Source organism: Rhinoderma darwinii, chromosome 1 (genome assembly GCF_050947455.1).
Source record: "Rhinoderma darwinii isolate aRhiDar2 chromosome 1, aRhiDar2.hap1, whole genome shotgun sequence".
Taxonomy (NCBI): Eukaryota; Metazoa; Chordata; class Amphibia; order Anura; family Rhinodermatidae; genus Rhinoderma; species Rhinoderma darwinii.
In genome coordinates this window covers 658,465,279-658,537,367 of record NC_134687.1, presented here as the reverse complement: position 1 = coordinate 658,537,367, position 72,089 = coordinate 658,465,279, and the positions used below count along the sequence as shown (strand labels likewise).

Below are 72,089 nucleotides of genomic sequence, written 5' to 3'. Positions count from 1 at the left end.
CATTCCCGCCGGACTCCTCTCCTGGACTCCTCTCAGTAACTTGTAATTTCTTTTGCTGAAACGGACGGTTTTGATGTGGGCACTAAACTCCATCTATATAACGACATGCTGGGGGTTCAGTGGCTGCAAACCTACTGACAGTTTCCCTTCTAAATGCTGCCAGGACTCCTAGAGAAAGCCTGTGAGTCCTGCATCCCCCGCCCACTCAGAATTATTGACATGTTTTCCTTTTTGATCCTGTTCATAAAATCTGAGGGTGTGACAGACGTTTCTGATGGGGCCGATGCCTAAGCTCCGAACACACATTCCTTGCTTTACCTCCTCTCTGTGCAGAACATGTAAGGAGCAATGATGGAAGGGGTTAATATAAGCCCCCCACAGATCTTGAGATCAGCTTCTGTAAATCTGTGATGTGGGGGCAATTACTTTACACATCTGTACACATTTGTGGGGAGGAACAACCCAATCATATTCTGTGACATGCCGCTCATCTGTAGTGTGGAGGATGGGCAGTCGTACCAAGTGTATGTTACTGCCGGTCATCACTCTCCACCAGGGTGCTAAGCTGGTCATACAAATTAGATGTATGTCGCCCGGACCTTCTGACTTTCTAATGTATATTGCGACATCCCAACTCTCCCCGGACGTCAGATGTCCACAGAGAGAACGATCGGGCTGTGGAATTTCAACATGCCGGATCCTTTTGTTAGTAGATAAGTCACTATCAGAGGAGTTTGGCAGCGACTTTCCCCTATTGAAGACACATACACACCCGACCGAGCGTTCATGTACATGGAGGAGGGGAGGAACGATGGTTCACCTGACATCTAGAGTGTGTGGCCGGCTTTAGACTATTAGATCACAAACTAAGAACTTCTGCTGGTCTCCGATAATGGCTGCAAATCATTTAAGAAAAAATAGTGTCCTCAAAACTCATATAACGGAATTAGTAAAGGGTAGAGACTTAAAAACTAACTTTAATAGTCACCATTTAAAAAGGTTTATATAGACTAATAAAACAGACAGAAAACAAAAGAAGTTACCGATCGTTACAACCTTCCAATACATAATGTGTTATATAGTTAATAAGGATGAAAAAAGTCACAAGTCCATCAAGTGCAACCTATAATCCCACCGTGTCGATCCACAGGAAGATAAAACTCCCATGTGGTGGGTGAGAATTGGCTCATTAGGGGAAAAACTCTTCCCCGACTCCAAATCTGGAAATCACAATAAATCCCTGGATCATCGTCCCGTCTCCTGAATCTAGTACCCATAACTTGTAATATTAAAGAGAACCTCCGGTTATACTGACATTATATAGAAAACTATTATACTGCCAGAGTGTGCCGATAATCGTCTTTCTAAGTGACTTGTATTATCGTCAGTATAATAGTTTTCTATATAATGTCAGTATAATCGGAGGTTCTCTTTAATATTACAAGTTCTGGGTACTAGATTCTGGAGATGGGACGAGGATCCAGGAATTTATTGTGATTTCCAGATTTGGAGTCGGGGGAGTTTTCCCCTAATGAGCCAATTGTCATCCACCTAATGGGGTTTTGTCTTCCTCTGGATCACCACGGTTGGATAATAGGTTGGACTTGTGTCTTTTTTCATCCTTAGTAACTATGTAACACAGAATGTATGGAGCAAAATTGACCACTAATTTAAAGTACAATGTGTTCCGAAAAACAATCTCACAATGACTTGGAAGAGTAAAATCTTCTTCCCACTTATGCTCCATCCACACACGGTGTAAACACTGCGGAACGTCTGACAGTATTTTCTGTGTGGAGATTCCGCAGCATTTTCACAGGAGATATTGACATGTTGTAGATTGAGAATCTGCACCGCACTTCTTTTCTGCGTGTTTTTTTTCGCAGCGTGTGGATGAGATTTGTTGAAATCTCATCCTCATTGCTGCAGCTGTAACAAGCTGCAGATTTTCCCGCAATGAAATACATTGTAGAAAATCTGCAGCTTATCCGCCCCATGTGGACATACCCTTTAAAGTGGCATGTTCGATTTGAGAAATGATCCTCCCTTAAATAGGCTGTAGATTCCACTCCCGGAGGAGTCCCTGACATCACTCTCCCTGTCCATATAATCGACAGAGACATCAGGGGCTCCCTCTAGGAGCACAATTCCCTGCCAAAAATGACGGCAACGCTTTGGCAAGGGATTCCGCTACTAGAGGGAGCTTCAGTGGTGCTATCTACAGGGGGGTGTGGCACTGTCTACAGCGGGGGGTGTGGTGCTATCTACAGGGGGCGTGGCACTGTCTACAGGGGTGTGTGGCACTTTCTACAGGGTGGTAAGGTGATATTTGCAGGAGTTTGGCATCTAAGTTTGATGAAACTAAGGGGGAGATGTTCTGGCACTTGTGGAGAGAGCCAGCAGACATGAAAGTGCAGCGCTGCACACATTAAATTCTGTTCCATTCTGCCTACGTTTATATATGTGACAACTGCCCGGGGCATCAGCAGTTGGAACGTATATAGCCGTATGGCTGTCGTGAAGGGCTTCATAATAATGTATAGAAAATATTGCCTACAGAGTTGTACACATCCTTTAAGAGGCTAATAAGCAGGTGACGCCCAGACACTTTTTTCGGTTTTAGGGAACTCTCGATATAGAGGAGCCCTGTGTCCCGCCACTTTCATGTGTATCCACGACCACAAAACACAGATACAGTTAAATACTATAGCGGAGCAGGGAGCCGTTGGCGTCCCGCCTTTCGCTCTGGTGGGTCACAGTCTACTTTAGGCCTGCGGCTTACAAGGTGCAGGAGCATCGACATTATTAGTGAGGACCTCAACATTGTAATTTCAGCTCTGATCAGTAAACATAGAAGTGTAGATAGAAGTATCTGATATATAGACAAATATACAGTAGTCATGTATTCAGTCCCTGTGTGTTTCCTACAGATGTATCCAGTAGGAGAAATCCACCAGAGAGATGTCCCAGTCCTCTGTATTCCCAGGACTGTCCAGAGGAAAATCACAATGTCCCAGAGAATCATCAGGTAGATGAAGCTGAGCCCTATACCAGATCTATATAGGGGGGTGTGGAGCTTTTTGGTCCTGCGGTCATAGATGGGGGTCATAGATTTTGGTGGTTTCTTATGTTGATCTGTTAGATTCTTCGCGCACTCTGCTGTATTGTACTGAATTGTTACATATGTGACATCAGGGGGAAGATCTGACTAATATTAAAGCGGAGGATGAAAAAGAATAGCGGGTGAGGGGCGATCAACTGTGTAACAGTGAAATGGATGAGGAAATTCCAGGAGGTGTTACCACAGGTCAGTAATAATGAATTTAGAAAGGGAATTGGGAGGTTTGTTAACGTGGGGTTCCTCCTTAGTTCTACATTACAGTAACACGTCAGACAATGTGTTATACATAGTGCAGGACCTGAGGGAGCTGTGACTGCACATAGACTTTCTCTACAGGGTGTTCTATGACTCCGGTCATGCACTAGGCTTAGCGTCAGATTTTGGGGGGCACCAGCTGCGATTCACAGCTGCACTAACATCCAGTATCTGAGAAAACTCAGTTAACTACTTAAACACCGCAATCAATACTGATAGGGGCTCGCTGTGACACCTCCAGCCTTGACACTGTGGGGTTGGTTTCACACACAGAACGTTTTATTGTGGAATTTTTCCTGCTTTTTTTTTTTTTTTTTTGCCCATATGTTACCTGACAGTCTATAGTGAAATATAAAAGAAACAATGCATTTTTGTTTCTGGCCTTTTGGCGCAGTTTTTTTGGGTTCGTTGCATTTACAAAAAAATGCAGCATGCTCTGGTTTTTTTTTTTTCTGTTTTCTCATAGGCTTCTCTTTAGGACACGAATAATGGCAGAAAAAAAAGTGCATGCTTCTAATGTATGAATTACAAACGCTTGTAAAAAGCACATGATGTTCAAGACAAAAAATGCGAAAAATAAAATTGTGTAAAGGAGGACTAAGAGTGAATTCACACGACAGCAGATTTGTTGCAGAAATGTGTTGGCAGAGGACAGGCGGGATTGCCAGACAAGATTATGATTTTCAAAGGTTTATGTAATAAAAGTGGTGACTGTGTGAAAACCAGAATCCTGGACTTTGTAATTTATGTATTTTAAAGTGTTATAAGGCTGGAATCACACATGCGTTTTTGTGGCAGTTCTTGGAGCAGTTTGTTTTAGCCAATGCCAGGCAGGAATTTAAAAGGAATGGCTTATATGTTTTCTTCCTGCTGGATCCATTTCTTTCTTTGGCTATGGAAACTGCAGCTCAAACTGCATCAAAAACCCCATCAAAACACGTGTATTTATTCATCCGAATATGAATGTTAGAAATTTGTCTACATTGTTGTTTAAAAAAAAAAATAATAATTACAAAACTGTTTTTAATCCTAACAGAAAATCCCAGTAAGAACTCTGAGGGAAAATTCATGTTACCGCTAAATTATAAAGTAGAAGTTAAAGATATTGTGCAGCAGTCTTCAGAAGAATTCCCCATTACCCTCAATGTACATCCAGCACTTCACAGTACAAAACTATCCTATAATTCTGCTATTCATGAGGAACCTTCTCCTGACCAATCCCAGATTGCTACCACAAGTACAGCTCAGAAAGAGGGTAAAAGGTTTCAATGTGGTAAACTGTTCACAAAAAGCTCAGGTCATTTTACCATCAGAAGAATTCACACAGAGGAGAAGCCATACTCCTGTTCCGAATGTGGAAAGTGCTTTACAGAAAAAATAAATTTTGTTACACAGGAGAAAAGCCGTATTCATGTTCAGAATGTGGGAAATGTTTTACAGATAAATCAAGTCTTGTTAAACATGAGAGAATTCACACAGGAGAGAAGCCGTATTCATGTTCAGAATGTGAGAAATGTTTTATTACTAAAACCAAACGTGGGGATCATCAGAGTAGTCACATTGGGGAGAAGCCATATTGATGTAAAAATGTTTTACAAGAAAACATTTTTTTTTTTAACTTATCAGAAAATTTACATAGATAAGAAACCATATTCTTGTTTGGAATGTGGGAAATGCTATAAGAGAAAAAAAAATAATACATCAGATTACTCATTAAACCTTCCTTCACAGAAACTTATTGTGTTTTGTTTATTTCTTTTAAAGGACCATCAATTTTATGCATTTTTCCGGTGCCATTTTTCTTAAACACACATTTTTAATGTGTATTATCTTGAAGTGTGTTTTTTTTTTTTTTTTAGCCTATATAGAAAAATGCCTGGAAAAAAAGAAGAACACCTAATCAACCCCATGCTGTAATCTATTTTTAAATATGCCATTGACCAAAAAAAACCGCAAGATAAATGGAAAAAAAAAATCACAAAAGATTTTACTTTTATGTGTGTAATAATCCCTAATGACTTCCTGCTAACATCTGTTTGCAGCGGTTTTTGCCACACAAAATATGCCAAAGAAAAACCAAACAAAAGCATGGCATTCTTAATCCCTAGGCGCACCACGACCACAACTGTACATCCATGTGGCCAGTGTCTTAGCGCTCGGGGACGTACAGTTACTGCGTCGGCGACAGTGTGCACCGGGAACCGGGAGGCCAGCAGTTCCTGACAGCTGACACTCCACTGTATGCCGATCAGCGGCTGATTTTCGGCAATTAACCCATTAATTGCGTTGATCGATTGCAATCACCGCATTCAGGGGTTTCTAGCACATCGGCAGACCTCACAATGAAATCGTGAGGTTTGCAGATTGCTAGCATGGCGACCAGAGGCCAAGTAATGGCCTCCGTGTCTGCCATGCACGGAATCCTATCAGGACCAGCCTCCCGATAGTCTTCCTGTCAGAGTGACAGGACGTAACTGTCGTTCGCGATGCACACTTTCGGTGACAGTGTGCATCGGGAACCGGGAGATCAGCTGTCCCTGACAGCTGACACTCCCCAGTTGCCGATCAGTGGCTCATTGCCACTGATTTCGGCAATTAACCCGTTACATGCAGGGCTCGATTGCGATCTCGGCATGTAGGGGGTTTGTAGCACATTAGCAGTCCCCATGCAATTGTGGGGGCTGCTGATGCTTGTAATGGCAACCGGGGGCCAGACAACAGCCTCTGGGTCTGCCATGTACGGAAGCCTCTGGCTGGTCCTCGTAGTCTAACTGTCAGAGTGACTGTGACGTCACACTGACAGTTGGAATATGTTACACTACCTAGGTAGTGTAATTTATTCTAGCAGGGATCAGAGCTGCAGGTAAAAAAAAGAAAGTGTAAAAAGTTAAAAAAGTTAATAAAAATATTTTACAAAAGTGTAAAAATAAAAGATTTTTTTTTTCCCTATAATAAGTCTTATTATAGGAAAAAAATGAAACCGTTAAAAACCAGAACACATATTTGGTATCACGGCGTTCGTAACGACCCAATCTATAAAACTATAATGTTATTTTTACCGCACGGTGAACGCCGCAAAAAAAACTAACTAAAAACAATGCCAGAATCACTATTTTTTGGTCACCTCCCCTCCCAAAATATAGAATAAAAAGTGATCAAAAAGTCGCATGTACCCTAAAATAGTAACAATAAAAACTACAACCCGTCCCGCAAAAAAACAAGCCCTTACACCGCTTTTTTGACTGAAAAATAAAAAAGTTACGGCTCTCAGAATATGGTGACACAGAAAATAAATTATTTTACAAAGAAGTGATTTTATTGTGCAAACGCTGCAAAACATAAAAAAACTATATACATATGGTATCGCGTAATCGTACCGACACGCAGAATAAAGTAAAATTGTCATTTATAGCGCATTATGAACGGCGTAAGAAATAAAGAATTTAAAACGCCAAAATTACTGTTTTTGTTCACCAAAGCTCTAAATAAAATGTAATAAAAAGTGATCAAAAAGTTGCACGTACCAAAAAATGGTACCAATAAAAACTACAGCTCGTCCTGCCAAAAATAAGCCCTCACACCGCTCAATTCATAGAAAAATAAAAAAGTTATGGAGTTTGGAAGGTGGGGAGTGAAAAACTAAAATGGAAAAGCAAAAAAGGATCAGTCCTGCAAAGGTTAATTAATTTATATTAAAAAAATCAATTTTTACCACATGTGGGGTATTGTCATACTCGGGAGAGATTGCATTACAAATTTAGGGCGACTTTTTCTCCTTTATCCCTTGTGAAAATGAAAAAATTCAACATTTTAGTGGACAAAAATATTTATGTTCATTTTCACAGCCTAATTCTACTAAATTCTGCAAAAAAACCTGTGTGGTATAAATTCTTACTATACCTCTAGAAAAATTCATTGAGGGGTGTAGTTTCCCAAATGGGGTCACTTTTGGGGTGTTTTCACTGTTTTGTTCCCTCCAGGGCGTTGCAATAGCGACATGGCACTAAAAACCAATCCAGCAAAATCTGCGCTCCAAAGTCCAAATGGCGCTCCTTCCCTCCTGAGCCCTGCTGTGGGTCCAATCAGCAGTTTATTACCACATATGAGGTATTTCCGTAATTGGGAGAAAATGCTTTACAAATGTTGGGGTGCATTTTCTTCTTTATTCCTTGTAAATATTACAAATTTCTATGTTTTTTCAGAAAAAAAGTAGATTTTCATTTTCACAGACTAACTCCAATAAATATATCAAAATACCTGTGGGGTCAAAGTGCTAATTATACCCCTAGATAAATTCCTTGAGGGGTCAAGTTTCCAAAATGGGGTCACTTTTGGGGAGTTTCCACAGTTTTGGCACCACAAGACCTCTTCAAACCTGACATGGTGCCTAAAATATCATCTAAAAATAAGCAGGCCCCAAAATCCTGTAGGTGCTCCTTTGCTTCTGAGGCCGGTGTTTCGGTCCATTAGGGCACTAGGGCCACATGTGGGATATTCCTAAAAACTGCAGGACCTGGGCAATAAATATTGAGTTGTATTTCTCTGGTAAAACCTTCTGTGTTACACAATTTTTTTTATTACAAAGGAATTTCGGCAAAATTAAAAGACATTTGTAAATTTCCCCTCTACTTTATTTCCTGTGAAATGCCTAAAGGGTTAAGAAACTTTCTGAATGCTGTTTTGAATACTTTGAGGGGTGCAGTTTTTAAAATTGGGTGATTTATTGGGGGATTCTAATATATAAGGCCCTCAAAACCACTTCAGAACAAGCCTGGTCCCTGTAAAAATAGCCTTTTGAATTTTTCTTGAAAATGTGAGAAATTGCTGCTAAAGTTCTAAGCCTTGTAACGTCCTGGAAAAATAAAAGGATGTTCAAAAAACGATGCAAATATAAAGTACACATATGGGAAATGGTAACTAGTGACTATTTTGTGTGGTATTACTATCGGTTTTACAAGCAGATACATTTAAATTTAGAAAAATGCACATTTTTGCAAATTTTCTCAAAATTTAGGTGTTTTTCACAAATAAATATTGATTTTATCGACCAAATTTTTCCACTATCATAAAGTACAATATGTCACGAGAAAACATTATCAGAATCGCTTGGATAGGTAAAAGCATTCCGGAGTTATTACCACATAAAGTGACACATGCCAGATTTAAAAAAATCGGCTGTGCCACAAGGCCAAAACAGACTGCGTCCTAAAGGGGTTAATAGAAACTGTGTATGTGTGTGTGTCTGTGTATGTGTGTATGTCTGTGTGTGTGGGCACCATCAAGAGTGTTTAAATTATACAGGGCAATTAAAAAAGGATGGTGCAAAATTATAGCCTCGGTATTCATAACCGAGAGAACGTAAAACAAATTTATTAACATGAAAAGTAAAAAAGGGCTATATATATATATATATATATATATATATATACATATATATATATGTATATATATATATATATATATATATATATATACAGAAATATACCAAGTCCAGCAGCACCGGCAGCGTGTGGGTGCAGGCTCTGAGGGACAGATCAAGTCCCAGATACACAGAAGTCAAAAAATGAGCAGCAACTCCAATAGTAAGGGTGAAAAAAGTGGGTACTTTTATTGCCCGTGCAACGTTTCAGCTCCGTTCACTGGAGCCTTTCTCAAGCAAATGACATGTACCTGTTAGAAAGGGAGACACGTATCTGTGGCTTCCTTGGCGTTCTGGCACATGGGTTTAACGCACCCATGACACATGACTACAAATGCATACAATCTATGGGCATATCCGCATTATCGTTTTTCCCTAGCGCCCTTATTTATATCTATACTTCTCCCACCTTATTATCAGGATGACCGAGAGGTGTACTATGATTCTGTATTTATATTTCATCCTGCAATACGCTTCCTGGCGTCTATAATGTATTCCCCTCACCATCATGGCCGCCGCGGCTTCATTTTCTCTACGGCGCATGCGCCGTCTATATCCTGTTGCTCCCAACTAGACTTACTTCCGGACATGCGCAGTTGCGCTGCCTGGATGCCGTTTTCGGCGACCAACACTTGTGAGATAATGAGAGGTGATGTAATCATTTTAACCCACGCCAAACCTGTTTGCACATACCCTATTTATGTGTTTTTGTACATACACTTGTCAGTATTTATTAATACAGTTATTTTATATACTGTTGTGTTTCTCTACCACACACCAATGTTATATGCGATGTCATATATTGATTTCTCTGTATGACTGATTCACTGTTTCATTGATTATGTTGTAACACTGCTTGATTAGCCTCCTGTTATATTGTGTGATCCTACACTGTGTCATTTGCTTGAGAAAGGCTCCAGTGAACGGAGCTGAAACGTTGCACGGGCAATAAAAGTACCAACTTTTTTCACCCTTACTATTGGAGTTGCTGCTCATTTTTTGACTTCTGTGTATCTGGGACTTGGTCTGTCCCTCAGAGCCTGCACCCACACGCTGCCGGTGCTGCTGGACTTGGTATATTTCTGTATATTTTTGACCTACTAGCTTGCACGGGCCTTCTTTCCTTTTTTCTATTTCCAACATGTCTTTACCTACAGACGGGATTGGTACTCCAGACCCCAGTGTTTTTTCATATTCTGAAGGTGATGTCGAGCGGATCCTGCTGGGACTACAGGGGAATGTGGATTTTTTGACCACACTATCAGCCATGAATCTTAAACGCACATTGGAAAACGAATCCAAAAGAGTGACCACTCTACAACTTCATCTGGCCACACTTGGAGAATACTACAAACACAAACGGATTCCCAGAGGTATGCGTTCCAACTTGAGACCCAACCTTTTTTCACAAAATGTTTTTTTTGCAATCGGTTTAGACAACTGTCTAACAAATATGCCTTGGATGTCATACTTCTAAATCTTGAGTTTTTACAACAGGAGATTGTTTTGGTTGAGACCAATATACGGGACACTGACACAGCTTTAAGATCCACTATTTCTAGTGATGAATATGATACATTTTCCAGCAATCTCACATCCTTGACCCTTAGGATTAAAAATGAACAGGAGGAGATCAAGAGGAATAAGTGGAACAGGGATGCCAATGATTACCTCAAAGGTCAAGCTTACAATTGGCACAACAACGATGACTACAGAGATGGCGTTACGACTAGAGATAACAAAAGAAAGAAAAGAATCGGTCCTGCCAATAGGAACAAGACCGGTGATTCATCCTCTTTTTTAGTGGTTAACCCGGGCCTTCCTACACCAACCGGAAGTGCACTAGAAGAGGGGGAAGACGACATTGTTGGCACACAGACACAAAGAACGGACAGATCCAAACCGACCGTGATGAGAGGAGCGATGTCTCTCAGGAAACGATAGTGGTAAACATTTCGTCCAAGACCCTTACTGATTCTCAACTGTCCCTTTTGAACAAAGGCTTATCTTTCTGTCCTTCATCCCATGTTGATTGGTTTAAGATTGAGGCTGACATGTTTTGCTTTTTCAGGTCCATCAAACTGAAGTGGTGGTTCTCTGGACAAACTACAAGTAAGACACATATTCATTCTGAGATGTATCTTAAAAAATATGGTCTATCAAAAGGTAGTTCTTTTATGCCACCCTCTAGCATACCCATTATAGATGCCTTTATCACGGCCGTCAAAACTGACTTAGGGGTACTTAAATCTACCCCTAGAGATATTGGTTTTTCTCATCCTAATCTAAATAGGAGTGAATTAACAGCTCTTGATGAACTCTACTGTGACACGTCCATCACTATTAAGCCCGCTGACAAGGGTGGGGCGGTGGTAGTTATGGACACCCCCATGTACCTTAGTGAGATCAATAGACAGCTTAGTGATCCCAAAGTGTATAAACAGATCAATTATGATCCCAAGTTTGTGATTTCCAAGGAAATCAAATGCATTGTTAATGAGGCATTACTAGGTGGCATTATTGATGATGATTTGGCTCAATACCTGGTGTTTGACCAGCCGAGAACCCCGGTCATTTATGTACTCCCTAAGATCCACAAGTCATTGACCAACCCACCTGGCAGACCTATTGTGTCCGGCTCGGACTCCATCTTTTGCCATATTGCTGTTTTCTTGGATAAAATCCTGAGGAAATATGCATTAGAAGTCAGTTCTTACATTAGAGATATTTCTGACTTTCTGTGTAAACTAAATGATGTTACATTTCCTTCAGGTACCCAGTTGAGACTTGTGTCTTTCGATGTAACCAGTCTATACACGGTCATCGATCATACTAGAGGCATTTCTACTGTTAAACATTTCTTAAGTAACTCTGAATACACAAGTGATTGTCGTCTATTTCTGATACAACTTCTGAATGTGATTTTAAGACGTAATTATTTTCTCTTTGGCAGTAATTTCTTTTATCAATTACAAGGCACTGCGATGGTTTCGAACATGGCACCCACCTATGCCAATATGTATATGCGTTTACTTGAGGAATCACTGATCTACACTTCCCCCTTGTTCACACATGTCCTCAGATGGTGGCGTTATAGTGACAACATTTTTTTAATTTGGACAGGTGACCTGACAGTACTACATGATTTCCACGCTTTTTTGAATCATACAGACGAGACTGTCAAATTCACTATGGTACACTCTGACATACAGATACAGTTCCTTGACGTCCTTGTCACATTAGAGGGGGACACATTCTCAACCACACTATAAGTGAAACCCACTGACTGCAATAACTTGCTTGACTTCCACAGTAACCACCCCAGGAAAATGGTCAGAAGTTTGCCCACTAGCCAACTCATGCGTGTGAAGAGAATTGTAAGTAACACTGACAATGCCAAAGACTCCATTGACAATATGGTGCACAAATTTAAGAGACGAGGCTATCCGCAACGTCTGCTAAATGAACATCGCTACACGGTACAACACCTTGATAGGGATACACTCCTTATACCCAAAACACCTAAGCCTAGACTCGAACGTATACCATTCGTCTCCACATACAGTGAGGAAAGTGGACATATATCCGATATTATCCGCCGTCACTGGCCCATGCTAGGCAATTGTCTTCAACATATTCCTGAATTTTCCAAACCTCCTCTGTTCTCCAACTGTAGGTCAGCCAATCTGAAAGATAAACTTGTGAAAGCCGATATGGGGCCACAGAGGGTGAGTAGACAGACATATCTCACATCCCCTAAATTGGGTTGTTTCCCTTGCCTCAGTTGTGTCAACTGTAAATTCATTCACAAGGGATCTCACTTGACACACCCTACTACCAACAAACATACGACATACGACATTTCCTTACCTGTGACAGTGACCACGTTATTTACGTTCTCCAATGCCCTTGTAAATTGCTCTATGTGGGTGAGACAACACTTGATCTCAAGACTAGACTTAACCAACACAGATACACCATTAGAAAAAAGAGGTTGGACCTACCCGTATCTAAACATTTCACTGACATGGGACACCAAGAAAACCATTTGAGGTTTTGGATCCTGGATCATATCCCTCCTCTAAGAAGAGGGGGTAATAGGTCAAAAGCACTTAAGATCCGTGAACTCCAATGGATCATTAGACTTAATTCTCTCAAACTTCATGGGCTCAATGGAGACTTTGCTCTAGGTGGTTTGGTCTGAGTCCATTTCCCCTGTGATGCCTTCTGGACCCTGCTTTTGACATTTTCCTTTAGTTTTATGATTTTATGACTTCTTTTTTCCCATTTTTCTCCCCTTGTTATAATATGTTACAATGTTGACATTTATTAACACTTGTTTCTTTCTTTTCAGATGAACCTCATCTGTACATTCGTCACCTCTATGATGTCTCATCGGTGTTCTTTTAAAATCCTCCACGTATCTACTTTAGAGTAACTTGATGTATTTACTGTTATGTATACCTCTCTGATAAATTGGTCTCCCGATTGGAAACTCTACTGGATGCCCATTTATGTTGCATGTAGTCTCATGTCTGCCATGCCCTGGTCCCCCCTCTCTTCACAAAGATGTGTGGTCTCCCCCTTTAGGGTGTTATGTGGAGTTCATTTAGCTGTAGAGCATGCTAACGCATGTTCTCGTCGCTGGTACCCCACATTTTTTGGGGGTATACTGTGGTCGTCCGACGATGACCATCGTGTTCACTCCACTCTCCCTTTCTAACATGTATCTGTGGCTTCCTTGGCGTTCTGGCACATGGGTTTAACGCACCCATGACACATGACTAAAAATGCATACAATCTATGGGCATATCCGCATTATCGTTTTTCCCTAGCGCCCTTATTTATATCTATACTTCTTCTACCTTATTATCAGGATGACCGAGAGGTGTACTATGATTCTGTATTTATATTTCGTCCTGCAATACGCTTCCTGGCGTCTATAATGTATTCCCCTCACCATCATGGCCGCCGCGGCTTCATTTTCTCTACGGCGCATGCGCCGTCTATATCCTGTTGCTCCCAACTAGACTCACTTCCGGACATGCGCAGTTGCGCTGCCCGGACGCCGTTTTCGGCGATCAACACTTATGAGATAATGAGAGGTGATGTAATCATTTTAACCCACGCCACACCTGTTTGCACATACCCTATTTATGTGTTTTTTGTACATACACTTGTCAGTATTTATTAATACAGTTATTTTATATACTGTTGTGTTTCTCTACCACACACCAATGTTATATGCGATGTCATATATTGAGTTCTCTGTATGACCGATTCACTGTTTCACTGATTATGTTGTAACACTGCTTGATTAGCCTCCTGTTATATTGTGTGATCCTACACTGTGTCATTTGCTTGAGAAAGGCTCCAGTGAACGGAGCTGAAACGTTGCACGGGCAATAAAAGTACCAACTTTTTTCACCCTTACTATTGGAGTTGCTACTCATTTTTTGACTTCTATATATATATATATATATATATATATATAGCTATATATATATATATATATATATATATATATATATATATATATATATATATATGCTCACTACCCACCCACGCATACGTGTGTAAAAGGGCTGGTATAATAGCTGGGTTTCACCTACTTGGTCGCCCACTATTACTACCTCCTTTATAATCAGGGTCACTAGGGTTATTCCTAGTTCCCCTACCTTTTCCTTATACTAACGTCTACTTGCTTTGCTTCTACTCAACGGAATAAGACCGTACAATAAATACAATTGTATAGTAAATAAAGGTCATATTTATTACTAACTATAATCACACTTACATATAAAATACACCAAACTTAACACAGAACACAGTAACTGATCACAGTATAGTATCAGTATACCCCAATACATATAACACGTTAATATATACTGAGTAAACTCACACTATACGTAGTACAGTATAAACACGGTATCCTATGTTATGCCTCCACCCACATACCTAAACATACATATGAATACAGTTACGTTACAACACAATACACATGTACATGCTCACTTTTTCTGCCACACTTCCCCCTAGCAATAACTATCCCTGTACACTAAAGGTTAATCAGCTAACAGGGACAGCAAGGGTTAACTTAGGAACTCAGGAGGAGAAAGGGTTAACAAGGGGAATGGGAATGTGCAGGTGAGGAGCTGGAGAGAAAGGGTTACTTAGGGTGTATAGGGGAGAAGATACTTAGCGCTTCATCTGGTACAAGTTGGTGTGGTCTCTCAGGAAGGGCCATGAGGCAAGAGCAGGCCAGGAGGGAAGAGGAGACCCTTAGTGGAGCCAGGGTGCAGGAACAAGAGAGAGGACTTTGGGACCGTTTGTCCTTCTAAACCCCCAACACCCCATGCACATCTGTGTGACATCACAGGCTCATGCACGTGAAAGGGAGGGGGCCTGGGCCTAATGGAATACCATTATCTAGTAGGGGGATGGAAGGGCAGTTGGAACTTCCTGCTTCCTGGATTAGTTCACAGTTTATGGTTTCCATTTCCCAGATTGTCGATTACCTGGTAGGGAGATGAGTATACATCTTTCTGGAGGGACAAATCTATATATATCTACACTCAGATGTATATAGATATAAATATATAAAACACTTCCCTTTACAAAAAGACACTATCCAAGTTTTATCTATGCACTACAAATGTTCAAAGTGATTTCCATTGGTGACACGACAGATGTCTAGGCAGTAGTCCAGTACTGTCTGGATGGGTGCCAGCCTATCCTCGGATATGTACTCCACTGTTTTAGTGATACGTTGTATGAGGTCATTCAGATCCTGTGGCTGGGGGGCAGATACACTAAGTCCTTGATGCAACCCCACAGATAGAAGTCGTAGGATGTTAGATCTGGCGATCGTGGAGGCCAGCGCAATATTGATGAATCTTTGTTTCCGGCGGGTATTGGCGAACATCCAAATAAAAATGTGGAGGTGCACCATCCTGCTGATAGAGGAAGATCTGCCAAACATAGTATATCTGTTGCATAAGCCATTCCTTTAACATATCCAGGTAGATGTGGCCACTGACAGTATCCTCAGCAAAAAAGAAGGGACCGTAGACTTTGTGCCTTCTCATTTTACAGTACACAATTATTTTTGGGTGAGTCCCTCCTGTGCTCGATAAGGGTGCATGGTTTTTCGGAGTTCTGACGTTGTGGCGATTGACCTTCCCGCTGATTAAATGAAAGGTAGCCTCATTGCTGAACACCAGCCTGTCAGCGAATTCTTCCTCTTCCAATCGGCCCTGCGACTCAATGCAAACATCACTGCGTTTCGGTTTGTCGTCTGATTTCAGTTCTTAAAGAAGATGTAAGCTGTATGGCTTAAAACGCCGGCGTTTTTGTAAGATACGGCATACCGTGGTTTGTGCATCTGTAGTTCCATACTACTCAGCCTGGTCGTACACGTCTTGAAACCTTCTAACTGTCTCATCCCATGTCTTTGGGTGGCCCAGACTTTTCCCATGACATAAACACCCAGTGGTTTCTAATTGTATCACCCAATGCGAAATGCAGTTTCTATACAGAGCACATTTACCAAATTTATTCTGAAAGTTTCACTCTACGCCACAACAAACCCCGTTCTTGCAGATTCCAACACAGAAAAAGCTATTTTTTGATGCGATGTCGCCATCTTATGTCACACTATGTGAGCACATTTCAAATTTGGCTCTTGAAAATTAAAACTGTGCTGTGATTGGTTGTTATGGGCAACTAACCTAGTTTTTCTTTGATTTTCAGTCAATGGCCATTTACTACTGATGTTACTTTAACTTCATGCCTTTACTTTTGCATCATCCTTTTTGAATCATCCTGTAGTTACCTGAATTCAATTGTAATCGGGATCAATGAAGGAAAAGTATTGTGGATATAAGGAACAAATGAAGAGCCTGGTTTACTTACAAAGAAGAGAAGCTGAATTGTCACCAGGAACCTCGTGTCTTATTACTGTATTTATAAATTGCCCCACACTGCAGGACAATCCAGAGTGACAGTACAGATGCCCCATGTGAATATTTATATTTTTTAACATACATCGACATAGCAAAATTTGATCTTCATTCAAACATTATAAAATTATAACAGTGATGGATTACAAAAAAAAACGACGAACAAATTAACTTTTCAATCATTTATTAAAATAAAAATTCACAGATGTTTTATAAGAGAAGGAAATATCATAATTATATTTATCACTACCTTAAAGACCTAAAATTAGAATAAGCTGCTCCAGATTTAATACAACTGATTAGAACTTTATTAGGATATATTCACACACTGCAGATTTGTAGCAGAAGTTTTTGCAACTGAAATTCTGAGTGGGGTTGTGACCACGAACTTCTTCCATCCAGTCGACGCCCTTCTCTCCAGAGATGTCTGCACATACAGCCGTCCTGTTCCACAGTGACCACCAGGGTGCGATCGCGAGCTCAGTCCAGACTTAAGAAAGCCAAAGCACACGCAGGTGGGAGATTGATCTGATTGCTCCCAGAGCACCCTGGGCTATAAGAAGGGCTGTGCCCCTTCCTCCCATGCCTGAGCGTTGTTGTTGCACCCAAAGTTTGTCTATGCAAATGGTCTCCTAGTGTTTTCCAGTTCCCAGTGTTCCCCGTACCTGTATCCTGTATCCTGTGCTATCCTGGTCAAGTGCCGTGCTGAGCTGTAGTCATGCTGTGCTGTATTCCACGCCTGTCCTGATACTCCACACCTGACGTCTACCTGCTGCCTAGTCCCAGCCGAGCCTCCCTTGCTACTGTCCGAGCTGCCACAGTTACACTATACGAATTATAGACTGTAACCTTTGCCCTGTTGGCCAGCTGCCATACTGTCAAGGCGGTACGGCCCAGTGGGTGTACGAACCCAAAGTGACAGTACGCTCAGGCCATGGACTCCGCTGGTCGATCCAAGACCAAGATGACGTCACAAGAGATACGGATGTATATGCTAGATCTCCGGTCTCGACAGGACAAACTCCTCCAGGCCTTGAACATTATCATCACCCGTTGGCAGGAGGCACTAGCTGATGTTCCTCCTACTACACCTCCTGGCACTGTTGATCCTCAAACTACACCTCCTGGCAGTGTTGATCCACGTTTTTCTTTGCCACTTCCTGACCGCTATGATGACGCAGGGACCAGTCGTGGATTTTTGAACCAGTGCCAGATCCATTTCAGCCTGTATGCAAGGGCATTTTAAATGATGGCGCAAGGGTCGCTTTCATCATCTCTCTCCTCATTGGTAAGGCCCTTGCATGGGCGAATCCTATCTGGGAGAGACAAAGACCAGAGACACGTGACTTCCAAGGGTTCATCCGGACATTTTACGCATTGTTTGAGGAGCCTGGACGAGTCTCATCTGCAGCGGCTTCCTTGCTGAACCTACGCCAAGGAGACACCTCCATGGGCGAGTACGCCATCCACTTCCGCTGTTGTGGAACAATGAGGCCCTGGCGGCTATATTCTGGCAGGGACTATCTCCTAGGATTAAGGACGAACTTGCCGCTCGAGATCTACCATCTACACTGGATGACCTCATCCTTCTGGCCACCCGGATTTATATAAGGATCCGAGAACGGCTTCAAGAATCTCATTGGGAGGGAGGCCTTCCTAGTTCTGTCTCTACCTTGCAGCGACCCCTGCTGTCCTCTGATGCCGACCCTCATAAAAAGTCTGTGAGAATGGACAAGGGTAAGCTCTCTACCCAGGAGAGACAACGCAGACGCACTTCGGGACTCTGTCTATTTTGCGGCCTCGGAGGCCATCTTGTGCGTCTGTATCCCCAAAACCCCAAAGCCTAGGGTTGGTAGGAGAGACAACCTTGGGTAAAGAAGGACTTCCGTCTAAATTATCCATCCCCGTGACCATAGTGTCCGGCGAGAAAACGCATCGGATTACTACGTATCTGGACTCTGGACCTGGGGGATCATCTCCAATTGCCCACTACCCCTCTGGAGAGGCCGTTGGTGGTTGTATCTGTGAATGGCCTACCTCTGCCAGACCCAGTTATTGCTGTGACCAAGCCGCTGAGGCTCCAAGTAGGAGCTCTCCACTCCAAGCTCCTCTCGTTCTTTGTCTTGTCCAAAGCTGTTGACCCCGTGCTGCTGGGCCTGCCTTAGCTCCGACTACATGCCCCAGTCTTGGACTGGATTCTGGAGAGGTTCTCCAGTGGGGCCACGAGTGTCACAACCGTTGCCTGGTACAGATTCGTTTGGCTCAGCCTCCTCTGTCTAAGTCATTGGCAGGATTACCTGGTCATTATGCTGCATTTTCGGACATCTTCAGCAAGAGGGAGGCAGAGATGCTGCCCCCAAACTGGGTGTATGACTGCCCCATCGAGCTGATTCCTGGTGCATCCCGTCCCCATGGTAGGGTAAATCCTCTCTTCTTGCCAGAGACTCTGTCCATGTCTGCCTATGTTAAAGAAAACTTGGAGAGGGGCTTCATATGGAAGGAGCCGGATTCTTCTTCGTCAAGAAAAAGGATGGTTCCCTGCGTCCGACTACCGGGTTCTCAACCAGATCACTGTGAAAAATAAGTATCCATTGCCATTAATCTCAGAACTGTATGATCGTATTTGCGGTGCCAAGATTTTTTCAAAACTAGACCTGCGTGGGGCTTACAAATTAATCCAGATTCGCTGGGGTGACGAATGGAAGACTGTATTTAACGCCCGTGACGGACACTATGAATATCTAGTAATGCCCTTTGGCTTGTGTAATGCTCCCGTGGTATTGCAGGAGTTCATTAATGACATCTTCCGTGACCTCCTCTATATTTGTGTTGTGGTTTATCTTGATGACATCTTGATTTTTTCTCCAGATCCCATGACTAATCAGAGACATGTCCGTAAAGTTTTGCTGCGGTTAAGGGAGAATCATCTGTACGCCAAGTTGGAGAAGTGCGTGTTTGAGAAAGATGCTCTACCCTTCCTGGACTACATCGTCTCGAATCGAGATCTCGAGATGGATCCTGAAAGGGTAAAATCTGTCCTGGAATGTCCACACCCTCAAGGCTTGAGGGCCATACAGCGCTTTCTGAGATTCACCAATTTTTACAGAGAGTTCAGCGCAAACTTCTACTCACTGACTTCTCCTATCTCTAACCTCACCAAGAAGGGCATGAACGCCAAGGTGTGGACTCCTGAGGCAGAGTCCGCATTCAATAACCTGAAGAGTGCCTTCACGTCAGTCTCTATCCTCCATCATCCAGATGTTTCTCTACAGTTCTCGTTGGAGGTGGACGCCTCCACTTCCAAAGAGGTTCCAAGAACAAGTCAATGGTATGTGGATATTTCTCTAAGCTCTTCTCATCCGCAGAACGCAACTACGCGATTGGGAATCGGGAGTTACTAGCCATCAAATTGGCTCTGGAGGAGTGGAGACATCTACTAGAGGGCACAGCTCATCCCATCCTAATTTTTACGAACCACAAGAATCTCACCTATCTCCAGACGGCCCAACAGCTGAATCCCCGTCAGGCCAGGTGATCGCTGTTTTTTACCAGGTCCCAGTTTGAACCCCATTATCGCCCGGCAAACAAGAATGTGAGGACACCATGGCAATTCTACAGAATATTATTGACCCATAAAACCCGAGACCTGATTGCCCATCATTTCTGGTGGCCCACTCTGCCCAAAGACATTATGGACTTTGTTTCTTCCTGATCAGTGTGTGTAGCTAACAAGGTCACTCACTCCAGACCTGCTGGTCTGCTCCAGCCATTGCAGTGCCCGATGCTCCCTGGCAGCATATAGCTATAGACTTTGTTACGGACCTGCCTCCTTCTGCGGGATGCAGTACTGTCTGGGTGGTGGTGGACCGGTTTTCGAAGATGGCCCACTTCGTTCCTCTGACCGGTCTTCAGTCTGCTCCTCAACTGGCCAACCTTTTCATCCAACACATCTTCCGCCTGCACGGCTTTCCGCGGCATATGTGTCTGATCGGGGGGTTCAGTTCCCCTCGAAGTTCCGGAGAGCCCTCTGTGGACTCCTCGATGTGAAGTTGGACTTTTCCTCAGCGTACCATCCTCAGTACAATGTTCAGGTCGAGAGGATTAATCAAATCTTGGAGAACTACCTACGCCACTTCATCTCCAAGCAGAATGATGACTGGGTTCAGCTGCTTCCGTGGGCTGAGTTCTCATAATAATCACACCAGCGAGTCCACAAAGAATCCACCTTTCTTCATTGTCTACGACCAACAGCCACAAATTCATTTCCCGGTGCACGATACATCCGAAGTATCAGTGGCTGACTCTGCTTTTAGAGACTTCCTGCAGACCTGGCAGCAGACTCGATCCTTCATCCTACTGGTAGTCGACCGCATGAAACGGAAGGCTCACACAAGGAGAAGAGAACATACTCAATTTCTCCCTGGCACGAAGGTCTGGCAGTCCTCTAGGAATATCTGACTAAGGTTGACATCATACAAATTTGCTCCCAGGTTCCTCGGACCCTTCGAGATCCTACAGCAGATCAACCCTGTCGCCTACAAGCTTCAGCTGCCTCCTACTCTCAATATCCCAAACTCTTTCCATGTCTCCCTCCTGAAGCAGGTGGTTTTGAACCGCTATACCAAGACCCCTAGCCCTGGAGTTGCCTCCAGCGGTCCTTCAGACACCTTTGAGGTTAAGGAAATCCTGGACACTAAAAAAGTAAGAGGAAGAACCTTTTATTTAGTAGATTGGAAGGTGTTTGGTCCAGAAGAGAGGTCCTGGGAGCCAGAAGGGAATCTCAATGCTCCTACCCTCATTAAGAGGTTTCTCTCTCGTTCTGGTCCCAAGAGGAGGGGACATAAGAGGTCCTGTCCTGATACTCCACGCCGGACATCTTCCTGCTGCCTAGTTCCAGCTGAGCTTGGCTTGCTACTGTCCGAGCTGCCACCGGTACACTATACGAATTATAGACTGTGACCTGCGCCCTGTTGGCTAGCTGCCATACCGTCAAGGTGGTACGGCCCGGTGGGTCCACGAACCCAACGTGACAGGTTGTTTCCGCAGTATGCACATGGATTCTACAAGCTCAATACACATGACGTGGCCTGCAGCCTATAATATTCATTTGTATCTGAGTCCTGAGGACGCAAATACAAGTGAATGTGGCTGTCGCTAGCAATGGGGCCCCCTCCGGTGCTAGTGATGCCACTGCATCCGCCCCGCCGTCCGTGCGCGGGCTTTAAAACTTAGTGAGTGGTCGGACTTTGGAAGGTACGCAGCCATGCACCTTATAGGGAACACTGCCTGCCATGTGTCCAAACAGCCGTTTATGACCACATGTGGGGTATTGTTTTACTCGCGAGATATTTCTTTACAAATGTTGTGGTGCTTTTTCTCCTTTAGTCCTTGTGGAAATAAGAAAAAATTAGCTAAACCTACATTTTCTTGAAAAAATTTTGATTTTCATTTTCACTGGCTACTTCCATTAATTTCTGCAAAAAACCTGTGGAGTCAAAATGCTCACTATACCCCTAGATAATTTCCTCAAGGGGTGTAGTTTCCAAAATGTGGTCACTTGTGGGGGTTTTCCCACTTATTTGTCCCCTCAGGGGCTTCGCAAATGTGGCATGGCCTCCGCAAACCATTCCTGCTAAATTTGAGCTCCAAAAGCCAAATGGCGCTCTTTTCCTTCTAAGCCCTGCCCTGTGTCCAAACAGCCGTTTACAGATGTAGCCGGCTTTAGCTTGACTTCTAATGCATTAAATAAACAGTGGCTAGATCCCTTATCTTGACTTTTTCAATGACTTTTCAATGGCTTTTGTTGTGTGATATCACAATGCAGAAAGTTATCAGAGTCAAGTTAAAGATGGCTACATCCGTATGACCACATGTGGAGTATTGTTTTACACGGAAGAAATTGCTTTACAAATGTTGTGGTGCTTTTTTTCCTTTAGTCCTTGTGGAAATGAGAAAAAATTTGCTAAACCTACATTTTCTTTGAAAAAATTTAGATTTTAATTTTCACGTCCTATGTCAATAATTTCTGCAATAAACCTGTGGGGTCAAAATGCTCACTATAGCCCTAGATAATTTCTTTGAGGGGCGCCGTTTCCCAAATGGGGTCACTTTTGGGGGATTTCCACTGTTTTTGCACTGCAAGAGCTCTTCAAACTTGACATGGTGCCTAAAATATATTCTAATAAAAAGGAGGCCCAGAATCCTCTAGGTGCTCCTTTGCTTCTGAGGCCGGTGCTTCAGTCCATTTGGACATTAGGGCCACATGTGGGATATTTCCTAAATCTGCAGAACATGGGCAATAAATACTGAGTTGCGTTTCTCTGGTAAAACTTTCTGTGTTACAAAAAAATTGATTTAAAATTAATTTCTGCAAAGAAAAAAATGAAATTTGTAAATTTCACCTCTACTTTGGTTTAATTCCTATGAAACGTCTAAAGGGTTAAGAATCTTTGTAAATGCTGTTTTGAATATTTTGAGGGGTAATGTTTTTAAAATGGGGTCACTTATTGGGGTTTCTATTATATAAGGCCCTCAAAGCCACTTCACAACTGGACTAGCCCCTGTAAAAATAGCATTTTGAAATTTTCTTGAAAATGTGTGAAATTGCTGCTAAAGTTCTAAGTCTTGTATCGTCCTAGAAAAATAAGAGGATGTTCAAAGAACGATGCCAATCTAAAGTAGACATATGGGGGATGTTAATTAGCAACAATTTTGTGTGGTATAACTGCCTGTCTTACAAGCAGATACATTTAAATTTAGAAAAATTTTGGTGTTTTTCCACAATTAAATACTGAATGTATCGAGCAAATTTTGCCAGTAACAAAGTCCAATGTGTCACAAGAAAACAAACATTCTCAGAATCGCTTGGATAGGTAAAGCATTACGAAGCTTATTGTTGATCGACATTACTAAAGTTTATACGCTCCTCATACCACTATCCTAATACAGGATTTTTTTCATAGTTCATGACAAAATGCATGTTTTGAAGTGAAAATAGATTGTAATCCTAGCTGTATTATTCATTTTCATACGGTCAAATTGGACTAAGTTTCACACCCAATAGTCTATACAGACTTGTTTCCTTCATCGAAACATACAATGGAAACGAATATTCCGATATCCACAAGCATGTCAGCTTTTGAAATAATAGACATAAATAGTCAAGAAAGACTTAATTGGGCTGCCACCCTTTTCTCGGATAATCATGTGCTGACTAGTGATTCGAATCACAATTTAACTAAATTAATGCATGATTTGGAAAGAAATCTTCGTCAGCAAATTAAGATATGGTGGGACAGTACAACATTACAATCCTATGTGGATAAGAACATGGTTCCAAGAGGTTTATTCACAAATCCCCTACAACCAGTTATAATACTGAATTTACTTCAGATTGGGATGACATTCTCAGTGAAGCCTCTCTTAAACTCATGAAATTGATTATAAAACATGAGAAAGATAAATTAAAAGATGTTGAGTCCACTATAAAAGAAATTCGCAACAGTTTAATAAAAGTGAATCATCTAAGTAATTATGACGATTTAAACAGGAAGATTAAAGAAAACATTTATCTTCTCGAAGAGGACATAATGAAAGTCAAACGCAATAAATTTGAAAGAGATACTAAAGATTACAAGGAAAATAGTGTTTACACTTGGAAAAATTTCCGCAGACATAACGCAGGGTTACAATCTATCCTGAGAAAAACTAAATCAGGACAAAAAATGGAAGAGACACACAAACAGAGTTAATTTCTCGTCCTCTGAGTATGATTCTACGGATGCAACGTTGGATTCTGAGGGTCATTTGGGAACCGCAGCAATTGGGATTCCGAGGGGGTCTTTGGCACCATCCAGGGCAAGGGTCCAGGAGTTTGGTGAGACACGTACCACCGCTTTTTTAGAGCCAAGCAGACATGGACGCGTACAAGAAGATCTAGGAGAACCATCAAGAGGAAACAGCAGATATCCGAAGAGGAGAAATTACAAATAACGGGTGTGAACAGTCATAAGATCTTCAAAACGAAAAACAACCACATCACACCATCATATGAACCAAGATATAATTACGTGTGGAAATAATACAGACACCATTCAAGATGTACACTACAGCAATGATTTTACAGTTGTGAATTTGTCAGTTCATATACTTAATTCCAACCAGTTAAAAGTGCTAAAAAAAGGACTTAATTTTGTACCAACTAGAAGTTTTGATCTATATCAAACTCTAATCGATGTCAACAAATTTGTACGACTATTAACTGTGAAAAAATATTTTTTGGAAGAAGATACTATACAATCTTAAGAGATGGAAAGTAATGCATCATCAACAAATGATTTTGATAATTTCTTATTTGAAGAGCAAATGACGATCATGAATCTACAAACCTTGGAAAAGGAAAGTTCTACTTTTACGGGACTGTCCAATGCTCCTACTAACCGTATTTTTTTGTCTAATCCTGCTTTTTATCCTTTATCATGCAAATCCAATGCTATGGATGACTTCCAAACAGCTGTAGAGGAAGCTTTGAAATCTTTATACAAAGATAAAAAGAATCCAATTCATAATCTTTCGAAAGGGGAAAATTTAGCATTGAAAGAATTACATGATAATAAGGATATAACAATAAAAAATGCAGACAAAGGAGGGTCAGTAGTCATTATGGACTCTGAACTATATAAAAAGTTAATTATGCAATTATTAAATGATACAAAAACATATAAAATATTAAAATCAGATCCTACTAATATTTTTAAAACCAAATTATGTGATGTCATACAGGAGGGTTGCACTTTGGGCATTCTTTCGGAAAAAGAAAGTAAATATCTAGATAAAAATTTTCCAGTGATTCCGATTTTTCATGCTCTTCCCAAAATCCACAAAGAGTCCTTTCCACCACCTCTAAGACCAATAGTTTCTAGTATAGATTCATTAAATGAGCGTCTAGGGGAGTGGTTGGACAATTTACTACAACCTCTTGTTAAGAGGGCCCCTAGTTACATCAAAGATAGTACAAATGTTCTTCAAATAATAGATATATTAAAATGGTCAGATTCCTTTTGTTGGGTTACATGTGACATTAGTGCCTTATATTCATCTATTCCTCATGATAAGGCTATTGTAGCCCTCAATGATCAACTACAAAAATACACTAATTATTCGGATCATCTAAAAGAATATATTCTTAGTGTTACTTTCCATTTATTGAAACACAATTATTTTCTATTCGACAATTTGTTCTATTTACAATGTTTAGGATGCTCTATGGGGGCAAAGTTCTCACCCTCATTAGCTAACATTTATGTAGCCTGGTGGGAAGAACGGTATATCCATAACAACTCAAATCCATTTGTAAGGCCTCATGCACACGACCGTATTTTTTCCCACCCGTAAATACTGGCGTAAATACGGGTCCGGTGTCACACGTATTCCACCCGTTTTGCACCAGTATTTACGAACCCGTGCTCGTAAATATGGGTCCGGTGTCACACGTATTCCACCCGTATTTACGAGCACGTTTTTGGCGGCAAAATAGCACTGCACTAATCGGCAGCCCTTTCTCTCTATCAGTGCAGGATAGAGAGAAGGGACAGCCTTTTCTGTAATAAAAGTTAAAGAAATTCATACTTACCCGGCCGTTGTCTTGGTGACGCGTCCCTCTCTTCACATCCAGCCCGACATCCCTGGATGACGCGGCAGTCCATGTGACCGCTGCAGCCTGTGATTGACCTGTGATTGGCTGCAGCGGTCACATGGCCTGAAACGTCATCCAGGACGTCGGGCCGGATGTCGAGAGAGACGCGTCACCAAGGCAACGGGCGGGAGACCGGACTGGAGGAAGCAGGAAGTTGTCGGTAAGTATGAACGTCTTTTAGTTTTATTTTTTACAGGTTTATACTGATCGGTAGTCACTGTCCAGGGTGCTGAAAGAGTTACTGCCGATCAGTTAACTCTTTCAGCTCCCTGGACAGTGACTATTTACTGACGTCGCTTAGCAGCGCTGCCGTAATGACGGGTGCACACATGTAGCCACCCGTCATTACGAGAGCTCCATAGACTTCTATGGACTGTCCGTGCCGTTATTACGGCCTGAAATAGGACATGTTCTATCTTTTTCAACGGCACGGGCACCTTCCCGTGAGAAAACGGGAAGGCACCCGTCGCCAATAGAAGTCTATGAGCCCGTTATTAGGGGTCGTAATTACGACCCGTAATAACGGGAGTTTTTACGGTCGTGTGCATGAGGCCTAAAGGATATATATTATTATGGCCGTTTCATTGATGATATACTGATTATTTGGTCAGGCTCATATACAGCAATTGATAATTTTGTATTGTATATCAATAACAACAAAGATAATTTAATTTTCACACATAACAAAAATTTAACATCCTTATCCTTTCTTGATATTACTCTAACTCGTGACTCTTCAAAATCCAGTATTGTAAGTAGCTTATATCGTAAACCCACTTCGGGAAACTCAATTTTACATGCATCAAGTGCACCCCCGAAGCATGTTATTAACAATCTTCCGATAGGAGAGTATACACGTGCAAAAAGAATATGCACTGAAAATTCCACCTTTCTAGCAGAATGCAACATCATTGATACTAGGCTTACAACACATGGCTATTCTAAACAAATGCTACAAGAAGCAAAGAATAAAGTTAAGGCTAAACCCAGATCCGAATATTTGTACCCCAAAATAAACAATATTAAGACCAACCATCAACAAAAGTCCTTAACTTTTTCTACTCCCTATAGCAATGAGTACAAACAGATAATATCCATTGTCAAACGTTATTTACCTATCCTAGACAAAGATCATGACTTAAAGAAAATATTAAAAACAGGTTGCAACTTTGTAGCGAAAAACTCAACCACGATAGGAAATAGAATTTCACCTAGTATTTTCCCCAAAATTCCTGATAAAAAAAAGTACGTGGTTGAGGTATACAGGTTCATGCAAATGTGGGGGTAATAGATGTACAACTTGTAAATTTATGATAACTTCTGATAATTTAACATCTTTTTCAAGTAATACTTCCTTTCCCAAAAAGTCTTACATTAACTGCAATACCACTTATGTGGTGTATGTTATATTTTGCAATGCTTGTAATAAACAATACGTAGGATGCACTATAAGACCCCTCAAGAGAAGAATAGCCGAACATTTAGCAGATATCAAAAACTTAAATAAAATCAATATTTCAGGAGCGGCAAAACATTTTAGAGAGACACACCAAAGTGACATCAGTGCATTGAAAATTTGCGGCTTAGAGAGAGTATTCTGCCCAAAAAGAGGAGGGAATTGGAGAAAACTTTTGCTCAATAGAGAAGCATTATGGATTTTAAAACTAGACACTCGTTTCCCAACAGGTATGAATTACAGGAACGATTTAATGTATATTTATTGATCAAATCTTGTATATTTTATTTCACAAAAATTCTAAATTTAAAGTAATTGATGACATAAAAATTAATATTAGTTTCAATTCATTATTTAAGTGAAAGTTTTGTTTAGATCAAATTAAATTCTATTAAGAAATGTCTATCAATTAATCTGCGCATACACTGTTGGATGAGAATCCATCCTTTTACTCTTTTAATATTGCTTTTCAGTGTCATTTAAAGCGGAGCTGTCCGTTCAGCACCACGCAAATTATATATACTGATTATTCTAACACTATATGGGAAAGGAGCTGTCTTTCAGCACCACGAGTGTTATACATTTAGACAAATTTCTTTATTCTATTGAATGGTTTTCATACTATTTAATACATATGATGTAAGATATATTACTTGTACAATAGAAATGTCACTTATTCTAATAACATTTTCACACTTTTCCAATGTCCCTAAGCTACTATTACTAAACACACAAATTAGCCTTCTCTCTTGAATTACGTTTGACTATAATACACACCTGAAGACTAATAAATTACTAAATCACATGTCTCAAGCCATAAAATACAAGTAAGGGATCTCTTTTTGTGTATATTGAAATAGCTCTTACTATATGACAGTCTTTCTTTAATATGCCATTTGGGATGTTTTCACCTTCTCTTGTATAATAATCTTGCGAATTATAACATTATAGGGCAACTCCGACACAAATTTTGTAACATACAACATAGAGTTAAATTCTCAAACCCAGCCCTAAACAGTCACCTGATTGAATGTCTTTGACTATTTATATGTGAATTTTATCTTTGTAAAGTAAGCTATGATTAAGGACCCTAGTGGTCTGAAACGCGTAAACGTGGTCCCGGGATTTTTGTTTTATCCCTTGTTTTAACAATTTTAATTATTCGAGTGCTGGATCTACCTTTTCTACACATCGTTTTTGCTTCAATTGCCTGCAGTCGATACAGGATCAGTCTAGGAGTATCTACAAGCACCTACAGCATTTGGATTAAGCACTTTGCATCAGTCAAGCATCTTATATATAAAAAACGCATGGAAAACGCAACCATGGCGTGGTGGTTATGAGGTGAGCGAAACTTTTAGTAAAATATTTTTCTATTTTTTATTACGAAGTTATTACCACATAAAGTGAAACATGTCAGATTTGAAAAATGAGGCTCTGTCAGGAAGGTCAAAAGCGGTCAAAGAGGGAAGGGGTTAATGTAGATAAATGTAAAATTATGCATCTGGGTACCAACAATCTGAATGCATCATAGGTCCTAGGGGGAGCTATACTAGAGTCCCTTGTTGAAAAGGATCTGGGTGTACCTGTAGATCATAGACTAAATAACAGCATGCAATGTCAATCAGCTGCTTCAAAGGCCAACAAGATATTGTCGCATATTAAAAGAGGCATGGACTCGCGGGACAGGGATGTAATATTACCACTTTACAAAGCATTAGTGAGGCCTCATCTAGAATATGCAGTTCAGTTCTGGGCTCCAGTTCATAGAAAGGATGCCCTGGAGTTGCAAAAAATACAAAGAAGAGCAACGAAGCTAATTAGGGGCATGGAGAATCTAAGTTATGAGGAAAGATTAAAATAATTAAACCTATTTAGCCTTGAAAAGAGACGACTAAGGGGGGACATGTTTAACTTATATAAATATATTAATGGCACATACAAGACATATAGTGAAAACCTGTTCCATATAAAACCCCCTCAAAAAACAAGGGGGCGCTCCCTCCGTCTGGAGAAAAAAAAGGTTCAATCTACAGAGGCGACAAGCCTTCTTTGCTGTGAGAACTGTGAATCTATGGAATAGTCACCACAGGAGCTGCCACAGCAGGGACAGTAGATGGCTTTAAAAAAAGACTTAATTTCCTAGAATTAAAATATTTCAGCTCCTATGTCAATGTGTAGAATTTTTGTTTCATCCCTTCACTTTTCCCATCCTTTGGTTGAACTTTTTTCATCCGTACTATGTAACTATGTAATAGGCTAAACAAGGTGAATGTGTTGCATGTACTCATCCTATGTAGCGCCGTTCTGTTAATTTTTTATACCTTATTACTTTTTCTTATTTTTCCCATGGAACTGGATGAGAATATTTCAGCAGTTCCTCCAATCCTTTATGACTTCATGTTTGGACAATTCTCTTCACATTTACAGTGTGGAATTTCTATTTATTTTTTGTTCATGGCTTTAGACAGAAGAATCGTAACATAATCTTTACATTCCTGAGCAAATATGAAACAACCTTTGGGTCTTATTTTCGGGACAAATTTCTACAGGGAACTTGGCCTCAGGACGTCTGGTTAAGATCTTCAAATTACCAGAAAATGAGAGCGATCTGGAAAACTCTAAAATTGGCCTTTCTACAATTAAGACATCACCATGTCAGGATTCTGTCTGACAATACTATTTATGTCATCTGGGCGAAGGAAAATCTGTCCCTTTTATCAGTCTATCTAAAATGAACAGAAAACATGGTTGCGGACCTCCTAAGCTGGAAAAATCTAGATCTGAGGCCTTAAACCAAGACTTTTTTTTAGGAAAATGGATCTAGTGTATGCCCATTCACGGCCAACTCTTGATTCATTCTCCACCATGATGCAGCAGCCTACTTATCAGGCAGGTCAGGGGAACCCTGTTTTTTACATAGGTGCGGAGTCCCTGAGACGGGACCTGCATCTACCAGACATTTATGGCATAGCCTGTGTTAGGAACACTCCTTTATTCTGCTCTATTCCCACATTGCAGCTTCCTGTTTCTCTATGTTTATAAGGTGTCATGGCACCATGTCTTGTCTCCAAGGCAGCTAATTCTTACCATGTGATGTGACATCATTGCCTTGTAAACAGACAGATAACCCCTTTTAGGTACATTGATAAAAACCAAATTTGACGAACACCGAAAATAACAAAAAACATTGTGAGAGACAAGCACTTTATTAAAAAAATAAAATTCTAACAACACGTTACACATAAGGTTTAGTGTAGGATGATGGGAGATCATTGCACGGCTTTGTCAGGATAGGAACGGTAGATCATGTAAAACCTGCTCTGTGGATGGTAACACAACTATAACATTTTTTAATGTGCAAGGTAAAACACTAATGTCGTTTTAGTCTTAGGGTATGTGCACACACACTAATTACGTCCGTAATTGACGGACGTATTTCGGCCGCAAGTACCGGACCGAACACAGTGCAGGGAGCCGGGCTCCTAGCATCATACTTATGTACGATGCTAGGAGTCCCTGCCTCGCTGCAGGACAACTGTCCCGTACTGAAAACATGATTACAGTACGGGACAGTATTTCCACGGAGAGGCAGGGGCTCCTAGCATCGTACATAACTATGACGCTAGGAGCCCGGCTCCCTGCACTGTGTTCGGTCCGGTACTTGCGGCCGAAATACGTCCGTCAATTACGGACGTAATTAGTGTGTGTGCACATACCCTTACTCACAATCATTCTCCTACCCATCAAAATTACACGTGTATGGAGCCTGCAGTGTCTAAGTCTCAGACTACAGTCATGTAAAGACATGTGTATTAATATTTAATCTTCATTCATACAGTATAAAAAGATAAAAGAAAAATTCATAAATTTAATTTGCAATAATTTGTTAACCAAAAAAAAAAACTCACAGATATGCCACTTCCTTGTACGGCTCAAATACCTGGTTCTGTCCCTTTGGCAAAAACAACCTCCATCAGGTGTTTTTTTTTTATAAGGCCTCATTCACACTTGTATATTTTGGTCAGTATTTTGCATCAGTATTTGTAAGTCAAAACTGGGAGCGGAACATAAACAGAGAAAAGTATAAATGTAGAGATTTACACGTCTTCCATGTTTTGGACCTACTCCTAGTTTTGTCTTATAAATACTGATGCAAAATACTGTATAAAATTTGTAAATGTGAATGAGGCTTTACGGTCTCCTAGTCTCTTATATGGGAGATTTTGTTTCCTACTCTTTCATGCTCCTATAAATGCGATCTATAATTTATGGCAAACATGTCTTCTGCTACTGTGGACAAATAACTTTTTGGTTCTTCTTTCCACAGCAGACTGTTCCAGAAGTCATGTTATTTGCCTAGGTGTTCACGAGCAAATTGCAGTCTTGCCCGGATGTATTTTCTAAATAGCTAAGGTTTTCACTTGGCACACACCCAAGTAGTTTTCATTTTGAAGCCTTTTGTTGCAATGGTAGACATCAAGATTGGCAGAATCTGCATTAGATCTTTAAAGAAATTCTGGGGTTCTCAGAAACTTCTCTCAGTATCTTGTGTTCTGCTCTCATGCTGATCTTACTGAGACAGACTGGCCCGGACCAAGTTGTCTGAACTCTTCACATGTAGATGGTTTTCTGGAGAGTGGAATGATTGACATCTAATAGTTTGGACATTTTCCCTTTCCTGAATCATAGACATCCATAACCTGTCTGAAGGTCTCAGAGCGCTCTGGATCTCGGCACGGTAATACCACACATTTCAATAACAAAGGGTAAACCAAACGTTTGAGGTTTAAAGGAGACACGTTCCTCCTAGATCCTCTCTGAAGGCCTTTTACTCATGCCGATATATTCGGCCGGTGCAGCGAGAGCCGATCTACGAGACATCGTTGATCAGCGCTTGTGTGCTCCTGTCACACAGAGCTATGTATGGGGATGAGCAGTCATTACTCCGATTGCTCGTCCCCATACATTATCAGGTTGGCAGCACGTCTCCGTTTACACAGGAAGATGTGCTGCCGAAAACGATAATATTTTACTTTTTTTAAAACTATACAATTAGGTGATCGAGTGTTTGCTCGTTCACCTGCTGATCACTGCCCTGTTTACACTGGGCAATTATCGGGAACGAGTATTCTATGAACACTTGTCTTCCCGATAATCGCCCAGTGTAAAAGGGCCTTAAGGCAGGAATCACACATTCAGTATTAATAGCCAAAGCGAAGAGTGTATTAAAAAGAAATGGGAAATATAAATGAAGAACTTCTGGCTTTGAGGTGCAGTTTTTGATGCACTTATTTTCAGCTAAACTGCATGTGTGATTCCAGTTTTGGTTCAGAGATGTAGGTGGCAGTCCCAATCATCTGTATGGGGCTTTCAGAATCCGTGTGCATGCTGCAGAAAAAGCCCCACTCAGATGTATGGAATAATTTTGAAATTTCTGCTACAAATCTGCCGCAAGTAAATATACCCGGAGGATAAGACTACACGAAGCAGCAGCCACAGTCACCCACATAGGTGACGAATGGACAGGAGATTTAGATAGTAAATACTGTGGCATTAGCGCAAAAATCTTGTGGCCAAACGCCACCATATAAGGTTGTGATTTCGGCTACGGGTGTCAGCTGTATATTAGAGCTGACACCTGGGCATAACGGCCAGGAACAGTGATCGCGCGGTTCCTGGCTGTTTAAGAGTATGTTCACACGCACTGTTTTCAGACGTAATTCGAGCATTCTACACCTCGAATTATGCCTGAAAAAACGGCTCCATTACGCGTACAAACATCTGCCCATTGCTTTCAATGGTTTTTACGGTGTTCTGTTCCCACGAGGTGTTATTTTACGTGTCACTGTCAAAAGACGGCGCATGAAAAGACGCCCGCGAAAAAGAAGTGCATGTCACTTCTTGTGACGTTTTTGGAGCCGTTTTTCATTGACTCAATTGAAAAACAGCTCTAATAACGTCTGTAAAATATGCTGTGAAAAACGCGAGTTGCTACAAAAACGTCTGAAAATCAGGAGCTGTTTTCGCCTGAATTAGTATTTTGCTAAGCCGTGTGAACATACCCTAACTGCTCAAATGGTGCGGTTACTCCAGGCCTCCAGGTCTGCCTTCACTCTGCCTATGTGAAGCCCTGCCTGTGGCACGGCTTAACAGAAGCATAAAAAAAATGACAATAGACTACAATACGTTAGTATTGCAGTCTATTGTATCAGTGATCTAACGATCACGGTTTCAAGTCACTTTAGGGTGACTAATAAGATGTGTAAAAAAAGTTAAATAAAAAGTTTTTTAGTAGTGAAAAAAAAGTTAACATAAACTGGTATCTCCATATGCGCACTATTACCATATGGCGTTATTCAGCCTTCTCGGTGAACACCGTACACAACTATTTTTTAAAATGCCCACACCTTAACTACCCAAAACTATAGAATAAAAAGTAATCAAAAAGCTGCATGTACCCCAAAGTGGTACCAATAAAAACTACAGCTCGTCCTGCAAAACATAAGCCCTTGCACGGCTCAATCGATGAAACAAAATAAAAAAGTGATGGCCCTCAGACTATGGCAACAGAAAACAATTTATTTATTTTTTTATTAAAGAGGTAAAACATAAAAAAACACAAATTTGGTATCACCGTAATCATTTCAACCCATAGAATAAAGTAAACATGTACTTTTTACGGCACAATGAAAAATGAAACACACAAAAAGATGGTACACTCAGTTTTTTTTTAACATTTCATCCTACAAATATATATTGTTTTCAGTTCCCAGTACATTTTAGGATACAATAAATGTTGCCATGAAAAACTACAACTTGTCCTGCAAAAAACAAGTACTCATCAAAATCTTTTGTGACTGGTGAGGTGTCAGTCTCCTCTCAAACTCATAATTTTGGAATATTTTGATGTCAATCCTCAAATACACAATTTTTTTTTAGCTTGTACAAAATCGGTGATACCTTTCTACATCTCAAACTCATATCAGCAGAGACAATTGTTAGTTACCCTTTGTTATCTTATTCCAATTTGTATACCTTGTAACTCCTAACCCTCTTCCCTTCCGTTCTGTACTCTCTTTCCATACCCTTCCCTTCGTATATGTTTTAAAAGAAAAACTTAAAGAATTTATAACTTGTTGACTTAAAATGAAAAAAAGTTTTTGCTTTTAGGAGGGGAGGAAAAAACGAAAATGAAAAAATGAAAATTGGCTGTGTCATTAAAGAGGATCTGTCACTAGTTTAGTAATGCCCTATCTCCTAGCTAATCTAATAGGCGCTGTCACACTGATAATGCTAGTGAAAAATGTGTCCCAAAAAGTTTATTTTAAAAGTTATGAGCTTTTTTCTAAATATGCAAGTGACCTTTTATTAGACAAGTGGGTATCAACACCAGCATTCTCCCGAGGTGGAGCTAACTCACTGCCTCCGACACTGTCCTATCAGTATGAAGCTGCTTCACACACAGTGTGAGAGACTGTGGCTGGAGGGAAGGAGAATCACTTAAAACAGCCATATCTCAGACTGTGAATGGTTCTGGGGGCATATGAAAGAGGAGATTCTAATCTTCCATAGGACACCAGGATCGCAGTTCTAGCTGTGAAACAAATCGGAGATATCGCCAGTTGAACACACAGTCGGGTATAGAAGCTGTATACTATATGATCACGCTGTGTTACTGGCTAGGGAACGGGGAGAAGCTGTATGCTGATTGGACATTACACCGCCCAGAAAGAGCCACCTCCTATTTGAAAAAAAAAATCATACTGTACTTATCAGCATCATAGCGCCTATTAGATTAGTTAGGAGATAGGGAATAATTAACCTGGTGACAGCCTCTTTAAGAGGTTAAGGTAGTGATAAATACATTATGAAAAAAAATCTGTGAATTTTTATTTTATTAAATTGTAAAGTTAATTTTTTAGTGTTTTTTATTTTTATTTGGTTCAATTCCATAATTTTCATCTTTTTATACTGTTTTAATGAAATTCAAATATAAAATGTCAATATATGTTAAAAACAAAACATTTACATTGTCCTTACGGTCAGTCTGGATTCTACTGCAGTGCGGGTGAATTTATGAATACAGTAATAAGAAGCGAGGTTCATGGTGACAATTCAGCTTCTCTGCTTTGTAAATAAACAAGGCTCTTCTTTTCTTTCTTATATCCACAATATTTTCCTTCATGGATCACGGTCACATTTGACCTCAGGTAAATATAATTTGGGCGTTTGGCTAATTCCACCCAAAAAAATAAAAATAAACACTCTTATTGGCTGTTTAATGTCTGTGAATATTCTGATGTGTTTCAAACCTTTTTCCCACATTCTAAATGAGAATATGGTTTCTACTCTCTGAGGAGTTCCAAAATTTTCTTTCTTTCTAAAACATCTTCCACATAAACCACATAAAGAAAATTAAAATGGCTTCTCTCCTGTGTGGTTTCTCTGATGAGCCCAAAGTTTGCATTTATTATTGTAACATTTCCCACATTCTGAACATGAAAATGGCTTCTCTCCTGTGCGACTTCTCTCATGTTTAACAAGACCTGATTTATACGTAAAACATTTCCCACATTCTGAACATGAATATGGCTTCTCCCCTGTGTGAATTCTCTCATGATTAACAAGAATTGATTTAAGTAAAAAACATTTCCCGCATTCTGAACATGAATATGAGTTCTCTCCTGTGTGACTTCTCTCATGTGTAACAAGACTTGATTTTTTTGAATAACATTTCCCACATTCTGAACATGAATATGGCTTCTCTCCTGTGTGACTTCTCTCATGTGTAACAAGATTTGATTTATGTGTAAAACATTTCCCACATTCTGAACATGAATATAATTTCTCACCTGTGTGAAGTCTCTCATGTTTAAGAAGACCTGATTTATCTGTAAAATATTTCCCACATTCTGAACATGAATATGGTTTCTCTCCTGTGTGAATTCTCTCATGTGTAACAAGAATTGATTTTCGTGTAAAACATCTCCCACATTCTGAACATGAATATGGCTTCTCTCCTGTGTGACTTCTCTCATGTGTAACAAGATGTGATTTATCTGTAAAACATTTCCCACATTCTGAACATGAATATGGTTTCTCTCCTGTGTGTATTCTCTCATGTCTAACAAGAATTGATTTTCGTGTAAAACATTTCCCACATTCTGAACATGAATACGGCTTCTCCCCTGTTTGAATTCTTCTGTTTGTACAAAGACCTGAGATTTTTGTCAACGCTTTACCACATTGAAATCTTGTACCCCCTTTCTGAGCTGTACTTGGGGTAACTATCTGTGATTGGTCAGGAGACTGTTCCTTGTCATTTGGGGAATTATATGATAAATCTGTACTGTGAAGTCCTGGATGGACATAAAGGGTAATGAGGTTTTCTCCTGAAGACTGCTGGATGATATCTTCATCTTCTACTTTATGATTTATCGATGACATGAAATTTCCCTCAGAGTTCTCACTGGGATTTTCTGTTAGGATTAAAAATGCATTTTGTGATTTTGTTTCAAAACACATAAGTTGACAAATTCATAACATTTATAATCAGGCTTGAAACACACATGCGGTGATCTGAGCCAAAGCCAGAAGGGGATCAAGCAAGATGGAGAAGTTTAAGCCATGCCTTTTAAATCCACTCCTGGCTTCAGCTCAAAAACCTTTCTCAAAAATGGTGTGTGTTATTCCAGCCTTATAACGCTTTGTATAACACTACACCCAGTCCTCCACTTTTATAAAAATGTACTTGATAATTTTTTTGGGGGAAAAGCAGAACCTTGTCTGGCAATGAAGCCTGTCCTCTGCCAACACATTTGGCTCTTCAATAATAATTGGACATACAACAACTTAACCTAATAATGTTACAGACAGTCTAATATTGGCCAGTCTACATTTAAGAAGATAATGTGTCATGAGACAAAAAACACATTTCAGGCTAAATTCATGGACATGACAATGAGGTCTGTATATCCTAATGGCTGATCAGTCACCAGATCTCAGTTTTATAGAACAACTTTAGGACGAAGTGGAATAGATAAAGTGAAGTAATCAATCAGAATCTGTAATAAAGGTTTACAGTACATTGTAATATCATTACACTTCGGGTCTGTTCAAATCAGCATTGCCCTTCCGTTGAGGGGGGTCCGTCGGACGTTACCGTCGGGTTAACCCCTCAACGGAAAGGCAAACTGAAAACTCAGCTTCTGTTTGCATCACCATTTATCACAATGGTGACGGAAACGTTGCTAAAGGTGTCCATTTGTCACCGTTGTGACAGGGTTCCGTTGTTTTGAGTGAATCAATAGTGCAGGCTGTTCTGAGAGGAAAGAAGGTCCTATCAAGTACTAATAACGTGGACCTGATGAAGTGGCCTCATTCAAGTTTTAGCCATGTGATCATTTAATAGCAAATTATTGTTCTATTCCTCTGCCAACCTATTTTTATTTGGTCTTGTTTTTCTCAGAACAGAGTATAGGGCTTCTATATTGTGTAATAAAATAAGTGATATATTTAAAGAGGCTCTGTCACCAGATTCTGAAATCCCTATCTCCTATTGCATGTGATCGACGCTGCAATGTAGATAACCGTAACGTTTTTTTTGTTTTTTTTTAAAAACTTTCATTTTTGGCCAAGTTATGAGCTATTTTATATATATATATATATATGCAAATGAGGTTTGAAATGGACAACTGGGCGTTTTTTTTTCGTTATGTCCAACTGGGCGTGTATTGTGTTTTTAACTGGGCGTGTTTACGTGTATGACGCTGACCAATCAGTGACCAGTCAGCATCATACACTCATCTCCATTGATTTACACAGCAGCGATGTGCAGCCACATAAACAAAGATTAACGTTACTGCAGTGTACTGATAATGAATACACATGATCATCCAGCCTGGACGTCATGTGTATTCAGAATCCTGACACTTCTGAATCTTTTCTGTGAGATTTGCAGCAAGGGAAACAAAATCTTGTTTACCTCCGAAATCTCGCGAGATTTCGTTTCCCGTGCTAGAAATCTCAAAGAAAAGATTCAGAAGTGTCAGGATTCTGAATACACATGACGTCCAGGCTGGATGACCATGTGTATTCATTATCAGGACACTGCAGTAACGTTAATCTCTGTTTATGTGGCTGCACATCGCTGCTGTGTAAATGAATGTAAATGAGTGTATGATGCTGACTGGTCACTGATTGGTCAGCGTCATACACGTAAACACGCCCAGTTAAAAACACAATACACGCCCAGTTGTCCATTTCAAACCTCATTTGCATATATATTTAAAATAGCTCATAACTTGGCCAAAAATTAACGTTTTTAAAAAAAACAAACGAAACAGTTATCTACATTGCAGCGCCGATCACATACAATAGGAAATAGGGATTTCAGAATCTGGTGACAGAGCCTCTTTAACTCTCATGGAGTGAAAGAAGACGTATAGGTGAAACTGCTGGACTTTTTAAAACATTCTTGCAGAGATCGGTGTGGACCACCAGAACATTTATAGTCTATGGGAAGTCAGCAACTGGATAAAATAGGTGCTTCTTAATAATCGGTTAGGATCTTTTTTTTTTTTTAATCCAATATTAAAAAAAACAAAAAACACATCTTTAAACCAACCTACTTGAAAACTTCTTAAAATGTAACACATTTTTAGTCAACTTTTTAGAATAACATGTGTGTGTACAGGAGGAATAACACTATTTCTGGCCATTACATGACATGTATCTGGCATTCTTTTGGCAGTTTTCCCTCTGCAGGCTCTATCTTTAATTCTCAGTTTTTATTAAGCAAGTGAGTGGAACCTAACTGCTATCATGTCTTCTATACACTGCACACACAGAACAGAGAGACATCCTGGTCCACTATCTCTCTTTATCACACCCTTAGAAGCTGCAGCAGCATGGAGGATATTATACAGCAGTAAGGAGAAATGTAGCGGAAAATCCAGCACTGGGGTGACATAACTCTTACCAGCAGCCTATGACTCCTCTCTTTGCTTCTTCTCCCCCTCCCTCTTCAAACACTTCTATTGGCAACAGTGTTTAGGTCTTTGTGCTCATGCTCCCTCCTCCTGCTTTCCCTACCCTCTCCATAGACTACTCTAAGCAGCAGCATCCGTGTGTCTCTCATCCACATAAAATTTGCATGGATAAAACTTCTACATTTTAACAATAACTAAATAAATTTGATACATATCAGGTATAATATTAGATTACCACAAGTTGTTTGAAAAGTTAGTGTCCATATAAAGCAGACATGTTCCAAAATAGCTATTTCGTGTACAGTAGATTATAGCGGAGATCTGATTGCCTGATATTCAAGCCTAAGGTACTACAGAAATATCCTGAAGACAACATGTCCCCTTGTGACATGTGTGCAGAGTTGTCATGGGGATCTTGTGTGTTTTCTAATAGTTCCTCAATTCTTATCCCCAGACTCATATTAAAGGGGTTTTCCAGGGACATAACATTTTTGGACTAATACTCTATGTAAATATCGAATAAAGTTCCAAATATGCAATCTGTATTAAATCTGAAAACATGTCTTCCTATTCACCCCATCTCTGCCCGGCCGGAAGATCTGCTTTTTCATCTGTGTGTTTTCTTCTGTTGACACAGGCTCGTGCACGAGAGTTAGTATATACATAGCCTGTGTCGATACCTCACTTACTTGCGTAATGACACAGGGCTTTTCTTATTCCTCCACCCTCTATTTACCCTTCCCACTTGTTCTCCCTTCCCCTTGAGTTTTTTTCCCGCCCACCAGCTTTCTCTGCGTGCAGTCAGGGACTCACATGACCGCTCCTCAGCTAGCTAATGCAATACCCATCATCACTGTATATATGTAATACCCATCATCACTGTAGATACCATATATAAACCCCATCATCCCTGTATGTTATAACCTCCATCATCCCTGAATATATGTAATCCTCATCATCACTGTAGATACAGCCGGGCGGGCAGCTGGCGGGCACTGGGGAATAACATGAACGCAAAGAAAATGGTGCGGGCATTGAGGCATAAGCAAAGAAAGCAGCGGTCACATGGGATGAAACGTCATCCCAGGAGGCCGGCCTGGACAAAGAAACAGACTACTGGTTAAGGATTTTTTTTTTTCTGAGTTGTGTTTATTGCGCCGCAAAAAACGCAACAACTGCTATTTGTTGTGGGTTTTACCTCCCCTTGAATTCAATTGGGAAAACCTGCAACAATTAAGCAGCGTTTACGCAACTACAATTGACATGCTGCGGACTAAAAAAAAACGCACCGCACGTCAATTTCTAAGCGATTTTTCCACTTATTCTGTACGCAGCGTGTGGATGAGAGTTGTTCAGATCTCATCCACTTTGCTGCTACCGTATTATGCTGCGGATTTTCCATCTGTTGTGAAAAATCTGCATTATTTACTGTACGTGTGAACTCCCCCGAGCAGGGCCGATCTACCCTGCTGTGCAGCGCCAGTTACAGAGGAGATGTAGTGTAATAAAAATGAAATAATAAAAAGTTCCCCAATTGTCTTTTCTGTCACTGGTTTATGTCTTTAGGGATATATACTGTAATGTGACGATATCACTGTATTTTATTCAAAATGCAACCTGCTTCTGTTTGATACACAGTGCAGACTGCAGTAATGTCATTGCTTAGTACAAGTGCGAATGCACTAACATTGCCACTATTAGCTCTGTGACCTGCTGGAGATCTGAGGTGTATATATATGTATAGATTAACTTTGTTACAACCGGATGTGGAGCTGGTTTGCAATAGTTTATTGCTATTATGGATTTTTCTATTTTTCATTACTTGGATATTATTTGTTATATAGATTTTTTATATATATAGATTTTTATATATTTATTTATAATATTTTTATTGATATTTTATACTTTTATTTATCCAAATAGTGCTACCATAATCCGGTTAGATACCTTGGGGATTCCCCCGTTGGTATATTAAATTAGCCCACTAGATGCCGATAGAGAGCTCTCTGTTTAATGCATCTATGTATTATTCTCAGGCTAAGGCCTCATGCACACGACCGTATTTTTTCACACCCGTAAATACTGGCGTAAATACGGGTCCGGTGTCACACGTATTCCACCCGTTTTGCACCAGTATTTACGAACCCGTGCTCGTAAATATGGGTCCGGTGTCACCCGTATTCCACCCGTATTTACGAGCACGTTTTTGGCAGCAAAATAGCACTGCACTAATCGGCAGCCCCTTCTCTCTATCAGTGCAGGATAGAGAGAAGGGACAGCCTTTTCTGTAATAAAAGTTAAAGAAATTCATACTTACCCGGCCGTTGTCTTGGTGACGCGTCCCTCTCTTCACATCCAGCCCGACATCCCTGGATAACGCGGCAGTCCATGTGACCGCTGCAGCCTGTGATTGACCTGTGATTGGCTGCAGCGGTCACATGGCCTGAAACGTCATCCAGGACGTCGGCCCGGATGTCGAGAGGGACGCGTCACCAAGGCAACGGGCGGGAGACCGGACTGGAGGAAGCAGGAAGTTGTCGGTAAGTATGAACGTCTTTTGTTTTTATTTTTTACAGGATAGGGGATACATGTCTTGTTTATGGCAGAGCGGGGAGATACCTCCCCGCTCTGCCATAGTTTTCATTGTAGTCCCGGCGGTAGTTACGCCACTGGGCTGTGGCCTGCAGACCGGGTAGTCCCCTGACCTCGCCTCACCTCGCAACGCTCCCGTAATCACGGGTGAACACACGCAGCCACCCATGATTACGGGAGCCCCATAGACTTCTATGGGATGCCCGTGCCGTTATTACGGCATGAAATAGGGCATGTTCTATCTTTTTTAACGGCACGGGTACCTTCCCGTGAGCAAACGGGAAGGTACCCGTGGCTAACAGAAGCCTATGAGCCCGTTATTGCGGGTCGTAATAACGACCCGCAATAACGGGTGTTTTTACGGTCGTGTGCATGAGGCCTAAGTAAGTAGCTGTGCTATGTAAGCCCACTAGATGCCGATAGAGAGCTCTCTGTTTAATGCGTCTATGTATTATTCTCAGGCTAAGTAAGTAGCTGTGCTATGTAAGCCCACTAGATGCCGATAGAGAGCTCTCTGTTTAATGCGTCTATGTATTATTCTCAGGCTAAATGGCTGAGCTGTGTAAGCCCAGTAGGTGCCGATAGAGAGCCAGTCTGTGCTCGTCGTGTAAGCTGCTGGCTGCTAAGCCCTTATAAGGGCTGGTGACTAATACCAGTCGGTCTCCGAGCTCGCGCTACGCCTTTCCTTGCTGTCAGTGTTATCTGCCGCAATTCATCAGGGGCTGCAGATGGTAAGTGTTGTTGTTCATTTATTCATTATTAGCGTGCAATGCAATGGGTAGAATGGCATTCAATCATGCCTGACGTCAGATCAGTTTGCTAGCCGCAGTTGGCGGCAGAACACTCCACAATTTAAGGTGGAGAGTCCACCCCCATTGTAATGTCACAGCCTATCGTGTCGGACGGCACGTTCAGCAAATCACTCCCCCTTTCAGGGGCTCGTCCGTATCAAGCCAATCACAGCGGTCGAGAGACCTGCTGCCCCAGTGTGGCATGAATGGGGATGATTGGCTAGACGGGATGCACTACGTGTAGTGCACAGGTCCCTGCCATGTTCCCTGACGTAAGAGCCATGGGAGGGGCCTGGAATGACTCACTCCAACTATCTGATTTCAAAGTGCCGAGCTGTCACTCAAGGCTTTTCTGCACACACATGGTAAGGTGCAAAGTAGTAAATATGTAATTCAAATGACATTGTTTGTGTGAGCGGGTTTAGGTGCTGCTATTATCCTAAGCTTCTGGCTACACTTGACATTTTTGATTGTGTAGTGGACACTCCGATTCTGTATACGGAAGGGTATATGTACCTGGATGTAAGTTCACCTTTGCTTTGGGACTTGAACAGGAATGCAAATGCATAATTATACGTGGTATAAATACTTCTACATTCTGTTGTTGTAGAAAGTGCATATTTTTATATGGTAAATAGACTCTGTATACGGGAAGGTATATATAGGTAGGTCTGAATTAACCTCAACTTTGAACCTTGGACGCGGGTACACATGCATTATTATGCATGGTTATATGTTCATTTGTTAATGCATTCAACGGCTGTAGGTATGTACGCTGCTTTCTGGAAACTCGAGGTATTCAATTCAAAGGTGCACAACGAGCTCATTTTAAACATGCTCAACTTCATTCTGACCAAAAATATATTCCTGTTTGGGGGCAAATTGTTTCACCAACTAAGAGGAACTGCGATGGGCAGTCCCTGTGCACCAAGCTACGCCAACCTGTGTCTGGGTTGGTGGGAGGATCAGGTAGTGTTTGCGGAGAATCTCGCCTCATCTACCTCGCCCATATTGATGTGGGCGAGATTTATAGAAGATATTTTCATCATTTGGAACGATACAGTGGAGAATTTCAATAAATTGGTTAATATCCTGAATATAAATGGACTAGGGCTGTTTTTTACTTCAGAGATACATGAATAATAATAATCTTTATTTATATAGCGCCAACACATTACGCAGCACTTTACAATTTAGAGGGAACATGAAACAAACAATATCAGACATTACATAGTGACAAAGTTCATTTACAATTCAAACCTGGGGAGTGAGGACCCTGCTCGCAAGAGCTTACAATCTATGAGGAGTGAGGACCCTGCTCGCAAGAGCTTACAATCTATGAGGAGTGAGGACCCTGCTCGCAAGAGCTTACAATCTATGAGGACATAAGGGAGACACAAAGTGTAACAGTGTTTGTTCTGTACAATGGTCCGGCCATTTTTATACACATGCGGTGGTAACATAAAGCTGCATGAGCCGGTCACCAGCCAGTATCCGTGTATGACGGACATGAAGAGAAGGAGTGGGAGGGAATCTTATTCTGATGACTAATCTAAATGGAGGGCCATGGAAAGGAGTCAGATTAGGGAATGTTATAGGCCTGTCTAAATAGATGTGTTTTCAGGGCACGTTTAAAACTGTGGATATTGGGAATTAATCTGATTGTCTGGGGTAGCACATTCCAGAGGACGGGTGCAGCACGAGAGAAATCCTGGAGACGGTAGTGGGAGGTTCGGATTATGGAGGATTTTAATCTAAGGTCGTTGGCAGAACGTAGAGCCCGAGTAGGGTGGTAGACAGAGATGAGGGAGGAGATGTAAGGAGGTGCAGCACTGGGGAGAGCTTTGTGGGTGAGAGTAATAAGTTCGAATTTTATTCGGAAGGGGATGGGCAACCAGTGCAGTGACTGGCACAGGGTAGAGGCGTTGGTGTAGCGGTTGGTCATAAAGATGAGCCTGGCTGCTGCATTGAGGATAGATTGGAGAGGAGAGTTTAGTGAGGGGAAGACCGACTAGTAATGAGTTACAGTAGTCAAGACGAGAGTGAATCAGAGCAACAATGAGCGTTTTGGCGGTTTCCTCCGTAAGAAAAGAGCGGATTCTGGAGATGTTTTTGAGGTGAAAATGACAGGAGCGTGAAAGTGATTGTATGCGAGGAGTAAAGGAAAGATCTGAGTCAAAAATAACCCCGAGACAGCGGGCGTGCTGCTTAGGAGTGATGGTAGTGCCACACACAGAGATGGAGACATCAGGTTTAGGGAGGTTTGTAGATGGTGGGAACACAAGGAGCTCAGTTTTAGAAAGATTCAGTTTCAGATAGAGAGAGGACATGATGTTAGAGACAGCGGACAGACAATCACTGGTGTTCTGTATTAGAGCAGGGGTGATGTCACGGGAAGAGGTATATAATTGGGTGTCATCAGCGTAGAGATGGTACTGGAAGCCAAATCTGCTGATGGTTTGTCCAATAGGAGCTGTGTAGAGAGAAAAGAGGAGCGGACCTAGGACTGATCCCTGAGGAACCCCGATATCAAGGGGAAGAGGAGAAGAAGTGGAACCAGCTAATGACACACTGAACGAGCGGTCAGAGAGATAGGAGGAAAACCAAGAGAGAGCCGCGTCCTTGAGGCCAATAGAGTGGAGCATGTTAAGTAGGAGTTTGTGGTCTACAGTGTCAAAGGCAGCAGAGAGATCCAAAAGAATCAGGAGAGAGGATTTACCGTCCGATTTAGCCGCCAAGAGATCATTTGAGACTTTAGTAAGGGCCGTTTCTGTGGAGTGTAGAGTGCGGAAACCAGATTGTAAGGGGTCAAGAATGGAGTTAGCAGAGAGATAGCAGATAAGGCGAGAGTAGACCAAGCGTTCCAGGAGTTTGGAGATGAAGGGCAGATTAGAGACTGGTCGGTAGTTGGCAGCGCTGGATGGGTCAAGTGTTGGTTTTTTCAATAATGGGTTTATAATGGCATGTTTAAAAGCGGAGGGAAAGATACCAGAGGAAAGCGAGAGGTTAAATATTTTAGTGAGGTGACTAGTGACAGCTGGGGAGAGGGACTGGAGGAGGTGTGAGGGGACAGGATCACTAGGGCAGGTAGTAGGACGAGAAGAAGAGAGGAGCCTCGAGACTTCTTCTTCAGTTATTGGGTCAAATGCTGAGAGTGAAGAAGAGGGAGTGCGGGAGGGAAGGGGATCGATGTTACTAGGGGACTGGGAGATAATATCATGCCGGATGTTGTCAATTTTAACTTTAAAATAATTGGCCAGGTCTTCAGCACTGAGATCTGTGATTGGCGTCTGCACTTTAGGACTAAGGAGGGAGTGAAAAGTATCAAAGAGGCGTTTTGGATTATTAGATAGTGTGGAGATGAGAGAAGTGAAGTAGACTTGTTTGGCGCGGTGAAGGGCAGAGTTGTAAGTTTTGAGCATAAATTTGTAATGGAGGAAATCTGCATCCAAATGCGATTTTCTCCACAGTCGTTCGGCACATCTCAAGCACCGCTGAAGAAAGCGGGATTGAGGCGTGTGCCAGGGTTGTCGTCGTCTTTGTCGGGTGGTTCGGAGTCTAGGGGGGGCTGCTTCATCCAATGCATTTTTGAGAGTGTTATTATAAAGTTTGGCAGCCAGATTGGGACAGGAGAGGGAAGTGATAGGGGACAATGAGGACTGTAGACTGTCTATGAGTTTCACAGTGTTAATGGCATGTAGATTTCTGTATGTCTGATACGTAGGGATGACCTGAGGAGGCAGAGAATATTTGATAGTAAAGGAGAGAAGATTGTGGTCAGAAAGCGGGAGAGGAGAGTTAATAAAGTCAGAAACTGAGCAGAGCCGGAAGAAGACCAGGTCAAGTGAATGCCCGTCTTCATGTGTAGGAGAGTTAGTAAGTTGTGACAAACCTAGGGACGAGGTTAATGATAGAAACTGGGAGGCAGATGAGGAGATTGGGTTATCAATGCGGATGTTGAAGTCACCCATGATGAGAGTGGGTGTTTCAGAGGATAGAAATTGTGGAAGCCAGGCAGCAAAATGATCCAGGAATTGGCGGGGTGAGCCCGGTGGGCGGTAGACAACTGCCACTCGGAGGGAAAAAGGGTGAAAGAGTCTGAGGGTGTGGACTTCAAAAGAGGGAAATGTGAGTAAGGGGACTGGGGGAATGACCTGGAAAGTGCAGTGTGGGGAAAGAAGTATACCTACTCCTCCACCCTGCCTGTTCTCAGTTCTGGGGGCATGAGAGAACTGGAGACCACCATAAGATAGAACAGCAGGGGAAGCAGTGTCAGACAGGTGTAGCCATGTTTCTGTAAGAGCCAGAAGGTTGAGAGAGTTAGAAAGGAATAAGTCATGAATAAAGGTGAGTTTGTTGCACACGGACCGAGAGTTCCAGAGAGCACAGTTAAAAGAGACAGGAGAAGACAAGGAATGGTAAGAAGATTTGCAGGGTTTCTATGTGTGACAGGTAAGTGGTTGAGCTTGGCAGAAGAAAAGGGAGGCCCAGGGTTGGGAGAGATGTCCCCTGCAGCTAGTAGCAGGAGAATGGAGAGAGACAGCAGATGGTTCTGTGATTTATGAGAGCGTTTTTTATGTTGGGCAGTGGGATGAGATGGGTTAAGTTGACTGAGGAAAGTGAATAGTGAATCGGAGCTGTACATGGGCGAGGCAAGGAGAGAGGGACTGATGTGGACTGTTTTTTTGGCAAGGCTTAAATGGGCGATAGGATTGTAAACCAAGAGCAGCTATAATGATGAGCGCGGTGGCAAACATGTTTGTTTACAGATAGTTAGAAATCTAATAATTTGAGCATGTGATAGTTTGTTTGGTTTTCTAATGCAGCTTACCTGTCACTTTCCCTGTCTAACTGCCATGTATAACTGCCATGTGTAACTGCCATGTGTAACTGCCATGTATAACTGCCATGTGTAACTGCCATGTGTAACTGCCATGTATAACTGCCATGTGTAACTGCCATGTATAACTGCCATGTGTAACTGCCATGTGTAACTGCCATGTGTAACTGCCATGTGTAACTGCCATGTGTAACTGCCATGTGTAACTGCCATGTATAACTGCCATGTGTAGCTGCCATGTATAACTGCCATGTGTAACTGCCATGTATAACTGCCATGTATAACTGCCATGTGCAACTGCCATGTGTAACTGCCATGTGTAACTGCCATGTGTAGCTGCCATGTGTAGCTGCCATGTGTAGCTGCCATGTGTAACTGCCACGTGTAACTGCCACGTGTAACTGCCATGTGTAACTGCCATGTATAACTGCCATGTATAACTGCCATGTATAACTGCCATGTATAGCTGCCATGTATAGCTGCCATGTATAACTGCCATGTATAACTGCCATGTGTAACTGCCATGTGTAACTGCCATGTGTAACTGCCATGTATAGCTGCCATGTATAGCTGCCATGTATAACTGCCATGTATAACTGCCATGTATAACTGCCATGTGTAACTGCCATGTGTAACTGCCATGTGTAACTGCCATGTATAACTGCCATGTATAGCTGCCATGTGTAACTGCCATGTATAACTGCCATGTATAACTGCCATGTGTAACTGCCATGTGTAACTGCCATGTATAACTGCCATGTGTAACTGCCATGTATAACTGCCATGTATAGCTGCCATGTATAACTGCCATGTATAACTGCCATGTATAACTGCCATGTGTAACTGCCATGTGTAACTGCCATGTGTAACTGCCATGTATAACTGCCATGTATAGCTGCCATGTATAACTGCCATGTATAACTGCCATGTATAACTGCCATGTGTAACTGCCATGTATAACTGCCATGTATAGCTGCCATGTATAACTGCCATGTATAACTGCCATGTGTAACTGCCATGTGTAACTGCCATGTATAACTGCCATGTATAACTGCCATGTGTAACTGCCATGTGTAGCTGCCATGTATAACTGCCATGTATAACTGCCATGTATAACTGCCATGTGTAACTGCCATGTGTAACTGCCATGTGTAACTGCCATGTATAACTGCCATGTGTAACTGCCATGTATAACTGCCATGTGTAACTGCCATGTGTAGCTGCCATGTATAACTGCCATGTATAACTGCCATGTATAACTGCCATGTGTAACTGCCATGTATAACTGCCATGTGTAACTGCCATGTATAACTGCCATGTATAACTGCCATGTGTAACTGCCATGTGTAACTGCCATGTGTAACTGCCATGTATAACTGCCATGTATAGCTGCCATGTATAACTGCCATGTATAACTGCCATGTATAACTGCCATGTGTAACTGCCATGTATAACTGCCATGTATAGCTGCCATGTATAACTGCCATGTATAACTGCCATGTATAACTGCCATGTGTAACTGCCATGTATAACTGCCATGTATAACTGCCATGTGTAACTGCCATGTGTAGCTGCCATGTATAACTGCCATGTATAACTGCCATGTGTAACTGCCATGTGTAACTGCCATGTATAACTGCCATGTGTAACTGCCATGTATAACTGCCATGTATAACTGCCATGTATAACTGCCATGTGTAACTGCCATGTGTAACTGCCATGTATAACTGCCATGTGTAACTGCCATGTATAACTGCCATGTGTAACTGCCATGTGTAACTGCCATGTATAACTGCCATGTGTAACTGCCATGTATAACTGCCATGTATAACTGCCATGTATAACTGCCATGTGTAACTGCCATGTGTAACTGCCATGTATAACTGCCATGTGTAACTGCCATGTATAACTGCCATGTGTAACTGCCATGTGTAGCTGCCATGTATAACTGCCATGTATAACTGCCATGTATAACTGCCATGTGTAACTGCCATGTATAACTGCCATGTGTAACTGCCATGTATAACTGCCATGTGTAACTGCCATGTATAACTGCCATGTATAACTGCCATGTATAACTGCCATGTATAACTGCCATGTGTAACTGCCATGTATAGCTGCCATGTGTAACTGCCATGTATAACTGCCATGTGTAACTGCCATGTATAACTGCCATGTGTAACTGCCATGTGTAACTGCCATGTGTAACTGCCATGTATAACTGCCATGTATAGCTGCCATGTGTAACTGCCATGTGTAACTGCCATGTGTAACTGCCATGTGTAACTGCCATGTGTAACTGCCATGTATAACTGCCATGTATAACTGCCATGTATAACTGCCAGGACACTTTGACAGTATGACACTAACTGCCAGGACACTTTGATAGTATGACACTTAGACAGAGATGACTTCTGCCGTCGTGCCCCCCTGCACGAGTGCCTTCCCCATATGCTACATCTAAATTTATAGGGGAGTAGATGCTCAGATCTAGGCCTAATTAAGCTCGTTCAGCTATTAATCAAATCAACTAGACACATGAGGTGAAAAGCTATGCAGAGATAAACAAACAAACTAGCAGGTCTGGATGATCATAAAACTTAACGACGATCAAACACTTTGACAAAACTTAGAGATAACATTAGACTATATAGCAAGACAGGAAAGCAGAGTACCATCAAATAAAAGTTTCAGCTTTTTGAAATGCAGCTACAGCAGGGATGAGGTTCATGCAGGAATGAAATGGATTATATACCATCAAATACAAGCATCGATCAACTTTCTAGATATTACCATCTTCAAAACTGAATCAGGCAAAATCACTACCACACTCTACCGAAAGAGCACAGTAACCAACAGCCTCCTAGCCTGGGACAGCCACCATCCCATTCCTCTAAAACAAGGTATCCCTAAGGGACAATACCTTCGACTAAGGAGAAATTGCTCAGAATTGGGTGATTTCATGAGCAAATCTAGGCACCTATGGAAGAGATTCCAGACGAGGGGATACCCAGACAAAATCTTGAGACAGGCTTACCAACATGCGTTGTCACACAATAGAATGAATTTATTGGTCCCACAGACCATCAATAAGGAAGAGAACAACGAGAATAAAAGTTAGGGTGATAGGCACCTACGATGTTCGGCATCGCGAGATTAGAAGTATTTTTAAGAAATACTGGGAAATCCTGAGAGCGGACAGTGACCTCAATCAGGCAGTGGCACCTTACCCACTCATTACTTTTAGACGAGGAAGAAACCTCCAGGACCGCCTCGTCCATAGTCATTTTACATAAGATTCCCCACGAACGAACTGGTTGCCAGACCCTCCAATTGGGACGTTCAGATGTGGATCATGCAGAGCCTGCCAGCATGTTACCAAAAGCAATAATTTCCAGAGTGCGTCTACGGAGCAAGTCTTCTACAACAGGGAAATCGGAAACTGCAAATCAAAAGGGGTAATCTATATGGCTACATGCACGTGCCCACTTAATTATGTGGGAAAAACCATCCGGGAGTTTAGGAGAAGGGTGCTGGACCACATAGGTAATATTAGACGTGAAGAGGACACATGCCTCGCGAGGCATATGAGAGAAAGACATGGAAACAGAGCAGCGGAGATCTCTTTCCAAATAATAGAGGTCATCAAATCATCCAATCGTGGAGGAAATTTGGACAAATACCTCCTACAGAAAGAATGCCGATGGATCTATAGGCTACAGACCCTCAGCCCGCAAGGCATTAATGACTACATGTCGTTCACCAGCTTCATATAGGAACATCGAATAAAACCTCCCCTTCAGTGTCTATTTATCATACCTACAGCCGTTGAATGCATAAACAAATGAACATATAACCATGCATAATAATGCATGTGTACCCGCGTCCAAGGTTCAAAGTTGAGGTTAATTCAGACCTACCTATATATACCTTCCCGTATACAGAGTCTATTTACCATATAAAAATATGCACTTTCTACAACAACAGAATGTATAAGTATTTATACCACGCATAATTATGCATTTGCATTCCTGTTCAAGTCCCAAAGCAAAGGTGAACTTATATCCAGGTACATATACCCTTCCGTATACAGAATCGGAGTGTCCACTACACAATCAAAAATGTCAAGTGTAGCCAGAAGCTTAGGATAATAGCAGCACCTAAACCCGCTCACACAAACAATGTCATTTGAATTACATATTTACTACTTTGCACCTTACCATGTATGTGCAGAAAAGCCTTGAGTGACCGCTCGGCACTTTGAAATCAGATAGTTGGAGTGAGTCATTCCAGGCCCCTCTCATGGCTCTTACGTCAGGGAACATGGCAGGGACCTGTGCACTACACGTAGTGCATCCCGTCTAGCCAATCATCCCCATTCATGCCACACTGGGGCAGCAGGTCTCTCGACCGCTGTGATTGGCTTGATACGGACGAGCCCCTGAAAGGGGGAGTGATTTGCTGAACGTGCCGTCCGACACGATAGGCTGTGACATTACAATGGGGGTGGACTCTCCACCTTAAATTGTGGAGTGTTCTGCCGCCAACTGCGGCTAGCAAACCGATCTGACGTCAGGCATGATTGAATGCCATTCTACCCATTGCATTGCACGCTAATAATGAATAAATGAACAACAACACTTACCATCTGCAGCCCCTGATGAATTGCGGCAGATAACACTGACAGCAAGGAAAGGCGTAGCGCGAGCTCGGAGACCGACTGGTATTAGTCACCAGCCCTTATAAGGGCTTAGCAGCCAGCAGCTTACACGACGAGCACAGACTGGCTCTCTATCGGCACCTACTGGGCTTACACAGCTCAGCCATTTAGCCTGAAAATAATACATAGACGCATTAAACAGAGAGCTCTCTATCGGCATCTAGTGGGCTTACATAGCACAGCTACTTACTTAGCCTGAGAATAATACATAGACGCATTAAACAGAGAGCTCTCTATCGGCATCTAGTGGGCTTACATAGCACAGCTACTTACTTAGCCTGAGAATAATACATAGACGCATTAAACAGAGAGCTCTCTATCGGCATCTAGTGGGCTTACATAGCACAGCTACTTACTTAGCCTGAGAATAATACATAGATGCATTAAACAGAGAGCTCTCTATCGGCATCTAGTGGGCTTACATAGCACAGCTACTTACTTAGCCTGAGAATAATACATAGACGCATTAAACAGAGAGCTCTCTATCGGCATCTAGTGGGCTTACATAGCACAGCTACTTACTTAGCCTGAGAATAATACATAGACGCATTAAACAGAGAGCTCTCTATCGGCATCTAGTGGGCTTACATAGCACAGCTACTTACTTAGCCTGAGAATAATACATAGACGCATTAAACAGAGAGCTCTCTATCGGCATCTAGTGGGCTTACATAGCTCAGCCATTTAGCCTGAGAATAATACATAGACGCATTAAACAGAGCGCTCTCTATCGGCATCTAGTGGGCTTACATAGCACAGCTACTTACTTAGCCTGAGAATAATACATAGACGCATTAAACAGAGAGCTCTCTATCGGCATCTAGTGGGCTTACATAGCACAGCTACTTACTTAGCCTGAGAATAATACATAGATGCATTAAACAGAGAGCTCTCTATCGGCATCTAGTGGTCTTACATAGCACAGCTACTTACTTAGCCTGAGAATAATACATAGATGCATTAAACAGAGAGCTCTCTATCGGCATCTAGTGGGCTTACATAGCACAGCTACTTACTTAGCCTGAGAATAATACATAGATGCATTAAACAGAGAGCTCTCTATCGGCATCTAGTGGTCTTACATAGCACAGCTACTTACTTAGCCTGAGAATAATACATAGATGCATTAAACAGAGAGCTCTCTATCGGCATCTAGTGGGCTTACATAGCACAGCTACTTACTTAGCCTGAGAATAATACATAGACGCATTAAACAGAGAGCTCTCTATCGGCATCTAGTGGGCTTACATAGCACAGCTACTTACTTAGCCTGAGAATAATACATAGATGCATTAAACAGAGAGCTCTCTATCGGCATCTAGTGGGCTAATTTAATATACCAACGGGGGAATCCCCAAGGTATCTAACCGGATTATGGTAGCACTATTTGGATAAATAAAAGTATAAAATATTATAAATAAATATATAAAAATCTATATATATAAAAAATCTATATAACAAATAATAGCCAAGTAATGAAAAATAGAAAAATCCATAATAGCAATAAACTATTGCAAACCAGCTCCACATCCGGTTGTAACAAAGTTAATCTATACATATATATACACCTCAGATCTCCAGCAGGTCACAGAGCTAATAGTGGCAATGTTCGTGCATTCGCACTTGTACTAAGCAATGACATTACTGCAGTCTGCACTGTGTATCAAACAGAAGCAGGTTGCATTTTGAATAAAATACAGTGATATCGTCACATTACAGTATATATCCCTAAAGACATAAACCAGTGACAGAATAAAACTTTACTAGGGAAAACAAACTAGGTATTTCAAACACTCAGTGAATTTAAGTCCAATTGTCTTTTCTGATGAAAAGGCCATAAAAATAAAAAGTAAAATAAAAATAAACCTTACACACAAACCGACATTTATGCATGTACGAGAGAAGCGTTAAAGGGAAGTATGGGGCATGCTCACAGGCTGGGCGCGCTCCATACTAGGCGGGTGTCTGTTGTGCAATACTCATTTTGATTACACCCAGTTAACCCCTTAGATGCCGTGCTCAATTGTGACCCACATAGAAAAAAAGCCGTAAATCGCCGTAAAAACGCATACGTATTTTTTTAGGTGCGCTTTCAACTGCAACTCAACCGCAATGACTACAAAGATATTTAAAGACCTCGTTTTTGTGCAATTCGCTGCTTGTGTCGGCTGCATATTACAGCCCACACTTCATTGCAACGAGCGGGATCAGAGATAAGTCCGATCCCGCTCGTTTAACCCTTAGATGCCGCATTCAATAGAGACTTCTAACCCGTTAGAAAAAGGGGGATGGGGCCCCCCTTCGATAACACTTCGCCCCCTCCACCTGCGATGCCGATGGTTGTCATGGCAGTCTAGGGGCCTAATGAGGTCTGCCATCTTTCTGCTCTTTGGCAGGGCTTAAATAGTAGGCGGTAAAAAACACAGTATACAGCAATACATAAGTATCGCGGCATATTCTGCAAACGATCAGACGATCGGCAAATCCCCTAGAGAGACTACTAAAAAGTAAAACACAGCGAAATAAAGTCTTCAAAATACTGTTCGTTTTTTTAAAGTAGTAAAATATATATATAAATATAAAAAGGAAAAAAAGATATACATTTATTATCACCGTATTGACCTGCAGAATAAAAAGAACATGTTTTTACCGCAGGGTGAACGCCATAAAGACAGGACACCCAAAAATTTGTTTTTTTCCCACATTTCAGCCCACAGAGACATTTTTTCCACTTTCCCAGTACATTATTTGGTACAATAAATGGGGCCGTTCAAACTACAACCCCACAAAATCAAGCCCTCATACGGCTGTATTGGCGGAAAACTAAAGTTATGGCCGGGTGGGGAGAAAAAAACTAAAATAAAAAACTGAAAAATGGCTGCAGCTGGAAGGGGTTAAGACATACCGAAGGTATAACAGGCATTACAACATGGGGCCTTCAACCCCTTAATGACCAGGCATAAAAAGGCCTTAATAACTAGCTATCTTTTTTTTTTTCATTTTTGCCTTGCATTAAAAATTCTCCCGCATAAAACAAGGCCTCATAGACATATGGTGTATGAGGTCTTGTTTTATGCGGGAGAATTTTAACAAAAATTTTTTGCTCGTTTTCATGGTTGAAAAAAGTTACAAGTTACATAATTTATTTTTGCAGCTAAAATATATGAAAAAGCGATTTTCAGCATTCTTTGTTTTGTTTATTTTTTTTATCCCATTCACGTTTCACACTAAAAAAAATCTGTAAATTAATTCTTTAGGTTATTTGGTCGTGTAGATACCTAATATGTGTAGTTTATTTTATTTTTATGTAATGTATCTTATGATGCTAAATAAAGACTTTTTTTATATTTATTAATCCCATGTCGGGATAACTTTTTTTTTTACATATAAAGTATTGGAATATTCCTGAATGCTAATACATAATACTGTGTCACTATGACATCACACAATGTACCCTAACAGCAGGCAAACTGTACAGACAGCCCTGGGGTCCTATCTATGTCACCAGGGCTGACTGCAGAGGGTTTCCTAGTCTCTGCGTCAATGAACAGAGACTGGGGAACCCCGTAATATACAGGGACCCCCATCATCCCTGTATTTACCAGCCCGCCATCATCCCTGCATATAACCCCCATCAACCTTGTATATAGTTCTCATCATCTGGTTATATACCACTAGGACGGGCACTGTCCGCTCGCCTTAACCCATTGGCACAGAGGCAAAAAAAAAAAGTAAAAGGGGCGGGCATTGAGGACACCTTGGACAAATAGGATGCCTGAAACTCCGGTACATGGCAGAAGTCCAGCAAAATCTGAAAATATACGCAGGAGCAGAGGGATACGCAGAGCAGCTGCGTGTGTCATGCGTGTCTGATGCGCGGCTGCGTGATTTTCGCGCAGCCGGCATCATAGAGATGAGGCTTGTCAACGCCCGTCACTGTCCAAGGTGCTGAAAGAGCTAACTCTTTCAGCACCCTCGACAGTGAATGCCGAACACAACAGCGAAAAACCTGTAAAAAAAAAAGATAAAGTTCCTACTTACCGAGAACTTCCCGGCCGTTGCCTTGGTGACGCGTCCTTGGTGACGCGCCTCTCTTGACATCGGGCCCCACCTCCCTGGATGACGCGGCAGTCCAAGTGACCGCTGCAGCCTGTGATTGGCTGCAGCCTGTGCTTGGCCTGTGATTGGCTGGAGCTGTCACTTGAACTGAAGTGTCATCCCGGGAGGTCGGACTGCAGGAAGGAGACAGGAGTAATCGGTAAGTTAGAACTTCGTTTTTTTTTTACAGGTTCATGTATTTTGGGATCGCAAGTCACTGTCCATGGTGCTGAAACAGTTTAACTCTTTCAGCACCATGCACAGTGAATGTCTCCCGACGTCGCGGACCGGAAATTTTTTTGCCGGGTTCGGCCAAAACGAGTTTGGCCGAACCCGGTGAAGTTAGCTTCGGTTGTCGGGGTTCACTCCGTTTGGATGCTTGGAAACAGAAAAGCACGTGGTGCTTTTCTGTTTCCATTCATCCTTTTGACAGCTCGTGCGCTGTTTCAGTCTGTTCGCATGGAAGTGCTTCCGTGCGACCTGCCTGGTTTTCACGCACCCATTGACTTCAATGGGTGCGTGATGCGTGAAATACGCAGAGTTATTGAACCTGTCGCGTATTTTGCGCAGCGAACAAACGCTGCGCAAAATACACGGACTGTGTGTACTGCCCCATAGACTTCTATAGGGCATTGCGTGCCGCGCGAAAACCACGCGCCCTACACGCTGCCAAATCACGCTCGTGTGAATCCCCCCTTACTGAGAGGAGTCCAGGAGAGGAGTCCCGGGGGAATGAGTTCATGCGCATTACACACAGGAAGACGAGGACGGTGCACCTCGCTTTACTGCGCTCGTACAGTGTACTGCTCTTGGTATCATTTGTACCAAGGACACTCTTTTATAATCTGTCTGGTGAATGGAGCGCTACGGATTTATTGGACATATACAGGAAACATAAGGATCTAACGTGATGTGAAAAGAGCAGCAATTGTGGAGCTCCTACATTACATGTCATTGTACACACGTGTATATGTACTGAACATGACGATATTAAGACTTCAACATGGCCGCCAGTCCAGCTTGTGCCCCCAGTAATGCCAATATATATATATCTGTCTCTTCTCACCTTGTGATGTGCGCGGCCGGTAGTCCTCCATCATGACCTCCTCGTACAGATCCTTGTGTCCCTCTAGATACTCCCACTCCTCCATGGAGAAATAGACAGTGACATCCTGACACCTTATAGGAACCTGACACACACAATGATACAGTCATCACCCAGACACCTCCAGTGCTGTTACTGTAGAATTTCCCAGCATTCCCAGCAGTGTCACCTCTCCAGTCAGCAGCTCAGTCATCTTGTAGATCAGTTCTAAGATCTTCTTCTCATGTATCCGGGAGTGAGGGGGAGGCTCTGTGATGGGGCTCTGACTACTGCTCCATCCTCCTTTCTCATAGATGATGGGAGTCGTACAGTCACCCGATGTCTTCTTCACTATTGTGTACTCCTGTGTATGGAGAGAGACACTTAGAGAACTGAACACAGTATTCCCTCCCTCAGTAGAGAGGGAGATTGTGACCCCGCTGTATAGAGCTCTAGTGACCCCACATCTGTAATACTGGAGACCTCACCTACAAAAAGACATTGAGAAAATAGAACGAGGCCAAAACTAAAAAGGAAATAATATTGGGGGGACTAGATGGACCATGTGCTCTCCTCCTGCCGTCATCTTCTATGTTTCTATATAGAGGTCATCCTGATCCTCCTGGTTCCTTGTCATTCTCATTGCTCTACATTACTATTGCTGCATTGGTGACATGACACATAACTGACCATATTGGTGGCTGATCTTCAGCTTTTCTGCTGGTGGCTTCTTGACGTCACTTGGAAGGTCTGGACGCTGTTATACAGGACACTGGATTCTTCCTATTACTTCCTATTATGTATTGTCCCTTCCCTATGTGTGACTTGTTCTATAATGTAGAAAAGTTTACCTCTCCGCTCAACAGGTAGATGATCTCCAAGGTGAAGTCTAATATTCTTCTGCTCATCTCATTCCTGTCCTTGTCCATCCTTGGTGGGTCACTCAGGAGAAGGAATGTTGTGGAGGAGAAGATGAGAAAACTGGAGGAACTGGAGGATCTAGTACTGCAGACGTCTTTATGAAGAAAGGAGAAGATGGAGATCATACAGGGGACAACATCATGTGTGACATACAGAACCTCACTTATTCATCATTGAGAGAAACATCTTCTCAGAGCCGTCACCACATGGAATAAAGGGGTATTCCCAACACGGACATTTCTCCCCAGGATATGCCAGAAATGTCTGATAGATGCGGCTCCACCTCTGGGTGGCCTTGTTAGGAGGTTTCTGTAATTCCTAGAAAAGTGAATGGAGAGACACAATCTGCTCAGGTCCTCCTGCTATATAATATGCTGCCAACAGATCAGACTAGTGGTCAATGTGACAGATGTCCTTTATGCATTAATATAAGTTTTTACAGATATTAGAAGTTACCTCAGAGATCCTGGATCTTCAGAGACATCTAAAATTCTTATTTATTACAGTATTCCCCTCTTCCTTGTAGATTGTTTTACCGGATAGTAATTGTACTTCACTGTACCCGGTGACTAACACTTTGTTCACATCTTCAAGACAGACACCAATCACGGTTCATGTAAGTTCCCGGCAGTCCAGTCTTTTACATTGCTCTGTGCTCCTCCTTCTAGACCTGTCCTCCGCTTCTACATTACTCTGTGCTACTCCTTCTAGACCTGTCCTCTGCTTCTACATTACCCTGTGCTCCTCCTTCTAGACCTGTCCTCTGCTTCTACATTACTCTGCGCTCCTCCTTCTAGACCTGTCCTCTGCTTCTACATTACTCTGTGCTCCTCCTTCTAGACCTGTCCTCTGCTTCTACATTACTCTGTGCTCCTCCTTCTAGACCTGTTCTCTGCTTCTACATTACTATGCTCCTCCTTCTAGACCCATCCTCTGCTTCTACATTACTCTGTGCTCCACATTACTCTGTACTCCTCCTTCTAGACCTGTCCTCTGCTTCTACATTACTCTGTGCTCCTCCTACTAGACCTGTCCTCTGCTTCTACATTACTCTGCGCTCCTCCTTCTAGACCTGTCCTCTGCTTCTACATTACTCTGTGCTCCTCCTACTAGACCTGTCCTCTGCTTCTACATTACTCTGCGCTCCTCCTTCTAGACCCGTCCTCCGCTTCTACATTACTATGCTCCTCCTTCTAGACCTGTCCTCTGCTTCTACATTACTCTGTGCTCCACATTACTCTGTACTCCTCCTTCTAGACCTGTCCTCTGCTTCTACATTACTCTGTGCTTCTCCTTCTAGACCTGTCCTCTGCTTCTACATTACTCTGTGCTCCTCCTTCTAGACCTGTCCTCCTCCTTATACATTACTCTGTGCTCCTCCTTCTAGACCTGTCCTCTGCTTCTACATTACCCTGTACTCCTCCTTCTAGACCTGTCCTCTGCTTCTACATTACTCTGTGCTCCTCCTTCTAGACCTGTTCTCTGCTTCTACATTACTATGCTCCTCCTTCTAGACCCATCCTCTGCTTCTACATTACTCTGTGCTCCACATTACTCTGTACTCCTCCTTCTAGACCTGTCCTCTGCTTCTACATTACTCTGTGCTCCTCCTACTAGACCTGTCCTCTGCTTCTACATTACTCTGCGCTCCTCCTTCTAGACCTGTCCTCTGCTTCTACATTACTCTGTGCTCCTCCTACTAGACCTGTCCTCTGCTTCTACATTACTCTGCGCTCCTCCTTCTAGACCCGTCCTCCGCTTCTACATTACTATGCTCCTCCTTCTAGACCTGTCCTCTGCTTCTACATTACTCTGTGCTCCACATTACTCTGTACTCCTCCTTCTAGACCTGTCCTCTGCTTCTACATTACTCTGTGCTTCTCCTTCTAGACCTGTCCTCTGCTTCTACATTACTCTGTGCTCCTCCTTCTAGACCTGTCCTCCTCCTTATACATTACTCTGTACTCCTCCTTCTAGACCTGTCCTCTGCTTCTACATTACTCTGTGCTTCTCCTTCTAGACCTGTCCTCCTCCTTATACATTACTCTGTGCGCCTCCTTCTAGACCTGTCCTCCTCCTTATACATTACTCTGTGCTCCTCCTTCTAGACCTGTCTTCTGCTTTTACATTACTCTGTGCTGCTCCTACTAGACCTGTCCTCTGCTTCTACATTACTCTGTGCTCCTCCTTCTAGACCTGTCCTCTGCTTCTACATTACTCTGTGCTCCTCCTTCTAGACCCGTCCTCTGCTTCTACATTACTCTGTGATCCTCCTTCTAGACCTGTCCTCTGCTTCTATATTACTCTGTGCTCCTCCTTCTAGACCCGTCCTCTGCTTATACATTACCCTGTGCCCCCCCCCCTGCTATCCACAGTGTATAACAGTTATCTCCTCCTTCTCCTCCCGCTTCCTAAAGATCAACATGGAGAAAACGGAATCATCTTTACCCCATTTCACTCACCCCCCTTACCAGAACGATCAATCACAGGTAATGGCTCCAAACTTTTCCCCGTCTCACAGGTCGCTGTACTGGGATAACACTTAATGTCAGACAGCACAGCCAAGCGCTTCCCACTTCTTGCTGCCTCCACCTCATAAACCCTCTACAAGTCGGCCCCTCCTCCCCCCCCTCTACAAGTCGGCCCCTCCTCCCCCCCTCTACAAGTCGGCCCCTCCTCCCCCCCTCTACAAGTCGGCCCCTCCTCCCCCCCTCTACAAGTCCGCCTCTCCTCCCCCTCTAGAAGTCCGCCTCTCCTCCCCCTCTACAAGTCCGTCTCTCCTCCCCCTCTACAAGTCGGCCTCTCCTCCCCCTCTACAAGTCGGTCTTTCCTCCCCCTCTACAAGTCAGTCTTTCCTCCCCCTCTACAAGTCAGTCTTTCCTCGCCCTCTACAAGTCGGCCTCTCCTCCCCCTCTACAAGTCGGCCTCTCCTCCCCCTCTACAAGTCGGCCTCTCCTCCCCCTCTACAAGTCGGCCTCTCCTTCCCCTCTACAAGTCGGCCTCTCCTCCCCCTCTACAAGTCGGCCTCTCCTCCCCCTCTAGAAGTCGGCCTCTCCTCCCCCTCTACAAGTCAGTCTTTCCTCGCCCTCGAGCAGACATAAATGCCAGTACATATGCCCTCATCATCCACCGTCTAGACTACTCCCCCATCCTCCTCTGTGGCTTCTCATCTAACACTATTACACCCTCCTACCCATTCTCACCTCTGCTGCAGGGGTAAATCTACCTCTCCCCTCATTCCACCTCTGCGGTCACTGGCTGCACGTTACCTACTAAATTATGTACAACTCTGTGCCAAAAACCGCACAGAAATGACCCCATGTAACCTTTCCTTACTACTGCATCATGGGAAATCTCCTGACTGATAACAGAGGGAACACGAAACAACAGCGGTGACCGGAAGTCATGTACACCCGACCAGCGCTGCTCTCTACCTCATACACGGCAACAGCTGAAGGACCTGTGAAGACGTCACCACCATGTGACCGGGACAGGAGGGCGGGGCTTATCAGTGGAAGCATAGTCCCGCCCCCTCATGTCACCTGATCATCACTTTACACAGCACAGGAGCCGCGTCCCCACATAGAGCCCTGCCCCCTCATGTCACGTGATAATCATCAGTTTCCAAACATCACAGGAGCCCCGCCCCCTCACTGAGCCCCGCTTCCAAATATCCTTAATCCATCGCTTACTCTTCCCAGCTTTAAGCTCCGCACCTGATACATCGGTCACGTGTTGTTGATATCATCACAGGTCCTTCATCCACCACATCGCTCCTCTGATCAGCTCCGCCCCTCCTGTCCCGGCCGCATGGTAATGACGTCATCACAAGTCCTTTAGCCACAAGCTATTATATTTTGCACTGCTTACCTCCGATCACTCCTGCACTGGTCACATGATCCTCATGTCCTCTCACGTGATCGTTATCACAGGTCCTTCATGCATCGCTCATTCACTCCTCTCCACTGATAAGCGCCGCCCCTCCTTGCCCGGTCACGTGGTGGCGACGTCATCACAGGTCCTTGGGCTATTGCCGTGTATGAGGTAGAGAGCAGCGCTGGTCGGGCGTTCTCTCTGTTATTAGTCACCCCTGTATGAGTGTGTATACAGAGAGCTGTCAATCATTGAGTGACCCCGCCCACTGGACTCCTAGCCGGGATGTAACCCCTCCAGTGCCGGCCTCTTTGGGGTAAGTTGTTATTTCGGATGTTTTGTGGGACGAGTCGTGTTTTGTAATGACATAATATTCGGGGCATACAACTTATTCACTGACTTTTATACATTTCTTGACTCTTACGGATTGCGGTGATCCCGGTAATGTTTAGCATTTTGTTTTTTACATCACTTTAGAGAAAAAATAGTTTAAAATAAAATAAAAAATGTATCGCTCCCCTGGGGACGTGATCTAGAGCTGATTGGATCGCTGGTACAATACACTGTAAGGCTCTGTTCACACGCTGTTTTCAAGGGAAAAGACCTCCTGATTTTCAGCCGTTATTTAATGAAACGTACGTATTTCGCAGCGTTTTTTAAGGCCGTTTTTGGAGCTGTTTTTTTATAGAGTCAATAAAAAACGGCTCCAAAAACGTCTCAAGCGGTGACCTGCGCTTCTTTTTATGTGGCATCTTTTTACGTGATGTTTTTTTCAAAACGGCCGCGTAAAGAAATCTCCCATCGGAACAGAACACCGTATTTCCCATTGATCTCAATGGGCAGATGTTTGGAGACGTTCTGCTACCGATTTTTTTGGGCCGTTTTGCGCCCGTTTACGGCCCGAGAGACATACGAAAATAAGCCATGTGAACATACCCTAATAGTAATGTATCGCAGTATATCGTGATTATGCTTAAGGGGTTAATAGGAGCAGAAAGATGGCGGACCACATTACACCCCGCAGGCTGCCATTACAGCCATTCATACCCTGTGATCGTGTCGCGAGGGGCCGATGAGCTGTCAGAGAGGACCCCCCCTTTTTCTAAAAGCTTAGATTCTGCAGTCACTCTTCACCACAGGATCTAAGTAGTTAAATGTCCGGGATCGGCGTTCTCTCTGATCCCAGCCGTCAGTGCGAGGTGTCGGATGTAATACACCTGCAGCGTGTGGAGCGGGCTCAGCCTGTAAACCCGCTCCATACGTCTCCCCCCACCCTTCCCCCCCCCCCCCCCGCACCATGACGTTCAGTGTTGTCATGGGGATGGCCACCTTTGGACATGACTGATGGATTTCTGGTGTCTTTCTTGTTACTATCTAGAAGAGGTTTCTGTATTCGCACCATTAATGTTGTACAAGCGACATATTGAACCTGACATTGTAGAGAGCGGATGAGATAAATGACGTGATGTGTATAATCTATATCTGTCTTACTAGGGACACCCTGTTATCTGTACAAGATGAAGAACTATTTGTAGCTTTGTTATAATTCCAGGATCGGCTTTTTATGACCACGGTGGAAATAACCTTCAGTGGTGAGACAAGTATGACTCCGTATTTCACCCTCACATAAACTCGGGGGAGACGTTGTCCTCGTGTTGGGGTCTCTCTGGAATAACTCGTACACCATCCCGAATAATGTCATCCAGTCCTGACCGCAAATGGGAAGACACTTTACAATAATGTTTCTGAGCTCCTTATACTTCACGCTGAAAGAAGTCGTAAAATATCATCATTTATAAGTGAAATTGTTAATAGTTTATAGTTCAAAAACATCCAGAATAAAACGCTTTGTAAGGTGACTGTAGAAAGTATTACGCACACCAATGGGGATCATGTTGCAGGTAAAATCTTGGATCTCTCATGCCAGGGGGCAGCGTTTCAGTCCCGGCACGGACCTTTTTCAAGCACTGGAGACTCATAATAAGTACAGATATATGTTATTCCATATCATAGCAAGGTAAGTGACCGGTCAGAAAGAGACATGGAGAGAGATGTAACTATAGTCATTGTGCTATATGTGACCACGTAGGAGGAATATATCTATATACCTTCATTCTTGGACATATATTGGGATAGATCAGCGGACTACACACACGCCTGATGATACTTTACATCCTGTAACACGTCCTGACTTAAATAACAACCACTTACCTGCAAATAACCGTGATACTCATCACCCGGTACAGACACTCGTGTCCGCATTGACCCGTTACTTCCCACGTTGTATGACTATATTTCTTCCCGTATATATTTGTATATACTAAGTGTTTTGTAATGTCTCTTTCTGACCGGTCACTTACCTTGCTATGATATGGAATAACATATATCTGTATTTATTATGAATCTCTAGTGCTTGAAAAAGGTCCGTGCCGGGACCGAAACGCTGCCCCCTGGTATGAGAGATTCAAGATTTTACATGCAAAATGATCCCCATTGGTGTGCGTAATACTTTCTACAGTCTATAGGGGGTTGTGCCCCTATCTATGCCCCCTTATACTGAATCACCTGGTGCTATCTAAACCTACGGCGTTTTGTAAGGTGAAGTTTTGTTTTTTTCTGTTCACAATTGAATTTGACAACTCATCATTACTCCACAATCTCAAGGTGAGGATGATCTCACAGAGGAGCCCCCTCCCAAACACTTAGGTACCTCAGTCGCTATTGACCGCAGCATCGAAGGGGTAAAATGGCCATAATTGTAGTTCTTTCAGGTCTCCGGCCTTTGCAGCAGGTGTTAGGTCTTCCCTATGTCACGTGAACAACTCCTGAGCGGTAAATGTCCTGTGCAGGAAGGGGTTAAATGAGTAAAATACAAGTTTATACTGAATCTTATCCCACAAAACAATACATCACTCTGCTCCGCTCCAGCTGCGCTATAACATGATGATGATAGATCTTACTGCATGTTCCCTATATATAATGTCACCTCAGCTGCTGCGGAACCTCACAGTACATATCAAACACTGACTCCATAGTGTGCACCATGTCTTGTGAGATGTCAGCAATGTCTCCCCAGTATCCGCCATGTGTCAGGTTGTCAGGAGTCTGGTCTTCATTGTCTGGGGGAAAAGTCTTCATTTTACTCTTCCCACCGGAGAGATATGCCATAAATGTCTGCTATATGGGGGTCCCACCTCTATGTGGAGAACGGGGGCCCCCTGACTCGCCTGGTGAGGTTATGACTACATCCAGGTGAAGAATGAATGGAGAGGTGACCACACATGTGCACGACTCTCTCCATTCACTTGTATAGGAGTTCCAGAAACAGCCGAGCATGGCCAGAGGTGGAGCCGCATCTATCAGACATTTCTGGCATATCCTGGGGAAAAATGTCCGTGTTGGGAATACCCCTTTATTCCATGTGGTGACGGCTCTGAGAAGATGTTTCTCTCAATGATGAATAAGTGAGGTTCTGTATGTCACACATGATGTTGTCCCCTGTATGATCTCCATCTTCTCCTTTCTTCATAAAGACGTCTGCAGTACTAGATCCTCCAGTTCCTCCAGTTTTCTCATCTTCTCCTCCACAAAGCTCCTTCTCCTGAGTGACCCACCAAGGATGGACAAGGACAGGAATGAGATGAGCAGAAGAATATTAGACTTCACCTTGGAGATCATCTTCCTGTTGAGCGGAGAGGTAAACTTTTCTACATTATAGAACAAGTTACACATAGGGAAGGGACAATACATAATAGGAAGTAATAGGAAGAATCCAGTGTCCTGTATAACAGCGTCCAGACCTTCCAAGTGACGTCAAGAAGCGACCAGCAGAAAAGCTGAAGATCAGCCACCAATATGGTCAGTTATGTGTCATGTCACCAGTGCAGCAATAGTAATGTTGTAGAGCAATGAGAATGACCAGGAACCAGGAGGATCAGGATGACATCTATATAGAAACATAGAAGATGACGGCAGGAGGAGAGCACATGGTCCATCTAGTCCCCCAATATTATTTCCTGTTTAGTTTTGGCCTCGTTCTATTTTCTCAATGTCTTTTTGTAGGTGAGGTCTCCAGTATTATAGATGTGGGGTCACTAGAGCTCTATACAGCGGGGTCACAATCTCCCTCTTCTGAGGGGGGAATACTGTGTTCAGTTCTCTAAGTGTCTCTCTCCATACACAGGAGTACACAATAGTGAAGAAGACATCAGGTGACTGTACAACTCCCATCATCCATGAGTCAGGAGGATGGAGCAGTAGTCAGAGCCCCATCACAGAGCCTCCCCCTCACTCCCGGATACATGAGAAGAAGATCTTAGAACTGATCTACAAGATGACTGAGCTGCTGACTGGAGAGGTGACACTGCTGGGAATGCTGGGAAATTCTACAGTAACAGCACTGGAGGTGTCTGGGTGATGACTGTATCATTGTGTGTGTCAGGTTCCTATAAGGTGTCAGGATGTCACTGTCTATTTCTCCATGGAGGAGTGGGAGTATCTAGAAGGACACAAGGATCTGTACGAGGAGGTCATGATGGAGGACTACCGGCCACGCACATCACAAGGTAAGAAGAGACAGATATATATTGGTCATTACTGGGGGAACAGGCTGGACTGGCGGCCATGCTGAAGTCTTAATAGCGTCATGTGCAGTACATATACATGTGTGTACAATGACATGTAATGTAGGAGCTCCTCAATTTTGACTCTTTTCACATCACGTTAGATCTTTATGTTTCCTGTATATGTCCAATAAATCCAGAGCGCTCCATTCACCAGACAGATTATGTCCTTTGGTACAAATGAAGCCCAGAGCAGTACACTGTACGAGCGCAGTAAAGCGAGGTGTACCGTCCTCTGCTTCATGTGTGTAATGTTCATGCTCTCATTCCCACCGGACTCCTCTCCTGGACTCCCCTCAGTAACTTGTAAGTTCTTTTGCTGATACAGAGGGTTTGGACGTGGGCCGGTTTGGAAAACTAAACTCCAGCTACATAACGACATGCCTGGCTGCAAACCTACTGACAGGTTCCCTTCTAAATGCTGCCAGGACTCCTAGAGAAAGCCTGTGAGTCCTTCATCCCCCGCCCACTCAGAATGATTGACAGGTTTTCCTTTGTGGTTCTGCTGATAAAATCTGAGGGTGTGACAGACGCTCCTAATGGGGCCGATGCCGGAGCTCCAAACACACGTTCCTTGCTTAATCTCTTGTCCATGTAGACCATGTAAGGAGCGATGCTAGAAGGGGTTAAAATCAGCCCCGCACAGACCTTGAGATCAGCTGCTGGAAATCTGTGATGTGGGGGCCGCTACTTTACACATCTGTACACAATTGTGGGGAGGGAAAATCATATTCTGTGACATGCCGCTCAGTTGTGGTGTGGAGTATGGGAAGTCGTACCAGGTGCATGTTCCTGCCAGTCATCAATCTCCACCAGTGTTCTAAGCTGGTCATACAATATTTGATGTATGTCGGCCAGACCTGCTGATTTTCTAATGTATATGGCGACTTCCCAACTCTCCCCGGACGTCAGATGTCCGGAGAGAGAAGGATCGGGCTTTGGAATTTCAGCATGCCGGATCCTTTTGTTAATAGATAAGTCACTATCAGAGGAGTCTGGTGGCGGCTTTCTCCCTATTGAAGACACATACACACCCGACCGAGCGTTCATGTACATGGAGGAGGGGAGGAACGATGGTTCACCTGACATCTAGTTTGTATGACCGGCTTTAGACTAGCAGTTCACAAAACTAAGATCTAAACTAATCAGCCATAACATTCAAACCACTTGCCTAATATTGTGTAGGCGCCGCCAAAACAACTGTGACCCATCGAGGCATGGACTCTAAGACCTCTGAAGCTTCCTGTGGTATCTGGCCCCATGACCTTCGGAGAAGATCCTTCAAGTCCTGTAAGTTGTGAGGTGCGGCCTCCATGGATCGGACTCGTTTTTCCTCAGGTCAAGGAAACAATTTTATACTAAGGCAGAGCAGGGAGCCGTTGACACCCGACCATCTACTATAATAGGCAACTTTAAGGCTGTGGCTTTCAAGGCACAGGGACCTCGACACCGGTAGTGAGGACCTCCATTGCTCTGATCAGTAAATATAGAAGTGTAGAGAGAAGTGTCTGATATATAGACAGACATATAGTAGTCATGTATTCAGCCACTGTGTGTTTCCTACAGATGGATCCAGTAGGAGAAATCCACCAGAGAGATGTCCCAGTCCTCTGTATTCCCAGGACTGTCCAGAGGAAAATCACAATGTCCCAGAGAATCATCAGGTAGATGAAGCTGAGCCCTATACCAGATCTATATAGGGGGGTGTGGAGCTTTTTGGTCCTGCGGTGAAAAATGGGGTCATAGATTTTGGTGGTTTCTTATGTTGGTCTGTTAGATTCTTCGCACTCTCTGCTGTATTGTACTGAATTGTTACATGTGTGAAGCAGGGGGAAGATCTGACTAATAATAAAGCGGAGGATGAAGAAGAGCGGGTGAGGGGAGATCAACCGTGTAACAGTGAAGTAGAGGAGGAAATTCCAGGAGGTGTTACCAGAGGTCAGTAATAATGATACTAGAAAGTGAATTGGGAGGTTTGTTAAGGTGAGGTTCCTCCTTAGTTCTACATTACAGTAACACTTCAGACAATGTGTTATACATAGTGCAGGACCTGAGGGAGCCGTGACTGCACATAGAAGTTCTCTACAAGGTGATCTATGACTCCGGTCATGCACTAGGATTGGTATCGGTTTTTGGGGGGCGCCAGCTAGGGCTGGGCGATTTATGATTTAAAACAAAATCACGATTAATTGAACATGTAACCTCGTTTATGGTTAATGAATAATCTTTAGGCCACACCCCCTTTTGCATGCCACACCATTGGATATAGATCCCCTGAGCCTGCTGTATATAATATATCCCCCGACACTGCCCCTCACATAGTATAATGCCCCCATAGCTGCCCCCACACACTAATATTCTCATACAGCACCAATAATGCCTAATAAAAATAATAATATAGATACTTACCCAACCCCATTCTAAAGACGAGTGGAGGAGATCCCTTTGCTCCTCCGGTCTGTGTGGCTCCACGCATATTGTCAGATTTCGCTGGACTTCCGTCATATACCGGAGATTCAGGAATCCTATTGGTCCAAAGTGTCTTCAAGGCCCGCCACATTTACTTTTTTTTTTTAACCTCAATGCCCACGCGTTAGTTCCCACCCCAGTGGTATATACACAGATGACTTCTCTCCGATCCCGTTCATTGCAATGAAGTGTGAGCTGTAATATGCAGCCGACACATGCAGAAAATTGCACAAAAACAAGGCTATTAAATATATTTGTAGTCTTGGGGTGTATAAAGACATTGCAGTTCAGTTGCGGTTGAAACCGCACCAAATTTTTTTTTTAAAAATTCATAATTTTACTGCAATTTACTGCGGTTTTCTAGGCAGGTCACAATTGAGCGCGGCATCTAAGGGGTTAAACGGGCAAAATCAAAGTGAGTATTTCACAACCAACACCCGCTGAATATGGAGCACGCTCATCCCATGAGCACGCTTCATACCTACCTTTAACGCTAGTCACATACATTGGTTTATGTGTCATTTTTATTTTTGCTTTTTAAAGAGGCTCTGTCACCAGATTTTGCAACCCCTATCTGCTATTGCAGCAGATCGGCGCTGCAATGTAGATTACAGTAACGTTTTTATTTTTAAAAAACGAGCATTTTTGGCCAAGTTATGACCATTTTTGTATTTATGCAAATGAGGCTTGCAAAAGTCAAAGTGGGCGTGTATTATGTGCGTACATCGGGGCGTTTTTACTAGCTGGGCGTTCTGACGAGAAGTATCATCCACTTCTCTTCAGAACGCCCAGCTTCTGGTAGTGCAGACACAGCCGTGTTCTCCAGAGATCACGCTGTGTCGTCACTCACAGGTCCTGCATCGTGTCGGACGAGCGAGGACACATCGGCACCAGAGGCTACAGTTGATTCTGCAGCAGCAGGTAAGTCGATGTAGCTACTTACCTGCAAACGCTGATGCTGCTGCAGAATCAACTGTAGCCTCTGGTGCCGATGTAGCCGACACGATGCAGGACCTGGGGCAGGAAGTGAGTGACGTCACAGCGTGATCTCTCGAGAACACGCTGTGTGTCTGCACTGCCAGAAGCTGGGCGTTCTGAAGAGAAGTGGATGATACTTCTCGTCAGAACGCCCAGCTAGTAAAAGTATTAAACACGCCCCGATGTACGCACATAATACACGCCCAGTTGGACTTTTACTTTTAAACACGCCCACTTGGACTTTTGCAAGCCTCATTTGCATAAATACAAAAATGGTCATAACTTGGCCGAAAATGCTAGTTTTTTAAAAATAAATACGTTACTGTAATCTACATTGCAGCGCCGATCTGCTGCAATAGCAGATAGGGGTTGCAAAATCTGGTGACAGAGCCTCTTTAACCTTTTATTTTTATGGCCTTTCCATCAGAAAAGACAATTGGGGAACTTTATTATTTCATTTTATTTTTATTACACTTTACCTTTCCTCTGTAACTGGCGCTGCACAGACTGGTAGATCAGACCTGTTATGGTGAGTTCATCTAGCGTAAATACTGCGGATTTCGTTGCTGAAAATCGGCAGCATAATACAGTAGCAGCAAAGTGGGTGAGATCTGAACGACTCTCATCCACACGCTGCGTAAATGATGAGCGGAAAAAACGCTCAGAAATTGACCTTCGTTTATTTAGTCCGCAGCATGTCCATTGTATTTGAATAATCGCTGCTTATTTGTTGCGGGTTTTCCCGCATTGAATTCAGGGGAGGTAAAACCCACAACAAATAGAAGATGTTGCATTTTTTTCAGCGGCAAAGCAGCGATTCCGACGCAAAAAAACACAAGAGAAGAAAAAAAAATTCTTAAAGGGAATGTGTTGCTAGAATTTTTTTTTTTTTCTTTTTTAGTTAAACAATTATTATTTAGGTGATTACACATTGTTTTAATTTTTTCACAAGTCAGGAATTATTATAAATTAGATTCTAATTTATAACATTTCCATGTACTGGCCACTAGAGGGAGCAGTTCCCAAAATTGCAGCATGGTCAATGTGGTAAAGCAACCTCATTGCTTTATGCTGCAAATTTGGGGTAGACACACTCTCTCTAGTGTCCTCACACAATCCCCCCTCCCTTATCCTGGCTAGTGTCAGAAGAAGGAGGGGTTTGAATCTTTAAACCTCCTACACTGTGTGCCGCCATTTTCTGA

General features: G+C 42.6%; 2 protein-coding genes across 3 annotated transcripts in view; one reads left to right on the top strand and one right to left on the bottom strand.

Moving 5' to 3' along the window:
- Positions 1–34,542: 34,542 nt before the first annotated feature.
- LOC142706328 (uncharacterized) lies at positions 34,543–59,247 on the bottom strand. The gene is made up of 4 exons (XM_075848303.1): positions 58,876–59,247; positions 58,215–58,388; positions 58,007–58,130; positions 34,543–37,388 (listed from the first exon to the last, which is right to left on the bottom strand). Exons 1-4 carry the CDS (start codon positions 59,068–59,070, stop codon positions 36,325–36,327), a joined length of 1,557 nt encoding a protein of 518 aa, XP_075704418.1. The 5' UTR covers positions 59,071–59,247; the 3' UTR covers positions 34,543–36,324.
- Positions 59,248–66,375: 7,128 nt separating this feature from the next.
- Positions 66,376–72,089, top strand: part of LOC142664050 (uncharacterized) — a 10,433-nt gene continuing 4,719 nt past the window's right edge. The window contains exons 1-5 of one of the 2 annotated variants that reach the window (XM_075842958.1): positions 66,376–66,515; positions 67,002–67,175; positions 67,260–67,383; positions 69,007–69,104; positions 69,270–69,378. In XM_075842958.1, the coding sequence (XP_075699073.1) occupies positions 66,438–66,515; positions 67,002–67,175; positions 67,260–67,383; positions 69,007–69,104; positions 69,270–69,378 (583 nt within the window). In that variant the 5' untranslated portion in view covers positions 66,376–66,437. Of the gene's footprint in view, positions 66,516–67,001; positions 67,176–67,259; positions 67,384–69,006; positions 69,105–69,266; positions 69,379–72,089 lie in introns of both variants that reach the window. The other variant, XM_075842950.1, reaches the window with a different exon arrangement.

What these genes read in the sequence shown, in the direction of transcription:
- LOC142706328 (XM_075848303.1), bottom strand. Translation starts at nt 59,070, where the DNA reads ATGATCTCCATCTTCTCCTTTCTTCATAAAGACGTCTGCAGTACTAGA. An exon ending in CTGAGCTGCTGACTGGAGAG is followed by an intron (nt 58,131 to 58,214) that starts GTGACACTGCTG and finishes TGTGTGTGTCAG; the next exon opens with GTTCCTATAAGGTGTCAGGA. An exon ending in CCGGCCGCGCACATCACAAG is followed by an intron (nt 37,389 to 58,006) that starts GTGAGAAGAGAC and finishes TAATCCTAACAG; the next exon opens with AAAATCCCAGTGAGAACTCT.